We start from the raw sequence: 72,089 nt of genomic DNA, 5'->3' as shown, positions 1-72,089 counted from the left end.
ACCACATCACCAGTCCTGGTTGCAAGTATGCAGTCTGTCTGGGTCTCCCCCGGCTACCAGATCCATATGCTTGTCTCTTAGCCTGACTGCATGTAACTGTATAAGCACATGGTACTGCCTCATCCAAATTCTTCCCTCTCAGGACATCTGCAGGATGGTAGTTTAGTGCCACTGTTGTCTCAAGACAACCTACTATTGGCATTTTATCTTTCCCACTTACTGGCTCCCTCGCCTTTTGTTCCCCACCTTGCCTCCATGGACACCTGTATGCCACATGGCCCCACTGGTTGCATTCAAAACATTTAACCCTAGCTTCTGGATGTATACCTGGACAAGTAGCTTTCCCTGCTACTGGCAGATTCTGTTGGGGCAGTCTGTGCTGCCCACCAAGGGTTCCTTTAGACCCATGAGCAGTACTGGGGTCCCCTTCCTGTGCAGGGCTGCCCTGCTTGCCAGGTATAGGTCTCCCTTCTTCCCCAACTCATCTGAAGTAGCACATTGTCTATCAGCTAACCAGATCCTCATGTCCTCAGGCAATGTGCTAAGGGCTTGTTCCCTCACCAAAACGTCTGCCAGCCCTTCAAAAGTGGTGACCTGACATCCACTCACCCACCTATGAAAATAAGTGCTCAATTTAGCAACATATTCACACACACTTTCATCTGCCTTGCATCTATGCTCACGAAACTTTTTTCTACACATTTCAAGTGTTAGCTTAAACACTTCAAAAATACATTTCTTAACAGCAGTATAATCAAAACATGCAAAGTCAGACATTTTAGATAAAACAGTTACAGCTTTACCATGGAGTAAGGGGGTCAGGAACCGTACCTAGAGCCCTTGGTCAACTTCATATTGTTTACATACCCTCTCAAACATATGAATGAAACTATCAAAATTATCCCCCTCTTTAAACTGCAGAAGAAATTTACTGACCTTTTTGCTTCTGGGGTCCAGTTACTCCCTTCCCCATTACCTCCATGACTCTGGCGAAGAGTCAGCATCACTTTCTCATGCTGCCTCTGCCTCTCCTTTTCCTCAGCTTGTATATATAACAGTTTCTCATTCTCCTCAGCCTGAAAATGTTGCAGTCTCTCATTTGCTTCTAATTCCACACTCCTGGATTCCAACTCAAGTCTCTTTAGCTCCAGCTGGATTTTTAAGTCCACTGTAGAAAGGTTGAGCTGTCCATTCTCTGAGGGAATTATATCTCTACTGCCAGTCTGATTGTCCTCCTGGTTGCTGTTTTCTGATGCAGCTGTAACCAAGGCAATCAAGTCTGCCTTACTCAGGCATCCATGCACCAGTCCCCTAGCCTGGCACATCTCCACCAGCTGGCTCCTTGTCAGCTTTCCATACTCCTCTGCTGACATGCTGCCTGCTCACCCTGTCTAACTAAGCTAACAAAAGAAATAAAACAATTGTGATCTGAACTCTGAGTATTCACTGCATGGCTGTTTTATACCCACACCACCACTACAAGCCAATTAGTATTTGCCAACTAATTAATATGTGATGTAGATATCCCACCGCTGCCAAACAATTAATATGTGAGGATATCCCAACCACTGCCAGACAATTAATATGTGATGCCCGTGCCCATGTCCAGCAATCAAGGAGCCTCAATCCTCACCACTAACACCAGAGAGGGTGTCTCGTATATGAGGAAAGGATAACAAATACACACAGTAAAGTGCAATTTCCCTTAAGCACACACAGAGATCACAGTCAGTCTGGAGCTGGTCACTCCCTTGCTCTCCAGGTCCCCAATAAGACTCCCCACTGGCACAGCTATAGGGTCCAGATCTCAGCCTAGCAGGGCAAACTAAAATCTCCAGCACCCTCTCTGTCCAACCAGTGCTTCAAGTCCCTGCCCAAGTAGCTGACACACACACTTTGATAAGTTTATACAACCCCACAGACACTCCTGGGGAAGGCTGGCACAGGTTCACCATCTGTGCTCCTCTTACCCAGACTATATGGTAGAAATCACTGCCACCACCCAGCTAATAATTATCAGCTACTTAAAAGGGTGTCCAATAATTGCTGTGCAATATTATTATCCAATTGGTAGTATAGCCCAGGGCTAAAGCTATTAGAATGTACAGTTTTACCAAAGGCATGTAAGTAGTCTTAAGAGCTTAAATTATCCCTACACAAACCAGCCACAGTTAAAAGGTTTTAAAATATTTAATAATAAATAATAAAAAGCCAAGACAATACTTCTTAATACACAGTGCTAGTCAAAAGTTCAGAGATCACAGAGAAAGACTTAAAATAAATCAGTAGTGCAGTTCTGACATCACAGAAAAATACTTAGTATAATCTTTCTAGTTTCTAGCTATCCCTAAAAGAAAACACAATTCTAAGGTAACTTACATAAGACAACAGGCAGTGCTGTGAGTTGGATGATCAAGACAAAAATGTTTAATGCTTTCTGATTCTCTCTGTTTAAATTGAAACTGCAGTTTTGATAAACATTACATCATTTCTTTTACACTTTCCTGGTGTTCCCAGGCTACACATTAACTGCATTTATATTCTTAACATCTCCCTTTTGTTATCTTGCAGCTGGTCAGGAACAGAGCAATGAAAATACATGTGCATGTTTAAATCTAGCAATTTAACTTTTGGTTAAAACAATAGAAAGAATTTCTTCATCTAGACTTTCCGGCACCACTGTTACTTCAAAGGGTCACCACATGCTTTACTTTGGTCAGTAGAGTGCACTGTTGTCACATTTATTTCCAGTTCCACATGTAACATTTTATCTTTACAATTAAGACAACAAGCCTGTAGTTTACATTCATATTTACAAATGACAGAATTATTTGCAAAATTCTATCTGGCTAGGCTGGCAGCCTTCACCCTTCTTTAACAGTCTTCACAGTCCAAACAACAAAACTTCTGACATAAAGAAATCCACTAAAGACAAACTCAGGGTTATGCTGCTTAATATAGGAGCTTAAACAGTAAACTGCACTCCCTGGAAGCACTCCTTACCTTGGAAGATGCTGACGTTTGTGCAGTCACTGAGACTTGGTTCAAGGCTGCTGAGAGCACCCTGTCTGTACAAAGCTAAAATGCCTTTCACACATTTATACCTCGGAACTAGCATAAAAGAACCAAAGGTAGAGATGTATCCATCTTCATTAAATCGAAATACACCTTGAGACTAGTGAAACAGTACGACTCTTTTGAGCTACTCCAGATCCAATTAACTATAGGTAAAATACCCTTCCACATCTTTGACAGCTACAGGTCCACCACCATGAACCAGAAGACATACACTGCCTACCTGCACTTTCTAGTGTCACTCAGTATACAGCCAAACACTTTGGTCATGGGAGATTTCAACTATCCTTCGACATGAGCACAAACACGATTGCTGTGAGGTTCCTGGACTTTATTAATTCAAATACCCAGGAACAGTTGGTCTGCATCCTCACAAGGAGCTCAAATGTCCTGGACCTAGTGCTCAAGAACATGGGGGGGTCATTGCACTACCCTCTGTGCATTGCCCTCCTTGGTAAGGTCAGACCATAAATCTGTCTCATTTGAAGTAAAGATCAAACCTGACCCCCCCCCCCCCCACAAGTAAAAAAACTGAAAAGATTTCTCCAAAGCAAACTATTGCCTACTAAGCAATGGATAAAAAGCTTCAAAGCTCTTGTCAACATGGTTAACAATGACTCCTATGCAGAGGAATACACAAATGCTCTATACAGCCACTTAAACAAATGCATTGACTCAACTGTACCTAACAGAAACAAAAACAGGTCTTCCCATAAAAACAAGTCACCCTGGTGGACTGTAAGTATAAATAAGTTATACAACAAAAGAAAGAAACTGATATCTAAGAACAGGAGGGAACCTACTCAACAGCTTGAACAAGCAAATCGGGTATCTTGTTAAGTCCTCTAAAGCTAGCTATGAGGCTAAATTAGCATCCCTATCTAAAGACAGTCATAAGGCATTCTTTAGCTACATCTGAAACCTAAAAGTGAATGCTCAGCTGTGTGCCGAACTTATAGTTGACAGCACCACTCACGCTGAACCTGATGAAATTGCCAACTTGCTACCTGACAGATTTGGCAATACCTTCATCCCATGTCCCCACCAGACATACCCCAAAGCTTTCCTAACATGAGTCCTCTACCAAGTATCTCCAAAAGAACAGGTCATAGGAGCACTCCCCAAAGCCAAAAACATGGCCTCTGTGGGACCAGATAACATCCAAGACTGCTTACCAAACCATCTAAAACATGACCTAGTGGAACCACTTGGCACTGTCTTTAACCATAGCCTGAGAACTGGCTTTGACCCAGCACATTGGAGAACAGCAACAGTAATCCCCTTGCACAAAGGGAGTCCATCAACTGACCCTGGGAACTATCAGCCCATAACCCTAACCAGCCTTATCTGCAAGGCCATGAAAAGAATCATCATGGACCTTATCCACAAGGACATAGGCGTCCTTCAAACTCTTGATCCAACCCAGTTTGATTTTGTCAAGGATAGATCTTGCTTATTAAACCTAATGGGCTTCTTTGAGAATGTCACCAAAGCCCTGGATGAGGACAAAATAGTACATACCACCTATCTTGATTTAGCCAAGAAGTTTGACACAATCCTCCTTTCATGTATTACAGGGAAACTCTCCCAACTGGGGATTAACCCATACACAAGTTCATAGGTTCATAGGATGTTACTAGGCTATTGACCCGAGGGTCTTAACAAGCCTAGCTGATAAATGCCAGTATAATACTAGATGAGGGATACTGTCTGGCAACAAAGTTTTTCTTGCAAGCACTACCCATGTCCAGGAGAGAAGCCATGGCAATCCGAGCCAAAATATTTTGGTTTCCCATCCAGTCGTGCAGTTTGCACTTAAACAGGATTGTGAAGGTGTCCTACTTGATATGAATTGGAAGCCTATTCCAGAGGAGTGGTAACCTCTGAGAGATGTATCTGTCTCTCCAGCAGGTCTTGTTTATGTCACAGGCTAGACTGAGATCAGTGGAACAGGTGACTCTAGTCCCATTTGACTTACAAATGTGCAGCATTTCCATTAGGTTTGAGTCAGAGATACCTCTGTAAACCAGACATAAGTCACCTCTACGTAGTCTATATGCTACTGAGTACAGTGACAGTGACTTCAGTCTGTCCACATAAGGCATGTGCTGGAGACCCTGAATTTTCTTAGCTAGATGGGTAGCCAACTGTCTCACCAACAGAATGCTCAATGTCAAAGTTGGGGAGTCCACCTCTACCTTTAGACCAGTTACCAGTGGAGTACCACAAGGATCTGTGCCAGGCTCTCTACTGTTTGGAATATATTTCTCTGAAGTCCAGGCAAAGGTAGATGGCCTGTGGCTTAACTAGTTTGCAGATGACTGTAAATTGGGAGCAATCACAGAGTCCCCCAACAATGTTAACATATTAGAGAAAGGTCTGACACAGACAAATGACTGATGCCAAACTTGCAGATTAAAACTTAACCCAAAAAATGCTTCATTATCTCCTTTGGCAAAGAACTAGCCCCTGCTATTTATGATATAGATAGCAGCCCTCTAAGCTGAAACTCAGTGGTGTGAGGCTTCGGAACACAGTTTGATAGCAACCTAAACTTTGCTCACCATGTGTCCATAGTGGTAAGAAAAGCATTCTACATTGCGTATCTCATAAAGAAGTGCATTTCATCCAAGACCAGGGAGGTTATAGCTCCACTGTACTCGACCATTATCAGACCACTAATTGAGCACAAGGCTGCCTTCTGTATGTAACTCACTAGACACCTGCAGCAACTCGAGAAAACACAGAGGTTTCTAATCAAGAGAACACAGGGCCTCCAAAACATGATAAGCATGGAAATACTGGAAGCCCTACCACTGTACTCTGTATCATACAGGCTGCTGAGAAGCGACTTGTGCCTGGGTTACAGAGCAGTCTCAGATCCTGCCCTAATGGAAATGCTGCACATCTGCAAATCAAATGGGACAACAATAACTCACTCCAGGGATCTCTACCATGCCTGTGACATTAACAGAACATGCTGGAGAGACAGATATGTCTCTCAGTGATTGCCGCTTCTCTGGAATAAGTTCCCACACCATGTGAAGCAGAGCTCCTCAATGACCCTATTCAAGCTCAGCCTTGACAACTGGATGGATGACCGTAAATTCTCCCTGGGGGTGGCACCTATGTCCATCATGGACAAGGGAAGTCAGTGCTGATCACAGAATCACTCTGCTAACAATGACCATCAAACTATGGTCAATAAGGGTACTCCGTTTTTTACACGGTTAGGCTTGTAAAGGCCCTAGGGCTATTAGCCTAGTAACCACCTATGAACCTATAAATATGGCTAGGCTTGTAAGGCCTCTAGGGCCATTAGCCTATTAACCTTTTATGAATCTATGAACACATAACCTGCACTAATTCTACAAATGTTTCCAGGGGATAAAACTATTGCTGAACTGCCAAAACCAGCTTTCCTGGAACCTTGTCATTTACTTTCTCCAAATTTAGGAATGTCCACTTAGACTCTTTCCTCTTCTCTCACTTCTTCTGTACTATCTCTCTAACTGAAAACAGTGGGATAGTTATGCTGCATCCTGATCTGAATCAGAACTGCTAATCTCATATCTTTCTTTCTTTCTACTATTCTGTGTAATTGTTTATCAGTCACCATCTCCAGCACTTTCATGCAGTGTGAGAGGAGTTTGATACTTCTGTACCAACCACTGTTGTGAATGCCCCCTTTGTTCTTTTATACTAACACTAGAATACTTATTATCTAATAATTTGGGATACACCTTTTTTTTTTCCATTCTGATACTGGTACCCTTAGAAGCAATTTCTTTCCTAACTCGCTCATCTTCATCATATCTGTTATGACTTCATCTGAGCCTGCTGCCTTCCCTGACTTCTTTTTCTTTAGTGCCATTCTTACTTCTTCTAGCGTGGGATCTTCTTACTCCTTCATTGCAGGTTGTGCATGAAGGAGTAAGGCAATACCCAGATTTGCTCTGTGCTACTGCACTATGGTACCCTCCTATACTGTGCCAACAGATATTGCCGCTATACTGCCTGATAGATTCAGTGCGAACCTTACCCCTCTCTCCCCCCCAAAGAGCCAATCACAATGCCAGTAGATTGCCAGGCACTGAGTATTACTGCTGCACAGGTTAAAACAGCACTGTCCAAGGCCAAGAATACAGCCTCTATGGGACCTGACAATATCCCTGGCTGTGTTCTACATGAACTACAGAGTGAACTGGCACCTCACCCATGTGTCCTGTTCAATCACAGCCTCACCTCAGGCTTTGTCCCTACCAAATGGCACACTGCTACAGTCATCCCCCTCCATAAAGGAGGAGCGACTACAGATCCTGGTAACTATCGCCCCCATTAGCCTGATAATATGCAAACTGGGTTAAAATCTCAAAAACAAACTAAAAAACAAAACAAAAAACCAGAAGAGTCCTCGCAATGAGTTGAAGCAATTTAATGAAGCAATTTAATTAACCGCTTTTCATTTGCAGAATCTGCAATCTTCTTCAGATAAAATACAAGTATGAAAGAACATACAATTCACAAGTTTTAAACACAATCACATGATTATAAAAGCCAATAAACACACTCCTAGTGTAACCAAGGGACTCAAAATTAAAGGAATATTAAACTACTAGCTCCACATTTACTAACCATTAACCCAGAATCCAAAAAGACATAAAAATAAAATGAAAAATAAAAAAAAATGATAAACATAACTAAACTTAATTTACTATAACATTTCTAATACCTTAAATGAAAATATATGTAGTATATACTAAATATCACTATAGTAAATGTGGAACTAGTAGGTTAATATTCCTTTAATTTTCTGTCTTATTTTATCTGAAGAAGTTTGCAGATTCTGCAAACAAAAAGCACTTAATTAAATTGCTTCATTAAATTGCTTCAACTCACTGCAAGGACTCTTCTGTTTTTTTGTTGAGACTGATATGCAAAGCAATGGAACGCATCATCATCATGGACCTAATAAACAAGGATATAGGGAATCTCCAAACTCTGGATCCTGCACAGTTTGGTTTTGTGAAGGGTAGATCATGCCTGCTCAACTTGGTTGACTTCTTTGAGTCAGTCACCAGTGCTGTGGATGAAGGCAAGGTGGTTCATACAGCATACCCTGATCTGGTCAAGGCCTTTGATACCACTCCCCACTCAGGAATCATAGAAAAACTCACTAAGCTAGGCACCATCCCCTATATCACTAGGTGGGTTGTAAACTGGCTCATAGATAGAACCCACAGTGTGAAAGTAGCTGACTCCAAGTCGGACTGCTGACCAGTCACGAGTGGAGTCCCACAGGGTTCAGTCCTGGGTCCTCTCCTGTTTAGTATCTACTTCTCTGAAGTCCAGGCCAATACGAAGGGACTCTGGCTGACAATGATTGCAGACGATTGCAAGTTGGGAGCTATTATTAACTCCCCAAGTGATGTTGACATCCTAGAGAAAGGCCTCACTGAGACCAACAACTGGTGTCAGAACCATGGCCTTAAGTTCAATGCCACAAAATGTGTCGCTATCCCCTTTGGGAAAAACCCATTTCCCATGAATTACCACATTGATGGTAGTTCACTGAACCCAGAAGGTGTTATAAGAGATCTGGGAACACAGGTTGACAGCAACCTCTCTTTTGACCACCACATTGCCACTGTGGTCAGAAAGTCCTTCTATGTGACACATCTTATTACTAAGGGTTTTGCATCAGGAAGAAAGAGGTCATTGTCTCCCTCTACTCTTCCCTCATTAGGCCAATCATTGAGTACAATGCCCCATTTGGCATGTACCTCACTAGACACCTGTAACAACTGGAGAGGCCACAAAAGTACCTCAAAAAGAGGATCCTAGGCCTTAAACATTTGTCTTACATGGACAGACTCAAAAAACCTCCAAGTATTCTCTGTCTCATATCCCCTACTTATTAGAGGCGATCACTACTTGACTCACAAAGCCATGTCTGACCCAGCTCTATTAGAAATGCTACATCTAAAGAAATCCCAATCCCTACGCACCACACACTCCAGAGACCTCAACCTCATTACCACAATCAACAGAACGTGCTGGAGGCACAGGTTCATAACCCAGAAACTAATATGTTCAATGCTAAAAAATGTGCCGTTATCCCATTTGGGAAAAACCCAGTTCCCATGAATTACCACATTGATGGTAGTCCACTGAACACAGAAGGTGTTATAAGAGATCTGGGAACACAGGTTGACAGCAACCTCTCTTTTGACCACCACATTGTCACTGTGGTCAGAAAGTCCTTCTATGTGGCACATCTCATTACTAAGGGTTTTGCATCCAGGAAGAAAGAGGTCATTGTCTCCCTCTACTCTTCCCTCATTAGGCCAATCATTGAGTACAATGCCCCATTTGGCATGTACCTCACTAGACACCTGCAACAACTGGAGTGGCCGCAAAAGTACTTCACAAAGAGGATCCTAGGCCTTAAACATTTGTCTTACATGGACAGACTCAAAAAACTCCAAGCATTCTCTGTCTCATATCGCCTACTTAGAGGTGATCTCTGCTTGACTTACAAAGTCATGCCTGACCCAGCTATGTTAGAAATGTTACATCTAAAGAAATCCCAATCCCTGTGCACCGCACGCTCCAGAGACCTTAACGTCATTACCACAATCAACAGAATGTGCTGGAGGGACAAGTTCATAACCCAAAAACTGTCCATGCTATGGAATAGACTTCCCATACATGTCAAACAGAGCACTTCACTGGCCCTCTTCAACAGAAATCTTGATGAGTGGATGGGAAATAGCAAATTCACCCCAGGGATCACTCCAGTGGCTCTACTCGACAGAGGCACTGGGAACTAAGGTCGGGTTGCATTATGCCAGGGAAATCCTATGGGCTAGGCTTGTAAAGGCTCCTGAGCCATTAGCCTAGTACACACCTATGAACCTATATGGCTTCTGTGGGGGTTTCTCAATGCAGAAGCTGCTGGAAGTACTCTTTCCATCTGCTGCTAATGTCTTTTGGACTAGTGAGCGGAGTGTTGGTGGCATCCCTTACAAGTGGTAGTTGATAACTATTTTCTTTATCTTTCTGTCTTTGCCTACTACCTGATAGTGTTTCTTTGTGTCATCTCTGAGCCTTGTTCCAGAAGCTGGTTTTAGTGTCTGCTTGAACCAGACACACTTGGGAACACAGATTGAACTTGGCTAGGCTTGTAAGGGCCCTAGAGCTGTTAGCTTAGTAACCTCCTATGTTCCTACGATCATATGATCCTATGATGTCTTGTTATTGCCATTGTGATTGGTCTCTTAGCCTCTTTGTTACCCAAGCTAGTATTCTTTGTTAGTCTGTTCTATCTTTTCTATCTTCCACCTCTTCTAAATCACTTCTGTCTTTTGAAAACTTCCCTGACTTTGGCATTCTGCCATCAACTTTCCATATGTACCTTATTTCCATACCTGGCTTAACTGCATATCTGTCCTACGGTTTTCACTTGCACTGTTTAGAGATACTGTCATTCTTCTTCATTTCCATCTATTTCTTCTTCTTCCCGAGATGCTACTAGTGTGAGTATTTCCTTGAACTCCTGTGTTCCTTCAGTCAGCTTCAAGGTCTTCAGCTTAGTCTGTGTTGTTCCTAGAGACTTCTCTGACCACTGCTTGCAGCTAATAGTTGCCATCAGTGTTTTATGCTGGAGGGCAATAATTTCCTTGGGGATGACTTTGTAATCACTGACTCTACCCCAACACCCTTTCCTTCCTGAGCTGCATGTTGACCACTCCTGTATGTGATCTTATGACTGTTTCTCTTCGTGAACCATGTGCTGGACACCATCAAGCCATTTGCCACACAGAACTCTAGAATATACTTATTCAGTTCTGTTGCCCCACCCATGTAGATCCAGACAAGCTTCACATCCTGTTCTGTCTCTTCTTGTATGAGTATTAAAGTTCCCCATTAACAACACCAACTAATCTTTCCCACTTTATCTAGTAGATCCTGCAACTGTTGCCAAGATACACTCTTTTCCTCTTTATCACAAACTTGCTGTGGGGCAGAGAATGAAATTATGAATATTGTCTTATATTTACACTACAGTCTAATTCCAACAAGTCTGTCACCATTTCTGATGGCATCAATTACTGTTTTCAGAAGATTCTCTTTCAATACATTTCTCACACCATTTCTAGTCTGTCCTCCCACCTGAGAAGTACAGTCCAGATCCCAAACCAAGTAGCTTTGCTACATTGCCCTTCCACCTTGTCTCCTGCATGTACAGGATGTTCAGCTTCCTCCTTACCATCATGCCATCCACTTCCAAGCTATGTCCGGTCAGTGAACTTATATTCAGTGTGGAAATCCCTGGTTCATTTTGGGTAGGTTGATTGGTTTTACTTTCAGCTTTCACTAAACAGATCTATCTCAGGTAATTCACAGTGGCAACTGGACACAACCTAGTCAATAGCTAATTGAGTCAGGGCTGCTGCGCTTTATCACAGGCACACACTGTCCAATAGAGACAGATAGTGTAGGTTGGAGTAGACCAAGTTCTCAACCCAACTATCCATGTAAAATACCCATGCCTATTTTTGACAGCATTAGTCAATGTGATCAAAGTAGTTATACCCACTTTTTACACTGATGAGTGTCTAGCTCTGACATGTAATGCAGACTGCAGACTGTGATCTGGGTTCTTAAACCTAAAAATTATCATGCATGACAGTTGATACCTAATGTTGTTGTTCTCTACAACCTTTCCCCCAGTAGGTGGATACCCTATTATCTCTGCTGCTTTGTTAGTACAACTCTGCAGTTTCACCGGGGAGTTTAGACTAGAACTCAGTACCTTCCATCCTTGAAGTAGGAAAAATACCACACAAACATAAGTAAAACATGCAAACCCCACACAAACAGTGACCAGTACAGAGGCCATGATCAAACCCTTTGCCTTGTGCCTGTGAAGAAAAGACCTTACCATGTTAGGTAGCATGTTTTGGGGTAAGTGCCGTCTCCACTTTAATAAAATCGATGGATATGTTACAGAATGTCTTTCAAGACTATGGGGTAAGCATCTCTTAGAATTAGAAGTCAGTTATTAACTTCTTTCAAAATAAACTTGATATAAACCTGGTTCTGTGGAACAGAGGCATATACCCTAATTGTAACACAAATGACTCAAGTTTGATTACAGGCTCAGGTTCTGGAAGATCTAGGTTGTCAGGATGACACAGGATTTTGATGATGCAACACACTGAGGGGAGTGATTTGGTGCTCACAATATGTCGACTTTGTCACTCTGAGGATAGGTAGATCCCAGTCCCAGTTGCTAGGTAACTGTTGTTGAAGAGACCGTGAGCGTGGTTACACAACTTGAATTCCAATAGCTCTTGCAGAGTATATGGTTGAGCATGTGTGTTCTTCCTTAGGGAATATTGTTAGCTACCACTATGATGTGGGTGCCTATATGTTACACTCAGAGCAGCAGGTTTAGAGACTTAGAACAAAAATCTCTTCTGGCCGCCTAGTTGTTGGCCATGAAAGGAGTGCTGTCATCTGAATGAGGTAAGAAAGAATAGCCTCTGGGACTTTCATCCAAAAGGGAATTATATAAAATACATAAAATTATATGCTTTTCTGCCAGGAAAAAGGAAAAACTGCACTATTGTATGTATTTATTTGCTGGAAACTGGTCAGCAGTGTGCATTTCTAATGGCTGTGTGTCTATATAGGAGCCAGTAGTGCATCCTTAATTCTAGGGACCAAAATTTCAAGAATACCCTTAGTTTCTGCACTATTTGGCAAAGTTTACTGTTTTGGTTTACATACCACAGGGTTGTTATATACTGCATTGTTTTAGTCATACATTAACTGTATCTTTAGAAAAATTATATTGTTCCATTATCTGTGTTTGTGTCATATAGCCATATCTTTAGCAAAGCACAACCAAGTCTTTTTAGTACAATACGCAGATGACTCCACCATTACCTCCTCAGCAAAAACCTTAAACCAACTTCAAATGAATGTACAGTAAGGTCCCTGCAATACTGAAACATATTTAAATGCCTCCCAGTTACTTTTACATATAAAAATTATTGTATTTACCCTAACTACTGCTCAACACCAAAGTCCACATTTTAAAAGTTCTTCACTTGCAAATGTCACTATAGAACATGTACTCGAAACAAAACTACTAGGTCTCAAAATAGTCCAGCATCTGAAGTCTGACCTACACATTAATTGCATTATATTATTTTATTTATTTGATATTTATTTACTGGGAAAGTTTGACTGGGTGTGTCCCCATTTTCAGTGCAGGCCCAGGAAGAAAAGCTCTAGAAACAATTAGCATATTACATTAGATTTCATTAGCTTATTACAGAGCAACAATTAATGTTCTCACATACAAGAAAGAATATACAATAATGGGTAGCACATCATGTTTACACATATTAGATGAAACATACCTGCACATTAATTATAGACATTAGATATTGCTAAGGAGACTATATACACAAGACAAGTGGTCTTTACAATTACGATTCAGATTTGTATGATTCTGCTTGATAGTTAAATCATTTTTGTTTATTATAATGTACTTAGTTTACATATCTTATAGGACAGGGTTAAGAGAGGAGGAGAATTACAGGAGAGGAAAAGTAAACGATAGAAACCTATGTGTTTATTAGTAAAGTGTGGGATATGGATAGGGGAATACGCAAAAGGGAGAAATACGTTTGTGTAGTGTTAATAGTAGTATAAGGTATAGGTAAAAGAGGCAATAAATTATCAATTGTATAAAGTATAATAGCAAAATGGAGGATAATGATGTCACAGTTACAAATTAAGGAGCTATTTGATTAACCTGGTGTAGAACATGAGCAGAGCCATGTATTTTTTAGACAGTTGAGAGTGTGTGAAGGATTTGACGGGTGTGTCTGAATATCAAAAATAAATAAGAAAATAGGAACATTGTAAGTTCACACGTTGTTACTAGGCTAATGACCACTAGGGCCTTTACAAGCCTAGCTACACACCCCAAACCATTTGGGTCCTCAGTATCATTGGTGTCTATATGGGGGGGGGGTCATGTTAGGGGGGAGGTAACTAAGGATTTGTAGGGGATATTACTTAGGATAATACTTTTGTTATTGAAGGCATGTGTTCATAGTGGACATGGGGGCCAGACCGGAGGTAAATTTGCAATTTCCCATCCAACTGTCATGGTTTTATTTGACTAGGTCAGCGATGAACTCTGTTTTACATGGATGGGGAGCCTATTCCATAGTGCAGGGATCTTTTGGGACACATGTCTGTCTCTCTAGCACATTCTGCTTATTTATTTATTTATTTGATATTTTGTTACCAGGCAAGTCTGACTGGGTAGAGATTACCCATTTCCAGTGGATACCTGGGGAGAAAAGCTCCATATAAAGAGGACAGAGAAAAATAATTAACTGCTGGGCATTAAACAGTGAGGAATTACATATGGTAAAAAAAAATACATAGTTGGATACAGGATTTTACTAGCAGTAAAAGTACATAGCTGGAAATAGGATTTTACTAGCAGGAATTAGCAGGCCTTTACAAGTAAGAATTAAACCTACAACTTATATTTGATACAGAGTGTATAGAGTGATTGGTGGAGGGAGAAGAACAGAGGGAGAGAATAAAAAGTGTAAAGGTAGAGAGTTCTAGGTAGAAAGGTTATAGACGTTATATTGAACATAAAGAATAGGAAGATCAATAGGACTAGGAGGATATTAAGACAAGATGATAGCTAGGTAGGGGAAGAAGATGAACATACCCAAGATTTGGAAAGATGTTCTTTAAGGAGGGGCTTGAATGTTTGGTAGTGAGGGACTTGTCTAATAGTTAGAGGCAAGTTGCTCCAAGATTTGGCTAGACAATAAGAGTAGACACCAAGGCCGCTTGAGCTCAGAGGTTTATAGATAGATAGAAGATGTTTATCTGAAGAGGGTAGATCCCGATGAAGAAGGCAGCATTGTAAGATGGAGGAGATGGCAGGAGAAACTAGGGGTTGTTGAGTAATTTATGAGTAAGAAGTAGCTGGTTCATGTGTAGTTGCAGTGAAAGTTCAAGCCAGTTAAGCTGTTTAAGAGATAGGCAGTGATGCGATTGATGAGGTTGACCTGTGGCAAATTTTGCTATTTTGTTGTAACACTGGTTGAGTTTGGTTTTGGGAGGCATAAAGAAGGGAAGGTAAGAAGTAAGTGGCAGCAAGTTTAGCTTTAGTAGAGTTAGTTAGGAATTGTTTAACCCTATATAACATGCCAAGTTTTTGATGGGTTGATTTAATAATGTTATTTATATGCAAGTCAAATTTGTGATTGTCATCAATAGTAACATCTAGTAGTTTGCAATGAGGGACAACCTCAATTGCTGTGCTGTTTAGTGATGAGATTATGATGGTTAATTTGTCAAGACAATGTTGTTTAGGAAAGAGTAATAGGAGTTTAGTCTTTCTGGGATTAAGTAAGAGCTGATTGTTGGTAAACTAGGCTTTGATGGAGCTAACGGTGTCTTGTATTAAAGTTTGTAGTGGAGTAAGGTTGTTAGAACAGCAGATTAGAATAGAATCATCATCATACTGGATTAACATTGTGTGTTTAGAGACAGACAAAAGGTTGTTAATAAATATATTGAAGAGGAGAGGGCCTAGGATGGAGCCTTGAACAGTGCTGACTGGTAGATAAGGTGATTGAGTAGAGTCACATTTGATATACTGATGTCTGCCAGATAAACAACTGGAGAAACATTTTAAGGTATTGTCTGCAGAGCCAAGGAAAGACAGTTGAGATAGGAGTCGAGGATGAGAGACAGTATAAAAAGCTTTAGATAGATTGAGGAATAGGGATGAGTTAACTTTCCCATCTCTCGGGCTATATTGACTGACTCATGAAAGGAAAAGATAGATGCAGAGGTAGTATGTGCTGGTCTAAAGGAATTCTGGGAAGGAGAGAGAAGATTGTTTACAGGTAAATGGTGGAGGAGTTGTTTGTGGATGCATTTTTCGAGAATTTGGTATAGAGGTGACAGCACTGCTACAGGCCTATAATTATATATTTCAGTAGAATTCCCACCCTTATGCAGTGGGACAATGAAGAACTCATTCCAGAGGAATGGGACATAAGTTTCATTAATAGATCTGTTAATGAGTGTACACACAGTGTAGACTATGACATTTGTGGAGTTTTTTAGAAATTCATTGGGAAGATTGTCAGCAGAAGAAAAGCCATGTCTAAGTTTACTAAGCAGCAGTTTGATAAGTGATGTTGGGACAGGTTTGAGGGAGAAAGGAGACTTGGAGGGTAGCAGGTGGTGAGATACTGGTAGAGGTAGAGGTGAAGCTGTTGGTAATGGTAAATATACTTTCTATAAATTAGGTATTGAATGTTGGGATCCCACCTGTGTCCCTGCTGGACAGGGGAAACAGGTGCTGACTTTGATGGAACATGGACAAAATTCTTGGCTAGGCTTAAGGGCCTCCGGACAAATAGCCTAGTATCATGCTATGAACCTATGACCCTATGAGGCTGTGTCAGTGTTAGAGTGGTTCATAGTTCATAGTTCAGCACTAGGCTAACTGCCCTTGTGGGCCATTTTTAAGCCTAGCCAATTACCCCAAGTGAGAATCAAACCCTGCACCTTGTGTCTGTAAGGTAAACACCTTGACCATTATGCCAACCTCCCCCCCCCTTAGTTAGTGGATGGTTGAGGTATTGAGTTCCAGGGTGAAGAATGTTTTTGATAGGAAGCCAGAATTTCTTTGGGTTGGACATAGATGTTTTCTGAGGCTCTAAGTAATATGATTTTTTTGTCTTTGATGACAAGTATTTTTTAACTAGATTATGCAGTTCTTTGTAGTGAGACAGGTTTGTAGGATATTTTTGTTCCTGTATGTTTTCCAAGCTTTGTCTCTTTGTCACGCATGATGGATTTGGTATGTGATGATTGCCAAGAGAAAATTTAGATTTGATTCTTTTCCTTCTGGAGGGAGCTAGGCTAATGTATTCAGAAATATGGAACTGAATTTAGCAACTGCTTAATGTGGAAGTTGGTATTTAAGGAAGGAATAAAAAACAAAAAAGTCAAACTGTAGAAAAAATACCACGAAAAATGAAGTCTAACTACAAGGATGAAAGCACTCAATAAATCTTTTATCTAAGTTGGTGAGGTGTGGACTGTTTGTCCAACTCTCTTTCATGGTATATTTAAGGAAGGACTAATTTATAGAGCTTAAAATATTGTAAACATAAGTGGGTTAAAGTTAGTTAGGCCACGGATGGTTTTAAATACATGCTGTTTGTGTGGTTGGGGGACAAGTCTGGTGGTACAGGTGGGATGATGGTCACTAATGGCATCAGGAAGTGTTGTAGTTTGACAAAAGTTGTTAGGTTGGGAGACTAAAATCAGTCTATGATTGAGCTACTTTGGTTGGATTTGATGATAAAGGTGGGGTGATGTAAAAATTCAAAAATGATACTATATAAGTGGGGAAGTTTATGGACAGTTTCAGCCAGTCAATGTTAACATCTCCTAGGATAATGGTTTCATGAGAAGTGTTGGATGACACCCAGGATAACATGTCTTCTACAGTAGACAATATGGAGGTTTTTGTATTTATTTAACTTAAAATTGGAGACAGTTCAGTATTGTTGAAGGTGGGAAAGGGCTGGTTATAGGGGGTAAGAGAAAAATGTGATGGATAGACTATAGTGATGTCTCCAGCTTTTTTATTGAGACAGTCTGACCTTAGCATATTAAAACCTGGGAGAAGGATTTCAGAGTCCTTGATGTGGGGTTTAAGCCATGTTTCTGTGATAACAAGTATGTCAGGGAGTATTGAGTAATCCAAGCATGGAATTCAGTGACTTTGTTACAGATACTATGTATATTTATAGAGAGGAAATTGAGTTATTGAGACCTGAATAACTGTGACCAGAAGATGGTAAGGGAGTATCTTTTGGTTCTGGATTAAAATGAATATCTCCACATAGTAGTAACAGAGTTTTAAACAGGTGAAATAAACTAGTTGTAGTAGGGGAGTTATAAGAAATGAGTTTGATGTTAGGTGGGGGGATAGGGCAGTCAAATATTTTTTGACAGAGTATGGAAGAAATTTGACAGATGTTAGATGAAACTAGTAGAGAGTAATCATCAAGGTGATATAGAGTGGAAGAGCACAAGGGAGACATAGACTTAGGGGGTACTGGGATAAGGTAGGATGAGAGAGAAGAAAGAGTGAAAAGGAATATGGAGAGGAAACTTAAGTGAAGCATGGTAAGCTGGTTGGAAGAGTAATATTGAGATTATATAACGGCTGTGAGATATATATACATAGGAATGGAAGTCAGAAGTAATAACAGGATAGATTAATGAAGTGAGAGAGTGGAGTGAAAGGATTTGTTGGTGACCTGAGTTGGGGGGAAGAGAAGTGGAGCTAAGATGTTTTACTAGAGGAAGAATACTGAGTATGGTGGATGAGGAGGGTGAAATAGAGTAATACCAATGTTACGAAAAAGAGGTGAAGCAAAGTAATATAAATGCCAAGAAAAAGAGGCTTATAAGGGGAGTTGAATAAAGCTAGCAGAGGCTTATAAGGGAAGTTTGAATAAAATAATGTAAGTATGTTAGGGAGTTGAATAAAAGAATGAAATTGTGTTAGGTTAGTGAAGAAAAGTAGAGTAATGGAGAGTAGGTAGAAAGAGGGGCAGGAGGTAGATGGTGTCAAGGGGGTGGTATGTTGGAGTGATGGCTGTTATTGAGAGGAAGTGATGTCAGAAGGGGTGGGATTTGTTGGCTATAAATGTTGAGGTGAGGGTAGGTTAGAGGAGCAGAGTGAGCCCAAGCGCAGTAAGGGTGAACGGAGTGGGAAGAACTCAGTTGGAACTGTAGGTCGAACTAGGAAAGAAACAATCAGTAAGGAATTTCTGATGTCCTTTTGTAACAGTGCAAGTGTGTAAAATTAGACTAGGAATGGGTAGTATGCTAATGTTAAGTTACAAGTTTGCAGATCCTGGAGAAACACAAGCAGAAGAAAAGACTGATAGAGCTTGCAAATAAGTGGGAAAAAGGAAAAATTAGAATTATCAAAACTACAGAAGGTTAAAATGTGAGTAGCACTAGAGAAATAATGCAGACAGAAAAAAAAATAAGAACATTATATAGAAGAGGAAGAATAAGGTGACAGAGATTATCAACGTGTAAAGAAAGAGGCGATAGAGATTATCAATGTGTAAAGAAAGGTGATAGACATGATTAATGTGTAAAGAAAGATGTGACAGAGATTATCAACGTGTAAAGAAAGAGGTGATAGAGATTATCAATGTGTAAAGAAAGAGGTGATAGAGATTATCAGCGTGTAAAGAAAGAGGTGATAGAGATTATCAACATGTAAAGAAAGAGGTGATAGAGATGATCAACGTGTAAAGAAAGATGTGACAGAGATTATCAACGTGTAAAGAAAGAGGTGATAGAGATTATCAACGTGTAAAGAAAGAGGTGATAGAGATTATCAACGTGTAAAGAAAAATGGAGAGCAAAATAGGCAATTAATGCATTGTGGTGATGAACAGACAAAAATTAGAGAGTAGGCAAAATAATGTTGGTCATACAGAAAATCCAAAAAAACAAACATACATTAGGCTGCAAGCAGCAGGGTCCGAGTTTGGATGAAAATCTGTTCAGGTGATAAATGATGCTGTAGATGTGGAAGAGAGGTGGAGAAAAGTCTTGTACCCATGAATAAATGCAGTGGAACAGGGACTAAAAAGTGAGTTTGGTAGGTAAAAATAAATACAACAATTGTAAGGCAATGAGTATAAGAGCAGAGTGAAGGTAGCAGGAAGATGGATTGGAGAGAGCAGAGTGCAGAGAGCATTGGCAAAGTACGACCTATAAGCAGCTCTAATAGCAAGAGGCCAGTAAAGAGCTAAAAGGTAAGGAAAAGGTGAGTTACAATATTGTTTTAGTACAAAGAGATTAATTACAACCAGAATAAATATGTACTAACTATGCTTCAGTTACATATCATAAATAAAAATAAAAAAGTTTGACAGCAAGTCATAAAAAATCAGTAGCAGAATGTTAGAAATATGGTATAGCAGTCATAAAAAATGTGGCAGCAAGTAATTAGCTTGGTACAAACAGATTTAGATATGCTAAGATGATGCACTGAAAGCTAAGCGTGTAAGTGTAATGAAGACTATACAGCAATAAACCCACTACAGTGTAGTTAGACGTTACAAACAGCTTACAAAGGCTAACAAATGTGCATTAGGTAAAATGCAATACAAATTTCAAGCATTAAATACTGAGTTAGTACTGTAAATCAGCACTAACGCATCACTGCTGTGCTTTATGCAGCCCAATATATGTTAGAAGTCATTTCAAGGCTAGTAAATGAACATTAGGAGAAACTGCAGTATAAATGCTTGAAGCACAGCAGAAAACAGTGAGATAGAACTGTCAGAAAGAGCGCTCTCATATCAGCACAAAAGTTGAAATGCACAGAGCACATTTAAAAGCCGTTTCAATGTTAATACATCAACTTTTAGGTAAAATGTAGTACAAAGCAGTAAAAATGCCTGAAATACAGAAAATATCATTGAAATAGTACCTAAAATATTACCTTAAATCAGTACTTGCTCAACACAAAAGTTGAAATGCACAAAGAAAATTTAAAGCAGAGTCAAGGAAATACATCAACTTTAGATAAAATACAGTACAAAGCTGTAAAAGAATGCCTGAAATATAGCAGATATCATTGAAATAGTACCTTGTCACAAATTAAGTTCAGATCCCTGTGTTTCTGGTGCTGTTTGTTTTGCACATGTGCAACAAATCTATAGGTGCTAGGAGTGGGGAATCTCTGTAACCCAGGTAAAGATCCTAATAGCCTGTAGGAAACTGAATACAGAGATAGAGCCTTTAGGTGATAAGTGTAGGATAGGGTATTCATGCCATGAATTCTCCCAGCAAGAAACGTTTGTGGGCATCCAACTGTTACAAGTCTCTCGGTAGATACATGCCAAAGGAGGCATTGTATTCAATGATAAGGACAGATTAAAGAGGTACTATACCTTCTGTGGAAATAGATGCCATACCCTTACCTGTAAGTTGGGGAGCATAGATTTTCTTAATATCTTAGCTATATGCTGATTAAAGGTCACATTGCTGTCTACATATGCTCCCAGATCCCCTTCTGCTGGGTCCACTCTTAGGGGTGTCTTATTGATGAAGTAATTAACTTGGGTTGACTGTTTCCCAAAGGGCATTATAATGGATTTTTGGCATCCAGTTTTAGGCCATGGCTTTGGCACCAGTCATTTATCTGTGTTAAACCCTCTTGAAGATGTTGGTAATTTGGGTGGAATCTATAATAGCTCCCAGTTTACAGTCATCCGCCAACTTGACCTTGACTTCAGAGAAGCAGATGCCACACAAGAGCTGACCCTGCATGGATCCCTGGGGTACTTCACCAGTGACCGGCCTCTTGGTGGAGGTGGTCTTACTGATTCTGACTTCTTTGATCCTGTATCTTAGCCAGCCAACAATAAAGCAAGTTATGTAGGGATGTATGCATAGTTCAGAGAGCTTAATGCCTGAGTGGGATATTGTATTGAATGCTTGGGATAAGTCACCAGGGAGTAACTCTAACCTGTTGAACTTGTCTATTCATGTTTGCTTATGTATTCTTTGTCTGTACCATATTTCTAATATGTTTTCATTGTTTTTATTGTATCTGCTTACCTTGGAGCTTTTCTCCCCGGGCTTCCGCTGAAAATGGGCATGAATCCAGTCAGACTATCCCAGTCAACAAATGTAAAATAAAATAAATAAATAAATAAAAGTCAAGATATGCAGTATGCACTGTTTTACCCTCATCTGTTGCCTCGGTGACCCTCTCCAAGAAGTCTACCAAGTTAAGTAGGCATGACCTTCCCTTAACAAAGCCAAATCAGATGGATTCAATATTGGCAAGTTGCCAATGTCCTTAATTATCATTTCCATGATAATTCGTTTCATGGCTTTGCATATTAGCCTTGTTAGACTGATGTGTCTATAGTTCCGTGGGTCATTTGGTGGTGCACCCTTATGAAGAGGAATGACTTCTGCAGTCTTTCATTCACTTGGACTGTAACCTGTTTCAAGATTGTAGTTGAACAGTGTCTCAAGTGGTCCTGAAAGGTCATGTTTTAAACTATTCAGGAGGCAATTAGGGATATTGTCAAGACACATGGAAATGGTGTTCTTGGCTTTAGTATGTGTTGTCATCACCTGGCCCTTGCTAATAGTTGGGGGTAGTATGTTGAAGAGGAATTTGCCTGAGTGGAGCTGGGGAGGAGTGGGGGGGGGTGCAGTCTGATGTGAATTTATCAGCCAGTAGATTTGCTATGTCATCCTGATCAATGAAGGTGGTGCCATTCACCACCAGTTCAGCACATTGCTATGTATTACCTTTCAAGCATTTCTGTAGAAGGCCTTGTGATTGTCCTTACCCTGCAAGAATATCCTAACCTCATAGACAGTCTTGATGAAATTAATTAGACCTCTTCGTTTCTTGTTTAGTTGTATAAGAGAACACTTGTCTTTAAGGGTGCAGCCTCTCTGATTTTGGCCATGCATTTTCTTCTTTTATAATATACCCTGTTTAGTTGAGGATTCCACTGGTGAGGTTTGTTTTTAGTGTTTGTTTTGGGTTTACATCTGGTACATACAGCAACCTCTATACAGTCATTCACTAGTTTATATGGGGACTCTGTGAATAATTCTACATAGGTAGCTGTGGTCTCAGGGTGGGGGAGCCTTGAATTTTGACAGACTGTCAATAGGATGCTGTTTACCTTAGAATAGTTTGTGTTACTGATTTAGCTGGGTTTTCCATGTTTATTTTTACTTGAAAGGATACAGATTTGTGATTTGACCTCACTAGTCAGGACATGACACAGTGGAGGGGAGTACAATGCTATCCCATGTTGGTGAGTACCAGATCAGGCATGTTTGGTCCCCTGACTGGAATGTACACTATCTGTTCCAGGAAGTTTGTGTTAATAAAGTCCAGAAAGTGTTGCACCTGGGAGTTTGAGGCAGTGTAAGGTTCCCAATCTACAGAGGGATAGTTAAAGTCACAGGTGAATATGTTGTTTTGTTAGATGATGAGCTATAAATCATACTTAAACTGTATGCTTGACATGCAACAATTAGAACTCAGCAGTTTATCATCTAGGAGCCTTAGCCACTCTGCTAACTCATCAGTTTAAAATGAAGGGACGTTCAAACCCTGTAGCCTTAGCTTAACAACCACTCTTCCTTCCTACCCTTTTCTATGCTGCATCGCTGTTAATCATAGATTCATAGGTGTGTACTAGGCTAATGGCGCTGGAGCCTTTACAAGCCTAGCCAATAAGATTACCCTGGCAATGTACCACCCAACCTTAGCTTCCAGTGCCTCTGTCGAGTAGAGCCACTGGAGTGATCTCCGTGGTGAATTTTCTATTTCCCATCCACTCATAAAGATTTCTCTTGAAGAGGGCTAGTGATGTGCTCTGTTTGACATGTATGGGAAGTCTGTTCCATAGCATGGGCAGTCTCTGGGTTATGACCCTGTCCCTCCAGCATGTTCTGTTGATTGTGGTAATGAGGTTGAGGTCTCTGGAGTGTGTGGTGAGGAGGGAGTGGGATTTCTTTAGATGTAGCATTTCTAACAGAGCTGGGTCAGACATGGCTTTGTAAGTCAGGCAGAGGTCGCCTCTAAGTCGGCGATATGAGACAGAATAGTTGGAGTTTTTTTGAGTCTGTCCATATAGGACAGGTTTTTTCTGCCTAGGATCCTCTTTGTGAGGTACTTTTGCGGCCTCTCCAGTTGTTGCAGGTGTCTAATGAGGTACATTCTAAATGGAGCATTATTTTACATAAATTTCAACTCCAGAAGTTAGAATAAACTTACAAACAAGACTGCATACTTTGCAACACATCTGTCAAATAAAGCACATCATGTTAAGCTTCACATAAAATAAACTAGCTAGATGTGCAAAATCACCTAATAGTCACACGGCTCAAGACTGTTTACAATATAGTACACAAATCAAACAAATGCCCTTAAGTAAAGGGCCTTGTCCAAAATTATAGCCCTACTAGACAGTTAAGATCTCTTCAGCAGCAACTACAACATATGGCCAAGTCACATAACTGCTTGGATGACTCCCTGTACATCAAATATGGATTGGAACTTTATTTATTTATTTGCTTGCTTGTTTGTTTATTGATTTGATTGGGTTAGTCCCACTAAGCCACTAGGATAATGACCTCTTATCAGGGGAGATCTGAGGTGGTACTCATATTGACTTGTGGAAATTTGATCAGGGCACTGGGGAACTTTCCCAGCTTTTATTGGGATCTTTTACATCCTCCTGCACTACCATCAACTCAAGCAGTTGGGGCTTTGATTTAATGTCTCATCCAAACTCTATCAAATTAAATATTAGTTCTTAATCAAACACTAAATCATTCATACAAAAACTCAAGGCTCACTTAAATGAATACAGAAACTGTATCTGTATACAGTGACACAACACAGCAACAAAATCTTACCAATCAATAATATATCGCTATCAGGATATCCCCTCATAAGATAATTTTAGTGGCTGTATATATTGTAGTATTATCCTAATTTATTTCTTATAATCCTTATAATTTACTTCTTCATTTTTCACTAACATTATTATGCTTATTTTTTATACTGGTGCAAATAGTGGCCAAGATGGCGGCTTGGATGCAACAGATTTTAATTGCTCCCTACTATTAGAAAGTTATTCATAGTTTCATAGTATAGTACTAGGCTATCTGCCCTGGGGCATTTGTAAGCCTAGCCATAGTGATGTGGCTTTTGCCACCCCATGAAATGGTACAAAAATGTACAGAATAAATCTAGAATACTGTGCCTCTGTCTAGTAGTGACACAATGAAGGTCCCCTTATATAATAGAATTAGTTTACTGTGCCCCTATCTAGCAGTGACACAGATGTGACCCCTGGGGTAAACTTACGATCTCCCATCCACTCATCAAGATTTCTCTTGAAGAGAGTCAGTGAGGGGCTCTGCCTAATACGAACTGGGATCCTGTTCCAAAGCATGGGAAGCCTCTGGGTTATGAATCTATCCCTCCAGCATGTCCTATTCATACTTGTGCCGAGGTTTAAGTCTTTAGCTCTTGTGGTCCTGATGGATTTGGATTTTTTGAGGTGCAGCATGTCCATCAGATCCTGATTGGACATGGCCTTGTACGTCAGGCAGAGATCACCTCTGAGCAGGCGGTATGCTACTGAATAGAGCTGAAGTTTCTTTAGTCTGGCAGAATAAGACATATGTTGGAGACCCTTGATCCTTTTGGTGAGGTACTTTTGTGGTCTCTCCAGCTGTTGCAAATGCCGGGTGAGGTACATACCAAATGGGGCATTGTACTCAATCATGGGTCTGATGAGGGAGGAATATAGGGGTACAATGACATCCTTGGATCTGGATGTGAATCCCTTCATGATGAGGTGTGCAAGGTAGAATGTTTTTCTAACCACTTTGGCAACGTGGGTGTCAAATGAGAGGTCGCTGTCTACTTGGGTCCCTAAGTCTCTGATTACTTTTTCCATACTCAGTGGGTTGCTGTCTATGTGATAATTTGTGGGTACTCTGTTTTTTCCAAAAGGGATGACTATACATTTTTTGGCATTTAGTTTAAGGCCGTGACTACGGCACCAGTTGTCCGTTTCAGTGAGGTCTTTTTGTAGGATGTGTGTGTCTGCTGGTGTACCGACTATGGCGTCTAGTTTGCAGTCATCTGCGAACTTTGTCAGCCACAGCCCTCCCATGTTTGCTTTAACATCTGAGAAATAAATGCCGAACAAGAGGGGTCCCAGGACTGATCCCTGTGGGACACCACTTGTGACTGGCTTTGAGTCTGACATTGCTCCAGCGATTTTAACTTTATGGGTTCTGTCCTTTAGCCAGTTTGCAACCCATCTAGTGACATAAGGGTTTACTTTTAAGCTGTTTAGCTTATCTATTATGCCTGAGTGGGGTATTGTGTCAAAGGCCTTAGCCAAGTCCAGGTATGCTGTATGGACTGCTTTGCCCTCATCAATGGCTCTAGTGACTGTTTCGAAAAAGTCAACCAGGTTTAAAAGGCAGGATCTGCCCTTTACAAAGCCGAACTGGGTGGGGTCAAGTGTCTGTAGGTCCCCTATGTCTCTGTTTATGAGTTCCATAATGATTCTTTCCATAGCTTTGCAGACCAGGCTAGTTAAGCTTATGGGGCGGTAGTTTCCAGGGTCTGTAGAGGCACCCCCTTGTGGAGTGGGACCACTGTTGCTGTACGCCAGTGTTCAGGTACATATCCCGAAGTAAGGCTAAGGTTAAATAGCATTTTTATGTGTCGGTTTAGCTCCTCTTTGAGTTCACGTAACACGCACCCCGGGATACCGTTAGGTCCCATTGATGCTGTGTTTTTTGCTTTGTTTAGGGCGGTTCTCACTTGGACATCTGAGATGACAGGGAGATTACATTCAGCTGGGATAAGTATTTCTTCTTTTGGGGGTGAAGGAGGGGAGAAATTTGCACTGAACCTGTCAGCCAGAATGTTAGCAATATCTGTGGGTTCAGTGTATTTTTTGTTGTTGTGAACCAACTCTGAGCATATCTGAGGGTTTCCACACAGGTTTCTAACATAGCTGAAGAAGGCTTTGTGGTTATCTTTAGTGTCCTTAGTGATTTTTCTCTCAAAGTTTGCCTTGGATGTTTTTATGAGAGAACGTAGTTTTCTGCTAATGTTGATCAAAGATGTCTTCCCTTCATGGGATTTCGCTCTGACGTGCAGTAGCTTCCTTCTTTTGTTATACAATTTGTTTATGGCTGAGGTCCACCAGACAGGACGCTTACATTTGGTGGAGAAGGACTTGGATTTGTTTGGGATTGCATGATCCATGCATTCTTGGAGATGTCCATAGAAAGCATTTGTGAAGGATTCGGCATTGTGGGATGTGGTATCCACTGGCACAGTGGGCTTAAAGGATACCATCTCAGTCTTAAGAAGAGTGAAGTCTGCTTTTGAGAAGTTTTTCACTGTGGTCTTTTGTGCTGGGGGTGGAGGTGGGATATGTATATCCAGGGTGATTAGTTTATGATCAGATCTCACTAGTGAGGGGTATACTTCCGGTGTGGAGCATTTTGTCCCTATGTTTGTGATGATCAGGTCTAGTATATTATCTCCCCTAGTGGGAGAGGTGACTAGTTGTTCCAGTGCATTTGAATTTATGAATTCCAGGAACCTTTGGGCTAGGGTATTAGGGCTAGAATAATGTACCCAATCTATGTTTGGGTAGTTGAAGTCTCCCAGTATGATGGTATTTTGTGATACATTCATATCCTCCAATGTCTTCAGGAAGGCTGAGTGGGGTTCTTGAGATTGGGAGGGTGGTCTGTAACATGCTACCAGTTGTATAGCTGTTTTGCCTATGGTTAGTTGCACCTGTATGGTCTCTGATGCTTCATGTGTTGCTACTAACCTGGAGGTGTGGGTGTCCTTTATGAATATGGACACTCCCCTCCTTTGTGGTTCGGCCCGGTTTTGGGGCGAAAAGCATGATACTGAGGTATAGCTTGGTAGTGCTGGGGTGCTCTCAGGAGGCTTGAACCAGGTTTCAGTTACTGCACAGACGGCGATGTTCTCCATGCTGAGGAGTGCATCAAGTGCCTGCATCTTGAGATTTAGACTTCTGGCATTGAGCAGCATTACCCTTAGTTTTTTTCCATTTTTGTTTTCTAAAGAGGTGGGTTTGTCTTTTGAGCCTTGCCTAAAAAAGGCACTATGGGGGTGGCAAGAGCCTTAGCCAATATCCGGAAGCCCAGTGGTGACAGGTGTAAGCCATCCCTTGCGAAGCAGCGTGGCTTGTCCAACATATCATCCCAGGCAGACAGACATTGGATCCCCTTAGAATGACACCAGTACTTGAGCCAATTGTTAAAGCTGATCATCTTGTCTTTATATTGTGGTATCGTTCTTGGTGAGGGCAAGATGCTGCTCGGGGTCAGGGTCATACCAGCCTGGGCTACATAATCGGAGAGCTCCTCTATGTCTCTTTTCATGTAGTCCAGGGAGGTACGTCTCAGGTCATTCACACCAGCATGGACAATGACGGAGTCATATTTGTACTTGCTTTGGAGTGACATGAGTGCGTGTGTTATGTGGCGGATCCTAGCTCCCAATAGACAGCTCACAGTCACCTTCTCCTTGTTCAGCCTGGTCAGTGGGACATCAGTGTGTCTGACTATGGAGTCACCTATTACTAGTGTATCAGGCAAGGTGTTTGGCCTTAAGGGCTGCGATTGGTCGACACACTGATTTATTGAAGTATGTGTTGCATGTGTTTTGTTTTGAGGTGGTGGATTTTTGGATGTCTGCTTTGGGAGCCTCTGTTGTTTTGGTAAGTTTTTATTAGAGCCTCCGAGTATGTCTTTGTGTTTTTATGTGTTTGGTTTGCAGTTGTGGTAGGTCTATGTGGGACTGGGATTGTTGTGTGTGTGGTTGCCATCTCCTCCTGTCTGGTCATGCCAGCCCTGAGTTGAGAGAGTTCAGCCTCCAGTTTGGCTATATAGTTGTATCTCTCACATGTATTTGTGTTTGTTGGGAGGAGGAGAGGGTTGTCTGTGTACATGAGACAATTGTATCATTGTCTCAAGATACCCAGATTGACCAGCTGAACTGGAGACGACACCAGTAATCTACCACTCGACATGCTAGAACAGTATAAGGGAGTGGTATACCTTTAAGGGAAGTGGATATTCACAGGGGTGGTAGGTAGATGTAGTGCTTTACTTAGTACGAGAGTGCTTACTTAGTAGAGAAGTATTGAGAACAAGTGCTAGGCTTATAATACAGTGAGTAGTCTGGTTATACTAAGAGTAGAGCTTCCTTAAGGGAAAATTTGAAGAGCAGACTTGGCGGAGCCAGAAAAAGTTTAACCGGCGCTGCGGTTCACAGGCTTTTATTATCAAATTTGATCCAGTCAATATCAGAAGTGAAGGAAAGCAAGCATTTTATTTCAGGATCAAATTATATTAGTCAAAAATGAATAAACAAAAAAATCCTGTCTGGATATATATCAACAGACCACTTCAAAAATATCAGTCTACAAAACTACTGGGAAAGAGACCATATCTACAAAGAAGTATTTCCAGAAGATATTATCATCCATACAATAATTATCCATAAAAATATATAATATAATATAGATAAAAAGTAAACTATGTATAAAACAATGTCAACAAACAGCCTGACCTTCTAAAATATATGACCTAACAACAAAATGCTCAGAGAAACAGCACAGAAGCAAGTTTAAATGACACTGTGCGAAGACTGGGTGAGCAAGAAAGGCACAATGATTTTTTGCTAATGCAAAATAACTGGCTGTTGGGTGAGGCTAGTGACTCAGAAAGAAGAAATTGTGTAAGAATTGTTGGTGTGCCAGAGAAAATAGAAGGAGAAAACATGATTAATTTCCTCACCAGGTAAATTCCAAACATGTTAAACATTCAGGCAGGCTTGTCATGTGGTATAGACAGAGTCCAGAGATCTCTCACAAACCTCTAGTTAAAGAAGTAGTCCCTGCTAGGTTTATAATTGTCAAATTCATCGTGCGTCTGGACAAAGAGCTTGTTATTAGAATTCCTTAGATAAACCCCCCTCTGAAAATTGGTAATTCTGTCATCAGATTTAATACTGAATATTCTCAGAATGTAGTGGAAAAAAGGGAAGGTCATGCTTACTACTGATAAAGTCCATAGGAAAACGTAACATTAAATATCTCATTTTATTTACAGCACAATTAGGATTATTTCTGCTGCATCCAAGTCACTTTTACTTCTTTCCTAACAGTGTATGTCTAATTTTATGTCTGCCTATAAAGCTTGTTTTGTTATTAAAGTAATCAAAGTGGAGTTTTTCTTCCTGGGCTGTCACTTAAAAGGGTTATTTTTGCTATGACTCATGCTGCGTATCCTAGTTACCAAAGAAAATAAACAAATCAATAAAAATAACAGTGCACTGTTTAATTATCTGTGGTACCAGTACCACACTGTGTAGCCACATATCCAGCAAACATCACTCTTCCATTACACATGGTACTCATGCCTGCACTGCCTGCTGTATTCAGTTATATTATGTTGTCCTTTGCTTTATATGTCCACTGTCAAGGACTTCTATTTGTGTTTACACTACCTACAACATATAGCCATATCTTTAGCAATTACATTATTCAATTATTTGTCACCCCATGCCTAGATTGTACATCTGTGTCTAGGCAAATAGTATTCTTCCATTATTTGTGGTAACCATGCTTATATTTTCCAGTAGTGGTTAATATATTACTCTGGGCCATACATGTGCACACCCGAGTAGTTTTATTGTGCTTAGTTATCAAACTATACTATTTATTCAGGTCAACTAACTTGCTGATTTCATGAGTTTTCATAGTGTTTTATCTTGCTACAATTACAGTACTTATTGTGGTAACTGTGTTTCCTTTGTTCTGACATATTCAGTATATGATACCACCTGCTTTTTGGTAGACTGCACTGTGATGCATTGTATACTGTATTTTGTCCTATGGCCTGCCTTACTTCCTTATTGTGATCATTGCTGTCTGTTTTATGTTCACCAATGCCTCAGGAGACTGAGAAAAATAGAATCATCTGTCAGAACACGTAGGCCAGACTCTCCTTAGGTGGCATAAATATATCATATTGCTGGCATTAATGTAATATCATAATAAAATGGTGCACCATATCACAGAGCAGTTGCATTTCTGTTTTTTTGTTTTAAATATAGTCATTGATTATGTATTCCTTGACTCTAAAGTTGTTTTTCCTTTAGTGAATCTTATGCTGTAATATAATGTACCACATTTAACTGAAGTATGCAGCGTGTGCTAATTTGTTTTATTTTTAGGATTCTTCTGTCTTTTTGGGATGTTGCCTTGTTGGTTTGTTTGTTTTTTTTTTCATTTCAGGTACAATCTTAATAAACTGTATCACATATCACTCACAATTAATTTCTTCTCATTTTTCCATTTTTTTATTATTATTATTATTTATTATTGCATTGTACCTGCAGTGGTGGTGCTGCGGTAGCATTGTCGCCTCACAGTAAGACGCTGTTTGGTTCGATTCTCAGCTAGAACGTCCTCTGTGTGGAGACATGCGTGAATGGGCGTACCTTTGTTGAAGGTTGTGCGTCAGAGCTGGCAACTCAGTACGTAAAAATCTACTGCCAATCATTAGCGGACCAGAGTTCTGCTGTGGTGACCCCTAACTGGGAAAAGCTGAAAGACACAAACAAACCTGCCTTATAAAGAGCACGTAACATAAATCCCTCATTCCCTGCTAGTCAGGTTCCTTCCAGCTTCCATACCTGGAATGTGTCTCTCTCTAGCAAATACTATTATACTTTTCACAAACTCAATTACATATCCTTCTATTAATTCATAAAGCCAATTATATCTGACTGCATTAATTTGTTTCAATTGTATATAGTTTGAACTTTCTCCTTTTGTTGTATGTTACATTACTTTTGTATCATACTTGCGAATGCTTTTTCTTTCAATTAGGCCGTGTCTTCAAATGGTCAAGTGTGATCAGTGTACTACCCAAGTAAACAAACATAAATAAATAAATAATGTTGAAAGTAAATAACAGTCCGCACTTAAACAAGACAAACGCTACCGTGAAAATAAAAATATAACAGCACTTGGAAGTAATGTTCATTCACGGTAGCAGACCAAGGCAGCAAGCAATAAATCCAAAATCCATAAAAATAAGCTTCAAGACGAAAACGAGATCACAATGCAAAAAGACCAAAACTTTTATTCAACTTAACATCGGTAAGCGCTTTCACCACATGGGCTTCCTCAGACCGTAAACTGGATTTATTGCTTGCTGCCTTGGTCTGCTACCGTGAATGAACATTACTTCCAAATAAATAATGTTGCTTTGTTATTTTGTCTTTCTGCATTTTTTGTCTTTTTCTTGGGAAATCAGCAGTGACAGAGGCAGAGGTGTGGTAACATCCACTGTGTAGTACACCAGCCAACCAGTCCAACCGCTGGGACCCCAGGAGTCTCCAAGCCTGCCTCTCTGCAGGGTGATATAGTTATCACGTGTAACCTCGGTTGTTATAACATCTGGTCTAAAGTAATGCATACGTCTACCTTATCTACAAAGAATACTAATAGAAAATAACATACTTCTGCCTGCATTTGTGGCTCTACTGACTGGGTGGTTTTCTGGTTCATTGTGTACCTGTGAGTTGTTTTATGTTAGTCAGACATCTAGACTTTGCATATAAGAGGATCTCAGTGATATTAGGAGCAAAGAATCTGCTAGTGCATTATATAAGCATGTATAGCTCAAGGTGTGATGTATTTGTTTACATGTATATGTGAAATAAGTTTAAACTATCAGAGCTAGAAAAACATTTTTGGGGGATAAGCATCAGAAGAGATAGACTGTACACACTGGTGCATTATTTACCCCAGCTCTTAATGAGGCATATGAATCCTATTAGTAAATATATATATATATGTCCCAAAGTTGTAACTTACCACATCCTAGAACGTCTAACATTTTTCTTAAATCACTTCCTTTCTTTGTACGCTTGCCTCTTAAATCACAATTAAAGTCTCCTGATATTATAGTATTCATATTTATCACACAGTCTAAATCTGATGAAAAAAGCTTTCCCCTTCTTTACAATTAGCATAAGCATATAATGTTATAATTCTATATACGTTTTCTTTCCATTTTAAATCCATAATGGTTACTCTTCCCATTTCTGCTAAAGCTGCTTCTAATATCTTTACTGTATTATTACAGAATACAGCTATTCCAGAACATCTTTCATTTCCCAAATTCCAGATTTTCTTTCCTCCCCATAGTTTCTCTGTTTGTTATCTTTCTTCATTTGTTAAAAAATATTGTGTCTTCTAATATAATTACATCTACATCACATGTATTACACCACTCCAAAATTCCTCTTCTTCTTACTATATTTTTAATACTATTCACATTCACAGAAAGCTCTCTAAAATGTTCAATCTTTTTTCCTTAGATTTATGGTTTCATAAGTTTATGGCTAATTATGAGGCTAGCTTTCTTAATAGGTCATTCTAAGCCTAGCCAATTTCCTTCAAAAGGTGAGAATCAAACACTGTCCCTTGTGTCTGTGAGTCAAACACCTTAACTATTATACTGCATTTCCTCAGAATCCTGCACATATTCTCTGGTCTCTTGCTTTCTCCTCTATTTCTTTCATCACACCATCATCTGCTTCTTTCCCCATCTGCCTCCCTGATTTTCCAGGCTGCCTCTGCACCTGGAATGGAAACAGGATATGCTCCTCCAAAATGGTTCCCACTTGCAACAATGAAGTGTAGTAGAAGTTCCCTGATGCTCTGGCCAAATTTCCTCCTAGTAGTATAAATACCACATTGTATCCCCCCTGAAAAGAGGTTACTAGCCAAGAGTGACTAACCCAGTAAACAAAGGATAAACAAATAAATAAAACATAAACTATATGGGGGACTATAGATAGATAGATAGATAGATAGATAGATAGATAGATAGACAGATAGATGGATAGATGGATAGTCAGGAGCACATGCATGGGGTAGCCTAATATACTGACTGAATGTCATGTTTTGTCTATAAATATACATGTGATGGAAGACCACCCTATGTCTACAGCAATTCACAAGCCAAAAGAATGGTGTGCTACTGCAGGCCCTCTGCATGCATAGCATGCAGATACTGGCCAAAGGTGGTGCAGACCAGCAGGTCAGCAATCATTTCTGGCATGACATGGTGTGGGATGTGACTGATGTGAGCAACCATAATAGATCCCTTTAATAGGTGCAAAAGAGGGCTACAGATGTGATCTCCCATACAAAGCAGTAGGTTTGGAGCATTGTGGTAGACAGTACCAGCACAGGGGGAGGCCCAACAAGAAAGAAGCAGGTGAAGGAGATGGAGGAGCATTTGGGGTACAGGGCTGGATCTTTTTACCAAGCAATGGCCAGATATGGGTGCAGGACTGGCACCTAAAACACATGTACCAGTACAAAAAGTACCAGTGTAGTATTGAATATAAAACTATGGCATAACACATACCTATGCCTGAAGTGAAGAGAATATCACTGTTGACTACTTGAATCCTTGTCCTGTAGGTACCTGAAGTCTGCAAGTGCAATACTCAACAAGGGACAAGATCCATACTGTTGTATAACACAGTTTACCATGTGCCCTTCTTTGCCTGCCACAGTGTAATGCTCAAAGCATATGTCTGTGAGGCTACAATGGAGGTATATTTTAGCATATCCTCAGTATCCACTAGTAGAGGGTTCAGCACAGTGGAACAATAGCTGACTGATTTCAGGATGGCTATAGTGGTTCCTTATGGTGGTAACTTGCAGGCAGCATAGCCCAAAGACACAGTGCCATTGTCTATGATATGCTGGAGTAGAACCTCCATCTCCACAAATAGACAGGCCACTGTAGGCAGAGGTAGCTATTAAATGTATGGCTTCAACAGAGCCTGGCATGCCACCCATAGCTGAGAGTCCTTTACTGGTTCTTCCTGCATTCCATCAGGAGCAACATCTGATATGTGCACTGCCTCTGACATAGGAAGACCCACCACAGGGATAGACAGAGTGGACTCCAATGCCACAATAGCTCCCTTACTGTCCCTGACATTTGTGTGTGGGATGTGGAATCAACCAACTGATGTGCAGTTCATTAATCTAGACATAGACATCTGGTACTTAAATCACTCTGGTGCTGGCTGGTGGGTGTGCTGCATGGCATGCATAAGGACATGCAGCAACTACAATATGAACTGTTGTATTGTCACAATGAGGCAGTAGCACTACTGAGGTCACTCATGGCAAAATTTGCATCCATAGGTGTATCTATATGACACATTATGACTGGCATTCAATCTACCTCCTTGAAGGTGTGGTCTGTGGTCATAGTAGTTATAGATTTGCTAAAACAAATGAACACAGTAATTAAGACTGCCCATAGAGATCCATGCGATATAACAGAAGTAAACAAGATATATTACTGTGCAGCTAAATTAATAACAGATAAAGTCTTGCCACAACAACACATGTTAGTGAGGGAAAGGAAGAGAGAAATCAAATGCCATCATGGAAGTATCAAATAGAGAAAACTATAAAGCAATTAAGATAAGACGTGTCACTGTTAGAGGAGTATAGAAGAGGGAACAGATCAAGAAAAATACTCAAAGATAAACATGATAAAAGCAATGTGCAGTATTATAACAGATCAGGATTTATCATACACTATCACAAATAATAATCTAAAAATATCAGCACAGGCAGAAAAACTTAGAAGGTACACAGACAAATACAAAGGAAAAGTACAAAACAAGCAATTTATTGTTGACCCAAAAAGTTTTATAGAGAATTGGGAAAAAAGACAAAAGGAATTGAAACACCACCAAAAAAAGAAATATACATTTTGGAGAAATATCTATGAAGACCTTGTGGAACATAACAAAGATGCTAAATTGATAGAAGAATTGAAAGATTAAAAAGTTCAAATCGTACCTCTCAACCTCTTAAAGCAAAACATCTGGACAAAGCCATAAATAAAAGTGGGGCAAAGGCCCAAAAATAGGGACAATTTTTAAATATTGCTCTTCCAAACTTAGAAAGTTGATAGAACAACGGGTTTTGCATTAGCATGAATTTTCTGAAGGTTATGAAGTCTGAAACTCAAATATCTGTCATTATTTTCTACCTTCAGTCTTTGATGATTTGCCACTAATTTGCCAGAAAACCACAATTTTATGAAAATGAACTAAAAATATGAGGCAAAAATCTGGACATTGTGCGAAAATCTATACAGCTGACAGGTATGCAACTTGAAATGTATAGGATATGCAATGGGATGAAGTAACAGCCAGAGTTGATTCTAAACGACAAAAAATACACTGAACCCACAGACATCACCAGTATCCTGGCAGACAGGTTCAGTGCAAACTTCTCCACCCCCTCCCCCACAAAAGAGCAAGTATCTATCCCAGCAGAGGGCTGCCTCCCAAACATCTCTGATGCTCAGGTGAAGGCTGCCCTCTCGAAAGCAAAAAACACTGCTTCCATGGGACCAGATGGCGTCCCAGGTTGTGTCCTACATGAACTCCAAGAGGAACTAATCCCTCAAATAAAACAGCTATACAAACTCAGCCTCACTACAGGATATGTGCCCATAGAATGGCGTACAGCAACAGTGGTCCCACTCCACAAAGGTGGAACCTCTACGGACCCTGGAAACTATCGCCCCATAAGCCTGACTAGCTTAGTCTGCAAGGCTATGGAGAGGATCATCATGGAGCTCATAAACAAAGACATTGGGGACCTACAGAGACTAGATCCTACCCAGTTCGGCTTTGTCAAGGGAAGATCCTGCCTTTTGAACCAGGTTGACTTCTTCGAAATAGTCACCAAAGCCATAGATGAAGGGAAGGTAGTCCACACAGCCTATCTGGATCTTGCAAAGGCATTTGACACAATACCCCACTCGGGCATCATAGATAAGCTATCCAGCTTAAATATAAACCCCTATGTCACAAGATGGGTTGCAAACTGGCTCAAAGACAGAACCCACAGAGTGAGAGTTGCTGGAGCCATGTTAGACTCGAAACTGGTCACAAGTGGCATCCCACAGGGTTCTGTCCTGGGACCACTCTTGTTCGGTATATACTTTTCCGAGGTACAGGCAAACGTGGGAGGACTATGGCTCACCAGGTTCGCAGACGACTGCAAACTGGGCACCATAATCAACTCTCCAGCTGACACAAACATCCTTCAAAAAGGTCTCACAGAGACAGATAACTGGTGCCTGAGCCATGGTTTAAAGCTAAATGCCAAAAAATGTATAGTCATACCCTTTGGCAAAAACAATGTGCCCACAAATTACCACATAGGCGGAAACCCATTAAGTACAGAGAAAGTTATTAGGGACCTGGGGACCCAAGTTAATAGCAATCTCTCCTTTGAAAACCACATTGCCAAAGTGGTTAGAAAGACCTTCTATATAGCCCACCTCATCACGAAGGGTTTCACATCTAGATCAAGAGAGGTAACCGTACCCCTTTATTCATCCCTCATCAGGCCCATCATAGAATACAATGCCCCTTTTGGAATGTACCTTACCCGACACCTGCAGCAATTAGAAAGACCCCAAAAGTATCTCACCAAGAGGATCAAGGGTCTCAAACAGATGCCATATGCTGCTCAGTTAAAAAAACTCCAGCTCTACTCACTTGCATACCGCCTACTTCGAGGCGATCTATGCCTGACATACAAAGCTATGTCAAATCCAGAATTAATGGACATGCTCCACCTCAGTAAATCTAAATCCCTTAGAGCCACATGCTCGAGGGACTTGAACCTCAGCACAGAAATAAATAGAACTTGCTGGAGGGACAGGTTCATAACCCAGAGGCTCCCTTCGCTCTGGAATAGAATTCCAGTTCATGTGAGGCAGAGCACCTCTCTGAATCTCTTCAAGAAGAATCTCGATAGGTGGATGGGGGATCATAGGTTTGTCCCAGGGATTACTCCCGTGTCACTATTAGACAGAGGCACAGTAAACTAAACCTTAAAAAGGGCACAGTATACTCAAATCAAGGGGAGGCGTAAGCCATACAGAATCGGGCTAGGCTTATAATTGCCCCAGGGCAGATAGCCTAGTATGAACCTATGAACCTATGAACCAGAGACAAAGTTAAGGAAACCTAACTTCTGGTTAACAGTGTTAATTTCTTTACGTGAAGATTTAGTAAGAACTATTTATATGCACACCCAGAACAGTCACCCAGCCTGGCTAACAACAGGAAAAACAATATTCTTACTTAAGAGTGAACCTGCAAGCCATCCTAATAACTATAGACCAATAACTTGCCTTCTGACAATGTATAAACTATACACTGGAATTGATGCCAACAGAGGTTATATTCATTTAGAAGAAAACTCAATAATGGCAAGAGAACAAAAAAGAAATTTAAGAAAGTCATATGGAATAAAGGAACATTTGATGTTAAATAAAGTCATAATGGAGAACTGCAAAAAGGGGAAGAATCGAAGTATGGCATTGATAGGCTACAAAAATGCATTTGATAGTATCCCACATTCATGGATAAAAGAGTGTTTAAAATTGTATTAAGATACACTCTGTGCTGATTGATTACATTACAGTGACCATGAAACACTGGCAAACCACTTTACAGTTAAGCCATGATAAAGGACAATTTATTATTCCAGGGATAAAAATTCAAAGGGGGATATTCCAGGGTGACTATCATTACTGCCCTTTTATCTTGCCCTTAACTATTAAGCTGTCTATTTAACATATTAGGTCATGGCTGGAATTTGGCTCCCAGAAAACAGCAAAATGTAAAGACTTCTTATCTTCTTTTAGCAGATGATTTAAAACTGTATAGTTCATCAAATGAGGAACTGAAAGCACAACTGCAAGTACTCAAATCTTTTTCAGATAACATAAGAATGTCATTTGGTCTTGATAAATGTGCAAAAGCAACCTTTAAAGCAGGAAAGCTGCAGCACCAAGAAAACATCAGTTTGGGACAGGAATGTGAAATAAAATAACTTGGGCAAGAGGGGGGTGTATAAATATTTGGAAATTGATGAAGGATCAACAATAAAACATGAACAAATGCAAATAAAACTCAGTAAGGAATATTTTAGAAGACTTAAATTAATTAAGACTTAAATTGATATTAATAAAACAGCTTGTGTGGCTGAAAGGACTAGGGTAATCAGCTTGTGTAGTGGCATTCATGGTTCTAATCTAGACATAACCATTTATTTAGACTTAAGCCAATGCACATGCAATAAATATTGCATGTGCATTGGCTTAAGTCAATGCACATGCAATAAATATTGTGATCTATAGTGTGCAAGACTAGATAGGTAGGGGTACTAATCCCACTCCAGACCACTTGGGCCATATCCTCATCGGTTATCAGACTGCAATGGTTATGCATTCCCTGCTGGATAAGGAAACCAGGTGCTGATTTTGTGGGAACATGGGTGAAATTCTTGGCTAGGGCCTCTGGGTCAATAGCCTAGTATCATCCTATGAACCTATGAACTAAAAACAGCATTGACATCTAGAAACAAAGTCGAAGCTATAAAAAAATTTGCTCTTCCTGTCCTAACTTACAGTTTTTGAGTAACTGACTGACCTCAAAAGGTGCTGGATAGTTTGGACAGGAAAACAATAAGGATGCTTCAAATGATTTATAAAAATCAATGTATACCGAGACTGTATATTCCCTGTTCTGAAGGAGGTATTGGCCTCCTCAAAATTGACTACACTACATGTAGAGATCTGCAATAGTAGGACTTCATACATATCTGATGACCTCACAAGACCCAAATGTAGTGAAAGTTTTGAAACATAAGGAGAATAACTCTAAGGTGACTTCCCTGTTTAAGAAGCATATCAGCATCAAGCCGGAATGGAAATCGAACCAGAAGTAGATAAAAATCTGTCAGCAACTGAATGTACCAAAAAACAAATTTTATTTATTTATTTTACATTTGTTTACCAGGAAAGGCTGACTGGACACATGTCCTTTTTTAGCAGAGGCCCGGGGAGAAAAGCTCCACATACAACAAAATTAAGAGCAAGTTACGCACATTGACAAATATTTAAATCTGTTGCAAACATTGACAATTTCATTGACAAATTCCTTTACTGTAGACAAGTTGGTGAAGAACACTTAGGATTACAGTATATCTCAGTCATCAAGTTTTAAGAACATGAGTTATGTGATCTATCTGTTGAGTAAAATATATTGTATAAGCTGTAGTTTCAGTATGAAACAGTGCATGTGAAGTTGCAAACTAAGCCCTTCTCGTCAGGAATCAAAGTTTAAAAAGGAATTGGTTTGCTTGATTAATAGGTTTTAAGGAAGGAATGACAACAGAGGAAGTAAGGGGGGAGGAGGAGGGACAGATTTAAAAGGATTGTTAAGGAAGAGAGTGGTGAGAGAATTTGAAAACTAAGTGTTGGTGGAGAGGAATTGTGGACAGGAAAGCATGGGTTTTAATAAAAATAAAGAATATAACGTGAAGGACCAGATAAGAAGGTAAGAAATGTGGAAAATGCATAAATATAGTTGCAAGTATCGAAAACTCTTGGAACAACCTCATGTTGATCAGGATCAGACGCAGAAATGGTTAAGCAGAGGTGAATTTAAACCAAAATACAAAAGATTAATATTGGCGGTCCAAGATAGTGGACTATGTACACGTTGGTTTACAAAGTCTATTGAACATGTGGGAGAAACAGACAAACAGCTGCATGTCTTGTTGCTGATTGTGACATACCGAAGGCAGAACGACTGTATAATGAAAGGCATAATAATGCGGCAAGACTGTTGCACTGGGGATTATGCGAACATTATAATACTAAAGTAGCTGAAAAACACTGGAAACATGAGCCACAAAGCATCATGAAAATTATGACGTTTATATTACATGGGATCACCCATTACCAACAGTTAAAAAAATACATGAAAGAAAACCAGATATAGTGGTCCATGAAAAGAAGGCAAAAGTTGCATTGATGATTGAGATTGCTATACCTAGTGACTACAGTATCTTACGTACTAAGAGAAACAAAGTAAAACAAAACAAAATACCAGGATTTGTAGGCATAAATGAGGGCATTGTGGAAGAAAGATACCCAGACATTTCCAGTAGTAGTAGGACCAATGGGTCTTATAAAAAAGAATCTACAATCATACTTAGATAAGTTACCAATACATGTAACTCTGCACTCATTACAGAAGGAGTCATCACTGGGCACATTGCGGGTGCTGCGAAGAGCACCTCTGGCTGACATCAAAGATTGAAACAATACTAATTTCATGAACTTTAATCATACTTTGACTTAGGAATGGGGTTCATTCCTTTCATGGCATTAGAAACCCAAAATATTTGGAGAAATTAAAAAAAGAGGTGGACATGCCTGAGATATCGTATGTCAAAGGACACAGACCATTGCAAATGCACCAACAGTGTTACATGTTGACACATTATCTGGTATCCCTGATCATGGCAATGTTTGTCAAACTCTACCCACAAGATGCCTCCTCAATGTGCTCCAGCAAGATCTTGTAGTTCCACTCCATTCTTGCCTTGGATGGACCCAGCCTTAACATGGCTAATCAGGATGCTAGCAACAGTCATATAGTACCATTCCAATCAGCTTAACAGCAAACAGGATGAATGTCAGTAGCAGTTATATAATTAACACATCAACAGCCTCAATAGAGGATGTGACCCCTGGTACCCAGATACTTCCCAGAGTGTAAGGCTACTGGAGTTATGTCCAGTGACCCAACCACACATTGTAGCATTACAATTAAATGTCACTGTCTTCCCCTACTTGTGCAAATGGTAATGGTTGTGCCCTGCCCACACTCTAACCCCTGTGAGCATGATAATACCTGATGAGTATTGTGGCCATAGCATGTACTGCTTTGCATATGCTGAGCATTTCAGCATCTATCAGATTATTCTGTACAGTCTATGTCATTGCCCATAGTTGTGGACCAGATGTTGCAGCTTTGCCAGTGCTGTAATGTACTATGCTCATTGTTGCCTTGGCTGTGGTCTGCCATTGCATTGTCTTCTCCTGCATCATTTTCCTGCTCACATACTGCTAATACAGCATTGACAACATGTTCTGGATTTTGTTATCCTGCTGCACTGCTTGTTTTTGTTAGATAATATTGTGTACTATGGCACATACTACAAATATTTGTCAAGGCTGTACTGTAGTGCCCAACAGAAGGTGTCTAAACAGTGGAATCAATTTTTCAGAATCCAAATATATATATTTGACAATATTTCTGGGTTTAGCAATAACTGTGTTGCATCTCATTTTGGGGTAGCACAGAGGGGCAGCAGTTTGCATTGTCACCTCACAGCAATGAGTTCCCTAGTTCAATTCTTGGCTGGAGTGCCTTCTGTGTGGAGCCTGCATGCCCTCCCTGTGTTCGTGTGGGTTTCCTCTTGGTGGTCCGATTTCCTCGCATGTTCCAAAAACAGGCAGTAGGTGAATTGGGCACACCAAATTGGCCACAGGTGTGAGTGTGCATGTGCATGTAAGTATGTGGTGTGGAAGAACTACCATGGCAGGGCTAGCCACCCGGCAGTGTAAACCTTGTCTCTTGATGACCCCAACCCCATGTGCAAAAATGGGAAAAAGCATTTGTGGATGGATGGATGGATGTGCTGCATTTCATTTGTTCCATGGTCTGTGGTGTGGAGTGTGAATGGGGGTTATCATCCATGACTTGGGGGAATAGTTGGTACTGTCTGCAGCATGAAAGACATGGCATTATATATGGTGACCAGCTATCAGTATGCATAGTAGTGTGTATATAGCCAATTTTGTCTGTAATGTGTGTGCACTTACTAATTAGGTGATCCTGTGAGGAATCTGTCCATCACCCCCCAGACACACACACATGTACTCCACCCCCAGGTACTTTTGGTATAAGTCAGATGTGTAAAATGCATGAACTGTCTTGGTGGTGCATGAGCACATTATAGATAATGCTCTGGCATTGCAGGCCACCTGGCAGTGTAGAGAGAGGTATCCCTCCCTATTTACTTATCTCCATACATTTGGACCAAGTGGGGCCTTAACTATAATATGAATGCAATGTACTGCACATAAAACCTAAGGGAAGCATGCAGGACTGTAGAATTTATGCATGGTGTTGGCTCTCTACTCTGGTGTCCTTATGAACCAGATATGCTCCTCTGTATATTGCAGCACAATAATACAGAAGCCTAGAATATACCTAGCATATCACCCATGGGTCACTATATGGTCCTATAGGTATGATGGTCAACTGTATCTAGAGGAATGGACAAGCCACACATATCCCACAGTTAGACTATGTCTTGTAGAGTATTTCTGTCCACTTAAAATTGATCAGTTATGTACTGGTGTTTCAGATGCTGATGTGAGTCACTACATGTTATGCCTTTACTGGTGAGGGCAACTTGCCATGACATGCATCTTTGACAATCTTGACTCCTACAGTGGCAACCAGTACATGCTATGGAGCTACTGCTGCTGCTATACCTAACATGGCTGCTGCCTTGTACTCCATAAATCATAGCATTCAAAATGAGTTGGTCCATGCATGAAGTACTGACAAGTTTATGCATCTATGAATCATCTTCCATCTTGTCTTCTGTAATTGCATATTCTGCATTTCTCATTTGAATGTGCTTTCTCATTCCATGCCATATGGGCTTATCATACCTCTTAACTTTCCAGATTTTTGCCTCATATGTTTGGTCTACTTGTCCTATAATTTGTGTTTTTTAGTAAATCACTGATGATTAAAATGAGTGTCAGACTTCATATCCTTCAGAAAATGCATGCTAACACAAAACCTATCATTCTATCAACTTTCTAAGCTTGTAAGAACAATATCCAGTGTTGTTCTTGAAAAGGGACACTTGCCCAGTGAGCTTACCTGGCTAACAAATGTTACAAAAAGGAAAGGTGAATGCTATATAAGCTGAAATTTGGGAGTTCGTGCCCAGACAAGGTGTGGATACACTCTAGACAGGCATCTCTTGTATGCTGAGGGAAGCATCTGCACAGGATTTCAGTTTAGAAGACACCAGACCATGAATTCCAGCCAACGTGTGAAGAGTTATAGGACCACTTAAAACCTACTACCTTCCACAGTAAGAAAGATGCATTCCCTGGCTTTCACATTTCCCATCCTAATGTATGTTGGGGCCAGGATGGAAACAACAATAGCCTATTAGGTAGTTAAGCATAATGGCTATAAGTGATGGAGGTCAAATAATAATAATATTAAAAGTTATTTGTTATAGGCTGAAAACCTTTCAGCCCAGCCCTCTCCCTCTACCATGAGTACTCCTTGGGTGGCCTTGGGTGAAATGGTACCCTATGTGGTGGTGGAAGATGGTGTAGTGGTGCAGCGGTTAGCTTTGTCCCCTCACAGCAAGAGGTTTTCCAGTTTGATTCTCAACTGGGGTGCCTTCTGCATGTCCTCCCTGCATTCACATGGGTTTCATCCGGGTGCTCCAGTTTCCTCCCACATTGCAAAGACATGCATCTTGAGCATTTCTCCCCAGGCCTCCACTGAAAATGGGCTCTGTTCCAGTCAGCCTTTCCCACTAAACAAATGGTAAATAAATAAAATGTGAAAGGGCTCCATGTCACCAGCCCGAATTGCCCAGGCAGCAGAAGGTGTCATGACCCACATTTGTGGACCAGATGCTGCCACTTTGCCCCACCCTCACCATGGCTTCCTCACCTTATTTAGATTGTTTTTTTCTACATTTCTGCACATTTTCTTTTACTCTTCAGCTTTTTCTTTGCATCCCTCCAAAACACTCAAACTGTTAAAGTTTATTCCCCAAATATTTTTGGTCCAATAATGGTCTAAATAAAAGTCATGATGAAAGAAATTCACTCTTACTCCAGCTTTGTATTTTTTTTCATCCTTTTAGCACAGTCTGGCTGGCCAAGATTGCATCTATAGTGCCCAGAAATAATTGAGTTATAGATGCTCTGAAGCATGTTTTACAGCTATTTCCCAAACTTTTGATCCATTAATGGTCTGAACAAAAAAGCATGAGTCATGAAAGAAATTCAGTATTAATCTCCAAGTTTCCTTCAACATATGCTAATTTTCCAATCAAATTAAGTGAGAGGTCTTGGGGACACAAGGCTTCCCAGAATCCATGGGTATATAGATGTCATGAGGTGCATTTTGGAGATTTTTAACAACTTTTTTTCATTCAATGAAGACCTAAACAAAAATCATAACCAAGGAAAGCAATTCAGTCTTACTCTTCAACTTTTTTCTTGCAATCATTTCAACACAATGCAACACAACACAACAGGGAAAGACTGCTCTACAATAACCATATAGTGAATCCCTGATTTACATCAGGGGCCTAGTGGCTGTAAGGGCACCAAAAGTATGTTTTTCTGTTTGTTCTGAGGGAAGTTAATTTTAGAGCATTTTTTTTTTAGCCTTTTGATACAATGACCTGGCTGACAAAAATCACAAGTCAGAAAAGAAATTAGCTCTTATATTTATAGGTTTATAGCTTAGTACTAGGCTAACTTCTCTTGTGTGCCATTTTAAGCATAGCTAATTACCCCATGTTAGACTCAATCATTGTATCTTGTGCTTGTAAAAAAAAAAACCCTTTAACCATTATGCCAACCTCCCATCATTCTTTGATTAAATCTTAACTGGCTAAGACTGTACTGTAATAATTGCATAGGAAAATACCTGAATTAAGTCAGGGGTCTTTGAACCCCAAACCCCTAGAAACCACATGTTATAGATGCTCTGAGATTTTTACAATGATTTGTCTGACCAAAAGTCATAGCTACAGAAATAAATTCATTTTTTTTTTCTTTCAAGGAGTAAATCAGCTGTATCCAAGACTTAGTGTTAAAGGCTGACAAAGTAGTAGTCCACAATTAACTGAGAAGACAAATGTTTCAAATATACAAATCATATCTGACTTGCCTTTTCACCCCTACCCCCAAAAGGCAGCTACCTTCTATATAACTCCACTTTGTGTCATGCTGAGACTAAATTGATAGAACAAATGGAACACAGTAACATATGGCAACCTGTTGCTATCAAACGTCTATAAAGCAACATGCCTATTATGTCTACCCCACTAGACTGGTAGCCAATTTTCAAAGGAAATCAGAGGTGTTGCTTATACTCACTAGGAGAAATTTTGCATCCATTTGAGCTACCAAACAACTAAGACAAATGGGATCTTAGTTAACTTCTCATCCAAAGGACGACATACTCAGGAGTGCATACCCCCTTCCACTAATGCTGCATGACCATGTCAGTAATGAAAAAATAATCTACTTATCTAATGTGGGAATAGAACTCACAGCCTTCTGATCTTCCAGCACCAAAAAGCAAGCATGCAAACTGTTAAGCCACTGTCACTGATACTAACAAATCAGATCTATCACAAGATGCACTGATACAGTAAACTCTCAATTAAATGGCACCCATGGGGCTTGGTAGATGCCGGATAACTGTAGATTCTGATTGCTTAAGAGTTACTATTTAAAATAGGCCTGACTAATACTGTACCCTTTACTATTTGTTTGGTTTGACATGTTCTTAGGTTGGGGAGAGAGGGAATGTATTCCTATCTTCCTTTTAAAACTCTAAAAACATAAGGTATGTTTCTGCGGGGGGGGGGGGGGCAGAAAGTGCAACACATGAAAATTGTACTGTATTTCTTTGATTTTTTTTTTTTTTTGCTGGTTGCTTGAGAGTTCTGGTTGCTTCAGTTCCAGTTAACTGAGAGTTTACTGTATTTCACACACATATTGACACTGTCCCCTTAGAAGCCAGGTTTATCACATCACAAGATGCACAAACACACACAAACATACACATGCTGCACCCTTACCTTCAGTCAAACTGGAAGAATGGCAAGTCTTTGGGATGCTGGGGAAACCACAACACTTGGATTAAACCACACACACACACACACACACACACACACACACACACACACACACACACACACACACACACACACAGAGGACATACAAAATCCAGACAGAAGAAGCCAAAGCCTCAAACAGAGGCAAGATGTGAAATGTCCATACTGCTTAATGCACTACTGTATCAGTTAGAAGTTTCTTTCATATACCTCCTTCCTTTGGATATGTTTAACCGAGGTCCCATCTGCCTGAGTTGTTGGCAGCTCAGATGGATGTAAAAGATCCCACGCCACTTACTGAAAAGCATAGGGGAAGTTCCCAAGTGTCCTGGAAACATTTCCCCTAGTCAGTATAAATTCCACCTTAAGTCTCCCCTAAAAAGAAGCCATTGGCCTAGTGAGACAAACCTGACAAACCTGGTCAATAAAGTTTAAATAGATAACATACATCCCGCTCCTACTGGACCACCAAAGACAGGTACCTATTATGTGCAAGGCTGACATTTGTGATTAAAAGGAAATAAATGATCACCAACTTGTCACTCCAAAGTACATAGCAATCCCCCCACACACATACGAACATAAGCCATAGCCATAGCAATAATAGTTACTCATTGTACACTGATTTTAAAAATACAGTTCATTGTGTGACAGCACTTCCGCTACGCAAATATGTGGCTGTTATTTAGCAGTGATCATTAATGATCAAACAATATCGGGGTAAGTCACTTTCGTCACTAGATGGCCACTGTACACATCAAATACTACCACTTTACTGACTGTGTGCACCTCATATCATTGATAAAATAATGACAGTAATAGTCACAGTAATTCAAATTTAATTCACTCAAACACAGTTAAATCTCCTCACTTTAAACAAAGTCACACCAATTCTGCAAAGCTAAACCAGATTACTGAATGTTAAACTGAACAAACAGGGTCAGTTACTTTTAGCCACAGGCAGCCCATACCCACCATTTGCAAATACTTCTGCATACACTTCAGACTGATTGTGATACAAAAGTAATGTAATGTATTTCAGCTATGTTCCTCCTAAGCAGCGACTGCACATTAAAGTACTCAAAGTTGATTCACACAAATCATATTAGTCCTGTAAAGCTAGAAAAATGAAGACATATCCTTCACAGACAGACTCAAACAATTGCTCAAATAACTTTGCATCTTAATGAATTTTCTGGAGGATGCAAAGTCATGGCTTGCAACCACAATATGAGACAAAATGGCAAAAGATGTAGATGTCTGCGCAGTCACAGAAACCTAGTTTAAGGCCTCAGAGAGTACAGCATCTCTGTATAATGCCATCCACACCTTTAGACTGCAAAATGAACGTGTGAAAACCAAAGGAGGTGGTGTTTCAATCTATATTAAAGATAAATTCACCTCCCATCTAGTTAGACTGGACATGTACCGTTGATTTAACTGTGTTTGAGTGGGTTGGGTTGGTGGCCTAATGGTTAAGGTGTTTGCCTTAGAAATGCAAGTTGCAGGGTTTGAGTCTCACAAGGGGTAATTGTCTAGGCTTAAAATGGCTTGCAAGGGCAGTTAGCTTAGTACTAACCTATGAACTATGAACTCCATGGAGTTACTCCATGTCCAGAGAACAGTGGGTAAGACCACCATTCAAGTCCTAGCCAGTTATAGATTCCCCTCCATGGGTCACGACACCCATGAAACCAACTTAACCAAACTGAAGACAATCCAAATTTTACCAAACACACTGGTTATGGTGAATTTGAATTAGAGCTGCAAGTAAAATCAAGCTGCCATGATGGACTTCCAGCATCAAAAAATTGTACAATAAAGGAAAAAGTTTTCTGTCCAAGAAAATAAAAACAAGGACCTACCAATGGAAAAGCACCCTCCTCAGCCTTAACAGGCAAATAAGACAACTTCACAAAAACGGTACCAGGACCCCTCTTCACGGGAGAAACAAGTTTAATAGTAACCTTAAAGCGCGTTCAATTACAATACACTTTTCGTCAGTTGAAAGTAACCAACTTCATCAGAAACTGAAAAACACACACAGAACCATAGGTTTAAACACAAGCCACTTAAATGCTTAGCTGCTGTCACATGCTTTTAAATCTTGGTCTTTTTTATATATATTGTTGTTTTTACCTTAGGGTAATCCACCTAGTGGTGAGTGTCTTAATAGCATAACAACAGTGACATATAAACAAGCGCAATATAATCGCACAGGGTAGATATTCATATTACATGTACCGTTGATGTGCCAGCTTTAAATACTAGGCATTCAGGTTGAGTGGTTAACTCGCCCCTGTATAGACCAGGTGCAGTTGAATGTAGTGTCCTGTCTTTTAAAAAATTGTTTTAAAATTCTTTTAAAATTCTTTTTTTGAAATTCTTTTTTATATGTATATAGAAAACTGTTAAGAGATTGTTAAAAAATCTTAAGAAACCAATAGTAAGTCAAGTGTGTGTGTGCACAAAACAGTACCCCAAGGACGGGGGAATGATAAGCAGCAAAACGGTGGAATCATTACTTATTGAAATATTTGAAATGCAGTTGAACTTTTCAAAGGAACCACAAGGGTGTACACTCTAACCCATCGAAAATTACGAAGTGTTTAAATTATTTCACTAGTAGTCCACAGCTATTGATAACATATATTGACATGTGGGTCGCCCCACGTCGCATCCTTGCTGGACCATACAAGGCCACAAGGTTAACAATGCATCCAGAGTGCCCTGTAGCCAAATCTCTGTGTAGGAGGACTAACCTATACAACCGCACCCCTCAGGAGTGTCATTTGGTATGCTATATGTTAGATTATGCAGGGACCAACATGTTATAAGTTTGTATGGAAAAGTAACGTTAATTAAGCATTTTAAGTGAAGGCAATATCCCATGTTAAAGCCAGTCCCACTTACATAAGAGTTCTTAGAGTTTTGTTATTAAAGGTAGCGTTGAAAATCATGTGAAAACTTGCATTATCAATTATCTTTAAAAAATTGTATTTGGGAGTGGGCTATAGTGTTACCGCCATAGTCAAGGAGCCTCAGTACTTATAGATAGAGCCTCATCATATTCCAGTAAGAGTAGGTGCAAATAGCGCCAAAGTGATACAACCATTGTAGTGATCTAATAAACAATTCAGTTTACAGCTGACCTGGTCGTTAAAGGGAGGTGTATATTAAAATTTGTTGGTGTTGTTAGTACAAGTTTGTAATGAGACCATACCCCCAGGAACAAAGGATAGATGGACAAAACAATTAGTCGGTCAGTTACCCTATTTATTACTTCACCCCCATTTTAGCTCTGGACCCGGGGGTCTCATTACTTGTGTTAAAAACTGTACCCACCATACATTTCACATTTAGGGTTAGATTTTAATTTTTAAAATTTGAAGTTTTGAATTATCAAATCTTGAATGTTAAATTTTAAATAGTTGGAATCGGCTTGGTGTTATCCACTAAAGTCTGTTCCACTCCTTTCACCTTTCCAAGTTCTTGAGTTTAAGGATGCAGGTGATAGATGTCATTTCGTTAATGCCTGGTTTCTGGTTGGCATTAGTCCTTAATTGCCATAGGAGTTCTTTCCTCTCTAATTTGAGAGAGTCATACCCTCCTCTGATGTCCCTAATCTGTTGGTCAATAACCCTAAATTTAAAATGGTGGCCAGCATTGTCCAGTACATGTCTGGCCAAAGCATTGGTCATTCTCGCAGTTTTAATACTATATAAGTGTTCGTATATCCTCTCCCTTAGCTTTCTATCGGTTTTCCCGATATAGAAAGCTGGGCAGCACGAACATTTAGCGAGATATACGACTAACTTACTATTGCAATCAAACCTAGAGTAGGATTTAAATTTTTGGTCACCTATTACAAAATTAACTCCTTCCTCAATGCAGTGGCAATATTTACACATTTGACATTTAAACATCCCAAGTTTGGTCGTGTATGGTTGTTTAGTACCTTCTAAAAGTTCTTTCAGATTTGGTCCCCGTCTATATATTATTTTGGGCCTACTGGGTACTACATTGTGGAAGTCATTGTCGTTTGTCAAAAACTCCCAGTTTTTCAATATTATATTGTTAATCCTGTGGGAGTCGGTGTTGAACGTGCAACAAAAGCCACAAGAAAAGTCTGAATTACCAGAAGTAGTAGTATCAACCAATACAGGTCCAATATTCCTATTGTGGTCGTTATTCAACAAAGGGATGTATATGTTCATACTTCTTTTACGCTTGACCTCTTCAGTAATCTCACTTAAGAGCGTGGGTGGATATCCCCGTTTGAAAAAAAAACTGGGTCAAGGTCTGGCATTCCTCTAAAAAGTCTTTTTCTTTGCTGGACATACGGGCCGCTCTAACAAGTTGGCCCTTGACCACAGATCTCTTTTGGTGCCTAGGGTGACAGCTGGAGTAATGGAGCATAGAGTTGGAATATGTTTCTTTACGGTGAATTTTGGATACCCACATATGATTCTCGTAATCTTTACTCAAATCAATGTCCAGGTAGTCAATCCTATTTTTGTTATATTTGAGCGTAAAGGAGAGAAACTCAGTGGAGTTGTTAAGAACTGACATCAAGCTGTTGATTTCAAGTTCTGATCCTTGATATAGTATGAATATATCGTCCAGGAATCTAGTGTAGAACTTAGTTTTCAAGACGACTTCTTCCACTGTTAGAATATTGTTTCTCTCCCAATAGGCCATGACTAGGTTTGCTATGCTTCCTCCACTTGGTGAGCCCATGGCCACACCTATTTTTTGATGGTACAAAACCCCATCAAACATAAGGTAGTTGTAGGAGAGTACCGTATCCATCAGTTCACGTACCAGCTGTATTTCCTCACTAGGTGCTTTCAACAAGACTAACATCGCCCCTACCCAGTCCATGGCTATATCGTGGGGGATTGATGAATACAAGTCCTTAACATCGATTGTTACAAATAGGCTCTCAGGATAAAAGTCGACTAAGTTGATTGCCTCCAGGAAGGACCATGAATCTTTGGTAATTTGTTTTTCTTTTCTGACGTATCCTTGTAGTATACTGTCTAGGAGTTTACTGCACGTGTAAGTGATGCTTTTCCTCCCGTCCACCAATGGTCTCATAGGTGGGTTGTCAACATCCTTGTGTATTTTAGGGATCCCAAATAAAACCGGTGTCCTGGGTGTCTGTTGTTGCAGGTAAATGTAGGTATCCCTATCAATCCTAGCTTCCATGTACAGTTCTTCTATAAAGGCCTTGACTTTCTGGTGTGCCCCATTCATTTCGTTGACAGATACCTTCGAGTAACCTTCCCCATCCAAGATGAGGTTCATCCTATTGGTATAGTCATCATTTGCCATTATAGTGACGCCTCCCCCTTTGTCCGGTTTCATGATTCGCACTTGGGCTTTTCTAAGGAGGGAAAGTTCCTCCCTTTCATTTTTACCAGTGTTTGAGTCTCTCAACTTGAATTTGTTGTTTTGTTTTTTTAAATTTCTCATATCCATTTCAGTTACCCTTTCGAATAACAATAAAGCTGGGTGCAATGGGGGGTTGAAAACACTGGAGACATAAAGGTCAGGTCTCCGGTTTGACCCATTGCCTAATAACAAACCCAGGTTGAGTTTTCTGGTAAATAACTTTAAGTCTACCAAAGTGCTTGCCAGGTCAAAGCGGGAGGTCGGTACAAAAGTATTGCCCTTAGACAGTAATTCAATAGTGTCATTGCTAATATTGTAGTCAGTATAGTTGTAGACCTTAAAGTCTCTACTGCAATTCAATAGAACCCTACAACTTGAGGCAATGGTTTGATCCTGGGAAGCCAATTGACTTTGTATCACCACCTCTTCCTCCTGGCACCTTTCCTCTTGTTGTTCGTGGTCCGCTGGTTGGAGGCTCCTATTGGAAAATTTTGTGCCTGGGGAAATCCCATGTTGTTAACACCTCGATAACCCCTGTTGCCATTACCACTATTCTGCCCGTTACCTTTGTTGCCAGCCTCTCACTTCTTCTAACGTCATTGACGTTAGAAGGTCCTTCATAACAAGTGTCTTCATTGAGCCCAGCATCGTCATCGGCCCAATCAGTAGTCGGTTGGTGCCCATTGGGCTGTCCTCCCAAAGTAGGGTCTCCTAAACCCACTGGTATTGTGTTAAGATGTTTAGCTGGTTTGGGGTAAGCCACCCCATTGTTGTAGTCATTAATATCCCTGTTTATTTTTTTCTTTTTTGTTAAATTGAGTTTGGTAAGGTGTTCATCAATGCTGATGAAACACCTTTCATACTCAAATTGGTATCTCCGATAGTCTATGTCGTTTTTGATAAGGCCATCTAGTTCATCGATCTCCTCCAGTAAGATGTTGATCGAGGTTTGGTACTGTTCACAAAACAAACCTAGTAACTCTAACCCGTGTCTATCAAAAAGACTGATTAGGGCTGCATGGAAGGAAGATCCTTCTATCAGCCCTGCAGGGAACTGCCAATGCCTTAAACCTTTAGGCACCACCTTCAGCCTAATGCATTCACGAAAGTAAGCAACCTGGAGTTGCAACTTTCTTACTTTGAAAAGTTTTTCATCAAAAATGTTTAATTTGACTGATAGATCTTGGCTTACCTCGCCATTTCCTTTAGGGCTGCCATTGTGTTGTGTGTCGCCAAAAGAAAACCCTCGTTGTATCCAGGCATTCAGTGACGGTATCCTTGCCGTAACCCCATCAACTCTTGTCCCATCAGTATGGCCAAGACTAGAGTTTACCAAAGTTTCCCCATTGTTTACCACGACTCGATTATTTCCAGTACATCCTAGACTGGCGTTCACACTGCTGCTATTTCTTTCCCCAAGCCTGTGTTGTCCGTTCGTGTTGTCGCTATTCAGCGCAGGTGTCATCCTCGTTGGTCCTGTGTTAATTCCGCTACCTTCACTCCGTCCTCCAGGCTGCGAGCTGGTGACCGCCTCAACCTGTTGTGACAGGCGGTCAACCTTCTGTGTAAGGAGTTCAATGAGAGCCGTTAAGTTTCCTCCGCTCTCATTCGCGTTGCTACTCTGTGAGTCATTCCTCAGTGAATTAGGGCTACCCGGTTCCATCGAAAGAAGACAAACCAAGAAATATCGAAGAATCACCAACCAATAAATCCACAAAAACGGTACCAGGACCCCTCTTCACGGGAGAAACAAGTTTAATAGTAACCTTAAAGTGCGTTCAATTACAATACACTTTTCGTCAGTTGAAAGTAACCGACTTCATCAGAAACTGAAAAACACACACAGAACCATAGGTTTAAACACAAGCCACTTAAATGCTTAGCTGCTGTCACATGCTTTTAAATCTTGGTCTTTTTTATATATATTGTTGTTTTTACCTTAGGGTAATCCACCTAGTGGTGAGTGTCTTAATAGCATAACAACAGTGACATATAAACAAGCGCAATATAATCGCACAGGGTAGATATTCATATTACATGTACCGTTGATGTGCCAGCTTTAAATACTAGGCATTCAGGTTGAGTGGTTAACTCGCCCCTGTATAGACCAGGTGCAGTTGAATGTAGTGTCCTGTCTTTTAAAAAATTGTTTTAAAATTCTTTTAAAATTCTTTTTTTGAAATTCTTTTTTATATGTATATAGAAAACTGTTAAGAGATTGTTAAAAAATCTTAAGAAACCAATAGTAAGTCAAGTGTGTGTGTGCACAAAAACAGTACCCCCAAGGACGGGGGAATGATAAGCAGCAAAACGGTGGAATCATTACTTATTGAAATATTTGAAATGCAGTTGAACTTTTCAAAGGAACCACAAGGGTGTACACTCTAACACATCGAAAATTACGAAGTGTTTAAATTATTTCACTAGTAGTCCACAGCTATTGATAACATATATTGACATGTGGGTCGCCCCACGTCGCATCCTTGCTGGACCATACAAGGCCACAAGGTTAACAATGCATCCAGAGTGCCCCTGTAGCCAAATCTCTGTGTAGGAGGACTAACCTATACAACCGCACCCCTCAGGAGTGTCATTTGGTATGCTATATGTTAGATTATGCAGGGACCAACATGTTATAAGTTTGCATGGAAAAGTAACGTTAATTAAGCATTTTAAGTGAAGGCAATATCCCATGTTAAAGCCAGTCCCACTTACATAAGAGTTCTTAGAGTTTTGTTATTAAAGGTAGCGTTGAAAATCATGTGAAAACTTGCATTATCAATTATCTTTAAAAAATTGTATTTGGGAGTGGGCTATAGTGTTACCGCCATAGTCAAGGAGCCTCAGTACTTATAGATAGAGCCTCATCATATTCCAGTAAGAGTAGGTGCAAATAGCGCCAAAGTGATACAACCATTGTAGTGATCTAATAAACAATTCAGTTTACAGCTGACCTGGTCGTTAAAAGGAGGTGTATATTAAAATTTGTTGGTGTTGTTAGTACAACAAGTTTGTAATGAGACCATACCCCCAGGAACAAAGGATAGATGGACAAAACAATTAGTCGGTCAGTTACCCTATTTATTACTTCAACCCCATTTTAGCTCTGGACCCGGGGGTCTCATTACTTGTGTTAAAAACTGTACCCACCATATATTTCACATTTAGGGTTAGATTTTAATTTTTAAAATTTGAAGTTTTGAATTATCAAATCTTGAATGTTAAATTTTAAATAGTTGGAATCGGCTTGGTGTTATCCACTAAAGTCTGTTCCACTCCTTTCACCTTTCCAAGTTCTTGAGTTTAAGGATGCAGGTGATAGATGTCATTTCGTTAATGCCTGGTTTCTGGTTGGCATTAGTCCTTAATTGCCATAGGAGTTCTTTCCTCTCTAATTTGAGAGAGTCATACCCTCCTCTGATGTCCCTAATCTGTTGGTCAATAACCCTAAATTTAAAATGGTGGCCAGCATTGTCCAGTACATGTCTGGCCAAAGCATTGGTCATTCTCGCAGTTTTAATACTATATAAGTGTTCGTATATCCTCTCCCTTAGCTTTCTATCGGTTTTCCCGATATAGAAAGCTGGGCAGCACGAACATTTAGCGAGATATACGACTAACTTACTATTGCAATCAAACCTAGAGTAGGATTTAAATTTTTGGTCACCTATTACAAAATTAACTCCTTCCTCAATGCAGTGGCAATATTTACACATTTGACATTTAAACATCCCAAGTTTGGTCGTGTATGGTTGTTTAGTACCTTCTAAAAGTTCTTTCAGATTTGGTCCCCGTCTATATATTATTTTGGGCCTACTGGGTACTACATTGTGGAAGTCATTGTCGTTTGTCAAAAACTCCCAGTTTTCAATATTATATTGTTAATCCTGTGGGAGTCAGTGTTGAACGTGCAAAAAAAGCCACAAGAAAAGTCTGAATTACCAGAAGTAGTAGTATCAACCAATACAGGTCCAATATTCCTATTGTGGTCGTTATTCAACAAAGGGATGTATATGTTCATACTTCTTTTACGCTTGACCTCTTCAGTAATCTCACTTAAGGCGTGGGTGGATATCCCCGTTTGAAAAAAAACTGGGTCAAGGTCTGGCATTCCTCTAAAAAGTCTTTTTCTTTGCTGGACATACGGGCCGCTCTAACAAGTTGGCCCTTGACCACAGATCTCTTTTGGTGCCTAGGGTGACAGCTGGAGTAATGGAGCATAGAGTTGGAATATGTTTCTTTACGGTGAATTTTGGATACCCACATATGATTCTCGTAATCTTTACTCAAATCAATGTCCAGGTAGTCAATCCTATTTTTGTTATATTTGAGCGTAAAGGAGAGAAACTCAGTGGAGTTGTTAAGAACTGACATCAAGCTGTTGATTTCAAGCTCTGATCCTTGATATATTATGAATATATCGTCCAGGAATCTAGTGTAGAACTTAGTTTTCAAGATGACTTCTTCCACTGTTAGAATATTGTTTCTCTCCCAATAGGCCATGACTAGGTTTGCTATGCTTCCTCCACTTGGTGAGCCCATGGCCACACCTATTTTTTGATGGTACAAAACCCCATCAAACATAAGGTAGTTGTAGGAGAGTACCGTATCCATCAGTTCACGTACCAGCTGTATTTCCTCACTAGGTGCTTTCAACAAGACTAACATCGCCCCTACCCAGTCCATGGCTATATCGTGGGGGATTGATGAATACAAGTCCTTAACATCGATTGTTACAAATAGGCTCTTAGGATAAAAGTCGACTAAGTTGATTGCCTCCAGGAAGGACCATGAATCTTTGGTAATTTGTTTTTCTTTTCTGACGTATCCTTGTAGTATACTGTCTAGGAGTTTACTGCGTGTAAGTGATGCTTTTCCTCCCGTCCACCAATGGTCTCATAGGTGGGTTGTCAACATCCTTGTGTATTTTAGGGATCCCAAATAAAACCGGTGTCCTGGGTGTCTGTTGTTGCAGGTAAATGTAGGTATCCCTATCAATCCTAGCTTCCATGTACAGTTCTTCTATAAAGGCCTTGACTTTCTGGTGTGCCCCATTCATTTTGTTGACAGATACCTTGAGTAACCTTCCCCATCCAAGATGAGGTTCATCCTATTGGTATAGTCATCATTTGCCATTATAGTGACGCCTCCCCTTTGTCCGGTTTCATGATTCGCACTTGGGCTTTTCTAAGGAGGAAAGTTCCTCCCTTTCATTTTTACCAGTGTTTGAGTCTCTCAACTTGAATTTGTTGTTTTGTTTTTTTAAATTTCTCATATCCATTTCAGTTACCCTTTGAATAACAATAAAGCTGGGTGCAATGGGGGTTGAAAACACTGGAGACATAAAGGTCAGGTCTCGGTTTGACCCATTGCCTAATAACAAACCCAGGTTGAGTTTTCTGGTAAATAACTTTAAGTCTACCAAAGTGCTTGCCAGGTCAAAGCGGAGGTCGGTACAAAAGTATTGCCCTTAGACAGTAATTCAATAGTGTCATTGCTAATATTGTAGTCAGTATAGTTGTAGACCTTAAAGTCTCTACTGCAATTCAATAGAACCCTACAACTTGAGGCAATGGTTTGATCCTGGGAAGCCAATTGACTTTGTATCACCACCTCTTCCTCCTGGCACCTTTCCTCTTGTTGTTCGTGGTCCGCTGGTTGGAGGCTCCTATTGGAAAATTTTGTGCCTGGGGAAATCCCATGTTGTTAACACCTCGATAACCCCTGTTGCCATTACCACTATTCTGCCCGTTACCTTTGTTGGCCAGCCTCTCACTTCTTCTAACGTCATTGACGTTAGAAGGTCCTTCATAACAAGTGTCTTCATTGAGCCCAGCATCGTCATCGGCCCAATCAGTAGTCGGTTGGTGCCCATTGGGCTGTCCTCCCAAAGTAGGGTCTCCTAAACCCACTGGTATTGTGTTAAGATGTTTAGCTGGTTTGGGGTAAGCCACCCCATTGTTGTAGTCATTAATATCCCTGTTTATTTTTTTCTTTTTTGTTAAATTGAGTTTGGTAAGGTGTTCATCAATGCTGATGAAACACCTTTCATACTCAAATTGGTATCTCCGATAGTCTATGTCGTTTTTGATAAGGCCATCTAGTTCATCGATCTCCTCCAGTAAGATGTTGATCGAGGTTTGGTACTGTTCACAAAACAAACCTAGTAACTCTAACCCGTGTCTATCAAAAAGACTGATTAGGGCTGCATGGAAGGAAGATCCTTCTATCAGCCCTGCAGAAACTGCCAATGCCTTAAACCTTTAGGCACCACCTTCAGCCTAATGCATTCACGAAAGTAAGCAACCTGGAGTTGCAACTTTCTTACTTTAAAAAGTTTTTCATCAAAAATGTTTAATTTGACTGATAGATCTTGGCTTACCTCGCCATTTCCTTTAGGGCTGCCATTGTGTTGTGTGTCGCCAAAAGAAAACCCTCGTTGTATCCAGGCATTCAGTGACGGTATCCTTGCCGTAACCCCATCAACTCTTGTCCCATCAGTATGGCCAAGACTAGAGTTTACCAAAGTTTCCCCATTGTTTACCGCGACTCAGTCATTTCCAGTACATCCTAGACTGGCGTTCACACCGCTGCTATTTCTTTCCCCAAGCCTGTGTTGTCCGTTCGTGTTGTCGCTATTCAGCGCAGGTGTCATCCTCGTTGGTCCTGTGTTAATTCCGCTACCTTCACTCCGTCCTCCAGGCTGCGAGCTGGTGACCGCCTCAACCTGTTGTGACAGGCGGTCAACCTTCTGTGTAAGGAGTTCAATGAGAGCCGTTAAGTTTCCTCCGCTCTCATTCGCGTTGCTACTCTGTGAGTCATTCCTCAGTGAATTAGGGCTACCCGGTTCCATCGAAAGAAGACAAACCAAGAAATATCGAAGAATCACCAACCAATAAATCCACAAAAACGGTACCAGGACCCCTCTTCACGGGAGAAACAAGTTTAATAGTAACCTTAAAGTGCGTTCAATTACAATACACTTTTTGTCAGTTGAAAGTAACCGACTTCATCAGAAACTGAAAAACACACACAGAACCATAGGTTTAAACACAAGCCACTTAAATGCTTAGCTGCTGTCACATGCTTTTAAATCTTGGTCTTTTTTATATATATTGTTGTTTTTACCTTAGGGTAATCCACCTAGTGGTGAGTGTCTTAATAGCATAACAACAGTGACATATAAACAAAGCAATATAATCGCACAGGGTAGATATTCATATTACATGTACCGTTGATGTGCCAGCTTTAAATACTAGGCATTCAGGTTGAGTGGTTAACTCGCCCCTGTATAGACCAGGTGCAGTTGAATGTAGTGTCCTGTCTTTTAAAAAATTTTTAAAATTCTTTTAAAATTCTTTTTGAAATTCTTTTTTATATGTATATAGAAAACTGTTAAGAGATTGTTAAAAAATCTTAAGAAACCAATAGTAAGTCAAGTGTGTGTGTGCACAAAAACAGTACCCCAAGGACGGGGAATGATAAGCAGCAAAACGGTGGAATCATTACTTATTGAAATATTTGAAATGCAGTTGAACTTTTCAAAGGAACCACAAGGGTGTACACTCTAACCCATCGAAAATTACGAAGTGTTTAAATTATTTCACTAGTAGTCCACAGCTATTGATAACATATATTGACATGTGGGTGCCCCACGTCGCATCCTTGCTGGACCATACAAGGCCACAAGGTTAACAATGCATCCAGAGTGCCCCTGTAGCCAAATCTCTGTGTAGGAGGACTAACCTATACAACCGCACCCCTCAGGAGTGTCATTTGGTATGCTATATGTTAGATTATGCAGGGACCAACATGTTATAAGTTTGCATGGAAAAGTAACGTTAATTAAGCATTTTAAGTGAAGGCAATATCCCATGTTAAAGCCAGTCCCACTTACATAAGAGTTCTTAGAGTTTTGTTATTAAAGGTAGCGTTGAAAATCATGTGAAAACTTGCATTATCAATTATCTTTAAAAAATTGTATTTGGGAGTGGGCTATAGTGTTACCGCCATAGTCAAGGAGCCTCAGTACTTATAGATAGAGCCTCATCATATTCCAGTAAGAGTAGGTGCAAATAGCGCCAAAGTGATACAACCATTATAGTGGTCTAATAAACAATTCAGTTTACAGCTGACCTGGTCGTTAAAGGGAGGTGTATATTAAAATTTGTTGGTGTTGTTAGTACAACAAGTTTGTAATGAGACCATACCCCCAGGAACAAAGGATAGATGGACAAAACAATTAGTCGATCAGTTACCCTATTTATTACTTCACCCCCATTTTAGCTCTGGACCCGGGGTCTCATTACTTGTGTTAAAAACTGTACCCACCATATATTTCACATTTAGGGTTAGATTTTAATTTTTAAAATTTGAAGTTTTGAATTATCAAATCTTGAATGTTAAATTTTAAATAGTTGGAATCGGCTTGGTGTTATCCACTAAAGTCTGTTCCACTCCTTTCACCTTTCCAAGTTCTTGAGTTTAAGGATGCAGGTGATAGATGTCATTTCGTTAATGCCTGGTTTCTGGTTGGCATTAGTCCTTAGTGCCATAGGAGTTCTTTCCTCTCTAATTTGAGAGAGTCATACCCTCCTCTGATGTCCCTAATCTGTTGGTCAATAACCCTAAATTTAAAATGGTGGCCAGCATTGTCCAGTACATGTCTGGCCAAAGCATTGGTCATTCTCGCAGTTTTAATACTATATAAGTGTTCGTATATCCTCTCCCTTAGCTTTCTATCGGTTTTCCCGATATAGAAAGCTAGGCAACTGAACATTTAGCGAGATATACGACTAACTTACTATTGCAATCAAACCTAGAGTAGGATTTAAATTTTTGGTCACCTATTACAAAATTAACTCCTTCCTCAATGCAGTGGCAATATTTACACATTTGACATTTAAACATCCCAAGGTTGGTCGTGTATGGTTGTTTAGTACCTTCTAAAAGATCTTTCAGATTTGGTCCCCGTCTATATATTATTTTGGGCCTACTGGGTACTACATTGTGGAAGTCATTGTTGTTTGTCAAAAACTCCCAGTTTTCAATATTATATTGTTAATCCTGTGGGAGTCAGTGTTGAACGTGCAAAAAAAGCCACAAGAAAAGTCTGAATTACCAGAAGTAGTAGTATCAACCAATACAGGTCCAATATTCCTATTGTGGTCGTTATTCAACAAAGGGATGTATATGTTCATACTTCTTTTACGCTTGACCTCTTCAGTAATCTCACTTAAGAGCGTGGGTGGATATCCCCGTTTGAGAAAAAACTGGGTCAAGGTCTGGCATTCCTCTAAAAAGTCTTTTTCTTTGCTGGACATACGGGCCGCTCTAACAAGTTGGCCCTTGACCACAGATCTCTTTTGGTGCCTAGGGTGACAGCTGGAGTAATGGAGCATAGAGTTGGAATATGTTTCTTTACGGTGAATTTTGGATACCCACATATGATTCTCGTAATCTTTACTCAAATCAATGTCCAGGTAGTCAATCCTATTTTTGTTATATTTGAACGTAAAGGAGAGAAACTCAGTGGAGTTGTTAAGAAATGACATCAAGCTGTTGATTTCAAGTTCTGATGCTTGATATATTATGAATATATCGTCCAGGAATCTAGTGTAGAACTTAGTTTTCAAGACGACTTCTTCCACTGTTAGAATATTGTTTCTCTCCCAATAGGCCATGACTAGGTTTGCTATTCTTCCTCCACTTGGTGAGCCCATGGCCACACCTATTTTTTGATGGTACAAAACCCCATCAAACATAAGGTAGTTGTAGGAGAGTACCGTATCCATCAGTTCACGTACCAGCTGTATTCCCTCACTAGGTGCTTTCAACAAGACTAACATCGCCCCTACCCAGTCCATGGCTATATCGTGGGGGATTGATGAATACAAGTCCTTAACATCGATTGTTATAAATAGGCTCTCAGGATAAAAGTCGACTAAGTTGATTGCCTCCAGGAAGGACCATGAATCTTTGGTAATTTTTTTTTCTTTTCTGACGTATCCTTGTAGTATACTGTCTAGGAGTTTACTGCACGTGTAAGTGATGCTTTTCCTCCCATCCACCAATGGTCTCATAGGTGGGCTGTCAACATCCTTGTGTATTTTAGGGATCCCAAATAAAACCGGTGTCCTGGGTGTTTGTTGTTGCAGGTAAATGTAGGTATCCCTATCAATCCTAGCTTCCACATACAGTTCTTCTATAAAGGCCTTGACTTTCTGGTGTGCCCCATTCATTTCGTTGACAGATACCTTCGAGTAACCTTCCCCATCCAAGATGAGGTTCATCCTATTGGTATAGTCATCATTTGCCATTATAGTGACGCCTCCCCCTTTGTCCGGTTTCATGATTCGCACTTGGGCTTTTCTAAGGAGGGAAAGTTCCTCCCTTTCATTTTTACCAGTGTTTGAGTCTCTCAACTTGAATTTGTTGTTTTGTTTTTTTAAATTTCTCATATCCATTTCAGTTACCCTTTCGAATAACAATAAAGCTGGGTGCAATCGGGGGTTGAAAACACTGGAGACATAAAGGTCAGGTCTCCGGTTTGACCCATTGCCTAATAACAAACCCAGGTTGAGTTTTCTGGTAAATAACTTTAAGTCTACCAAAGTGCTTGCCAGGTCAAAGCGGGAGGTCGGTACAAAAGTATTGCCCTTAGACAGTAATTCAATAGTGTTATTGCTAATATTGTAGTCAGTATAGTTGTAGACCTTAAAGTCTCTACTGCAATTCAATAGCCGGACAAAGGGGGAGGCGTCACTATAATGGCAAATGATGACTATACCAATAGGATGAACCTCATCTTGGATGGGGAAGGTTACTCAAAGGTATCTGTCAACGAAATGAATGGGGCACACCAGAAAGTCAAGGCCTTTATAGAAGAACTGTACGTGGAAGCTAGGATTGATAGGGATACCTACATTTACCTGCAACAACAGACACCCAGGACACCGGTTTTATTTGGGATCCCTAAAATACACAAGGATGTTGACAACCCACCTATGAGACCATTGGTGGACGGGAGGAAAAGCATCACTTACACGTGCAGTAAACTCCTAGACAGTATACTACAAGGATACGTCAGAAAAGAAAAACAAATTACCAAAGATTCATGGTCCTTCCTGGAGGCAATCAACTTAGTCGACTTTTATCCTGAGAGCCTATTTGTAACAATCGATGTTAAGGACTTGTATTCATCAATCCCCCACGATATAGCCATGGACTGGGTAGGGGCGATGTTAGTCTTGTTGAAAGCACCTAGTGAGGAAATACAGCTGGTACGTGAACTGATGGATGCGGTACTCTCCTACAACTACCTTATGTTTGATGGGGTTTTGTACCATCAAAAAATAGGTGTGGCCATGGGCTCACCAAGTGGAGGAAGCATAGCAAACCTAGTCATGGCCTATTGGGAGAGAAACAATATTCTAACAGTGGAAGAAGTCGTCTTGAAAACTAAGTTCTACACTAGATTCCTGGACGATATATTCATAATATATCAAGGATCAGAACTTGAAATCAACAGCTTGATGTCAGTTCTTAACAACTCCACTGAGTTTCTCTCCTTTACGTTCAAATATAACAAAAATAGGATTGACTACCTGGACATTGATTTGAGTAAAGATTACGAGAATCATATGTGGGTATCCAAAATTCACCGTAAAGAAACATATTCCAACTCTATGCTCCATTACTCCAGCTGTCACCCTAGGCACCAAAAGAGATCTGTGGTCAAGATCCAACTTGTTAGAGCGGCCCGTATGTCCAGCAAAGAAAAAGACTTTTTAGAGGAATGCCAGACCTTGACCCAGTTTTTTCTCAAACGGGGATATCCACCCACGCTCTTAAGTGAGATTACTGAAGAGGTCAAGCGTAAAAGAAGTATGAACATATACATCCCTTTGTTGAATAACGACCACAATAGGAATATTGGACCTGTATTGGTTGATACTACTACTTCTGGTAATTCAGACTTTTCTTGTGGCTTTTGTTGCACGTTCAACACTGACTCACACAGGATTAACAATATAATATTGAAAAACTGGGAGTTTTTGACAAACGACAATGACTTCCACAATGTAGTACCCAGTAGGCCCAAAATAATATATAGACGGGGACCAAATCTGAAAGAACTTTTAGAAGGTACTAAACAACCATACACGACCAAACTTGGGATGTTTAAATGTCAAATGTGTAAATATTGCCACTGCATTGAGGAAGGAGTTAATTTTGTAATAGGTGACCAAAAATTTAAATCCTACTCTAGGTTTGATTGCAATAGTAAGTTAGTCGTATATCTCGCTAAATGTTCGTGCTGCCCAGCTTTCTATATCGGGAAAACCGATAGAAAGCTAAGGGAGAGGATATACGAACACTTATATAGTATTAAAACTGCGAGAATGACCAATGCTTTGGCCAGACATGTACTGGACAATGCTGGCCACCATTTTAAATTTAGGGTTATTGACCAACAGATTAGGGACATCAGAGGAGGGTATGACTCTCTCAAATTAGAGAGGAAAGAACTCCTATGGCAATTAAGGACTAATGCCAACCAGAAACCAGGCATTAACGAAATGACATCTATCACCTGCATCCTTAAACTCAAGAACTTGGAAAGGTGAAAGGAGTGGAACAGACTTTAGTGGATAACACCAAGCCGATTCCAACTATTTAAAATTTAACATTCAAGATTTGATAATTCAAAACTTCAAATTTTAAAAATTAAAATCTAACCCTAAATGTGAAATATATGGTGGGTACAGTTTTTAACACAAGTAATGAGACCCCCGGGTCCAGAGCTAAAATGGGGGTGAAGTAATAAATAGGGTAACTGACCGACTAATTGTTTTGTCCATCTATCTTTTGTTCCTGGGGGTATGGTCTCATTACAAACTTGTTGTACTAACAACACCAACAAATTTTAATATACACCTCCCTTTAACGACCAGGTCAGCTGTAAACTGAATTGTTTATTAGATCACTACAATGGTTGTATCACTTTGGCGCTATTTGCACCTACTCTTACTGGAATATGATGAGGCTCTATCTGTAAGTACTGAGGCTCCTTGACTATGGCGGTAACACTATAGCCCACTCCCAAATACAATTTTTTAAAGATAATTGATAATGCAAGTTTTCACATGATTTTCAATGCTACCTTTAATAACAAAACTCTAAGAACTCTTATGTAAGTGGGACTGGCTTTAACATAGGATATTGCCTTCACTTAAAACGCTTAATTAACGTTACTTTTCCATACAAACTTATAACATGTTGGTCCCTGCATAATCTAACATATAGCATACCAAATGACACTCCTGAGGGGTGCGGTTGTATAGGTTAGTCCTCCTACACAGAGATTTGGCTACAGGGGCACTCTGGATGCATTGTTAACCTTGTGGCCTTGTATGGTCCAGCAAGGATGCGACGTGGGGCGACCCACATGTCAATATATGTTATCAATAGCTGTGGACTACTAGTGAAATAATTTAAACACTTCGTAATTTTCGATGGGTTAGAGTGTACACCCTTGTGGTTCCTTTGAAAAGTTCAACTGCATTTCAAATATTTCAATAAGTAATGATTCCACCGTTTTGCTGCTTATCATTCCCCCGTCCTTGGGGGTACTGTTTTTGTGCACACACACACTTGACTTACTATTGGTTTCTTAAGATTTTTTAACAATCTCTTAACAGTTTTCTATATACATATAAAAAAGAATTTCAAAAAAAGAATTTTAAAAGAATTTTAAAACAATTTTTTAAAAGACAGGACACTACATTCAACTGCACCTGGTCTATACAGGGGCGAGTTAACCACTCAACCTGAATGCCTAGTATTTAAAGCTGGCACATCAACGGTACATGTAATATGAATATCTACCCTGTGCGATTATATTGCGCTTGTTTATATGTCACTGTTGTTATGCTATTAAGACACTCCCCACTAGGTGGATTACCCTAAGGTAAAAATAACAATATATATATAAAAAAGACCAAGATTTAAAAGCATGTGACAGCAGCTAAGCATTTAAGTGGCTTGTGTTTAAACCTATGGTTCTGTGTGTGTTTTTCAGTTTCTGATGAAGTCGGTTACTTTCAACTGACGAAAAGTGTATTGTAATTGATCGCGCTTTAAGGTTACTATTAAACTTGTTTCTCCCGTGAAGAGGGGTCCTGGTACCGTTTTTGTGGATTTATTCGTTGGTGATTCTTCGATATTTCTTGGTTTGTCTTCTGTCGATGGAACCAGGTAGCCCTAATTCACTGAGGAATGACTCACAGAGTAGCAACGCGAATGAGAGCGGAGGAAACTTAACGGCTCTCATTGAACTCCTTACACAGAAGGTTGACCGCCTGTCACAACAGGTTGAGGCGGTCACCAGCTCGCAGCCTGGAGGACAGAGTGAAGGTAGCGGAATTAACACAGGACCAACGAGGATGACACCTGCGCTGAATAGCGACAACACGAACGGACAACACAGGCTTGGGGAAAGAAATAGCAGCAGTGCGAACGCCAGTCTAGGATGTACTGGAAATGACCGAGTCGCGGTAAACAATGGGGAAACTTTGGTAAACTCTAGTCTTGGCCATACTGATGGGACAAGAGTTGATGGGGTTACGGCAAGGATACCGTCACTGAATACCTGGATACAACGAGGGTTTTCTTTTGGCGACACACAACACAATGGCAGCCCTAAAGGAAATGGCGAGGTAAGCCAAGATCTATCAGTCAAATTAAACATTTTTGATGAAAAACTTTTCAAAGTAAGAAAGTTGCAACTCCAGGTTGCTTACTTTCGTGAATGCATTAGGCTGAAGGTGGTGCCTAAAGGTTTAAGGCATTGGCAGTTCCCTGCAGGGCTGATAGAAGGATCTTCCTTCCATGCAGCCCTAATCAGTCTTTTTGATAGACACGGGTTAGAGTTACTAGGTTTGTTTTGTGAACAGTACCAAACCTCGATCAACATCTTACTGGAGGAGATCGATGAACTAGATGGCCTTATCAAAAACGACATAGACTATCGGAGATACCAATTTGAGTATGAAAGGTGTTTCATCAGCATTGATGAACACCTTACCAAACTCAATTTAACAAAAAAGAAAAAAATAAACAGGGATATTAATGACTACAACAATGGGGTGGCTTACCCCAAACCAGCTAAACATCTTAACACAATACCAGTGGGTTTAGGAGACCCTACTTTGGGAGGACAGCCCAATGGGCACCAACCGACTACTGATTGGGCCGATGACGATGCTGGGCTCGATGAAGACACTTGTTATGAAGGACCTTCTAACGTCAATGACGTTAGAAGAAGTGAGAGGCTGGCCAACAAAGGTAACAGGCAGAATAATGGTAATGGCAACAGGGGTTATCGAGGTGTTAACAACATGGGATTTCCCCAGGCACAAAATTTTCCAATAGGAGCCTCCAACCAGCGGACCACGAACAACAAGAGGAAAGGTGCCAGGAGGAAGAGATGGTGATACAAAGTCAATTGCCTTCCCAGGATCAAACCATTGCCTCAAGTTGTAGGGTTCTATTGAATTGCAGTAGAGACTTTAAGGTCTACAACTATACTGACTACAATATTAGCAATGACACTATTGAATTACTGTCTAAGGGCAATACTTTTGTACCGACCTCCCGCTTTGACCTGGCAAGCACTTTGGTAGACTTAAAGTTATTTACCAGAAAACTCAACCTGGGTTTGTTATTAGGCAATGGGTCAAACCGGAGACCTGACCTTTATGTCTCCAGTGTTTTCAACCCCCCATTGCACCCAGCTTTATTGTTATTCGAAAGGGTAACTGAAATGGATATGAGAAATTTAAAAAAACAAAACAACAAATTCAAGTTGAGAGACTCAAACACTGGTAAAAATGAAAGGGAGGAACTTTCCCTCCTTAGAAAAGCCCAAGTGCGAATCATGAAACCGGACAAAGGGGGAGGCGTCACTATAATGGCAAATGATGACTATACCAATAGGATGAACCTCATCTTGGATGGGGAAGGTTACTCGAAGGTATCTGTCAACAAAATGAATGGGGCACACCAGAAAGTCAAGGCCTTTATAGAAGAACTGTACGTGGAAGCTAGGATTGATACATTTACCTGCAACAACAGACACCCAGGACACCGGTTTTATTTGGGATCCCTAAAATACACAAGGATGTTGACAACCCACCTATGAGACCATTGGTGGACGGGAGGAAAAGCATCACTTACACGTGCAGTAAACTCCTAGACAGTATACTACAAGGATACGTCAGAAAAGAAAAACAAATTACCAAAGATTCATGGTCCTTCCTGGAGACAATCAACTTAGTCGACTTTTATCCTGAGAGCCTATTTGTAACAATCGATGTTAAGGACTTGTATTCATCAATCCCCCACGATATAGCCATGGACTGGGTAGGGGCGATGTTAGTCTTGTTGAAAGCACCTAGTGAGGAAATACAGCTGGTACGTGAACTGATGGATACGGTACTCTCCTACAACTACCTTATGTTTGATGGGGTTTTGTACCATCAAAAAATAGGTGTGGCCATGGGCTCACCAAGTGGAGGAAGCATAGCAAACCTAGTCATGGCCTATTGGGAGAGAAACAATATTCAAACAGTGGAAGAAGTCGTCTTGAAAACTAAGTTCTACACTAGATTCCTGGACGATATATTCATAATATATCAAGGATCAGAACTTGAAATCAACAGCTTGATGTCAGTTCTTAACAACTCCACTGAGTTTCTCTCCTTTACGTTCAAATATAACAAAAATAGGATTGACTACCTGGACATTGATTTGAGTAAAGATTACGAGAATCATATGTGGGTATCCAAAATTCACCGTAAAGAAACATATTCCAACTCTATGCTCCATTACTCCAGCTGTCACCCTAGGCACCAAAAGAGATCTGTGGTCAAGGGCCAACTTGTTAGAGTGGCCCGTATGTCCAGCAAAGAAAAAGACTTTTTAGAGGAATGCCAGACCTTGACCCAGTTTTTTCTCAAACGGGGATATCCACCCACGCTCTTAAGTGAGATTACTGAAGAGGTCAAGCGTAAAAGAAGTATGAACATATACATCCCTTTGTTGAATAATGACCACAATAGGAATATTGGACCTGTATTGGTTGATACTACTACTTCTGGTAATTCAGACTTTTCTTGTAGCTTTTGTTGCACGTTCAACACCGACTCCCACAGGATTAACAATATAATATTGAAAAACTGGGAGTTTTGGACAAACGACAATGACTTCCACAATGTAGTACCCAGTAGGCCCAAAATAATATATAGACGGGGACCAAATCTGAAAGAACTTTTAGAAGGTACTAAACAACCATACACGACCAACCTTGGGATGTTTAAATGTCAAATGTGTAAATATTGCCACTGCATTGAGGAAGGAGTTAATTTTGTAATAGGTGACCAAAAATTTAAATCCTACTCTAGGTTTGATTGCAATAGTAAGTTAGTCGTATATCTCGCTAAATGTTCAGTGCCCAGCTTTCTATATCGGGAAAACCGATAGAAAGCTAAGGGAGAGGATATACGAACACTTATATAGTATTAAAACTGCGAGAATGACCAATGCTTTGGCCAGACATGTACTGGACAATGCTGGCCACCATTTTAAATTTAGGGTTATTGACCAACAGATTAGGGACATCAGAGGAGGGTATGACTCTCTCAAATTAGAGAGGAAAGAACTCCTATGGCAATTAAGGACTAATGCCAACCAGAAACCAGGCATTAACGATCTATCACCTGCATCCTTAAACTCAAGAACTTGGAAAGGTGAAAGGAGTGGAACAGACTTTAGTGGATAACACCAAGCCGATTCCAACTATTTAAAATTTAACATTCAAGATTTGATAATTCAAAACTTCAAATTTTAAAAATTAAAATCTAACCCTAAATGTGAAATATATGGTGGGTACAGTTTTTAACACAAGTAATGAGACCCCCGGGTCCAGAGCTAAAATGGGGGTGAAGTAATAAATAGGGTAACTGACCGACTAATTGTTTTGTCCATCTATCTTTTGTTCCTGGGGGTATGGTCTCATTACAAACTTGTTGTACTAACAACACCAACAAATTTTAATATACACCTCCCTTTAACGACCAGGTCAGCTGTAAACTGAATTGTTTATTAGATCACTATAATGGTTGTATCACTTTGGCGCTATTTGCACCTACTCTTACTGGAATATGATGAGGCTCTATCTATAAGTACTGAGGCTCCTTGACTATGGCGGTAACACTATAGCCCACTCCCAAATACAATTTTTTAAAGATAATTGATAATGCAAGTTTTCACATGATTTTCAATGCTACCTTTAATAACAAAACTCTAAGAACTCTTATGTAAGTGGGACTGGCTTTAACATGGGATATTGCCTTCACTTAAAACGCTTAATTAACGTTACTTTTCCATACAAACTTATAACATGTTGGTCCCTGCATAATCTAACATATAGCATACCAAATGACACTCCTGAGGGGTGCGGTTGTATAGGTTAGTCCTCCTACACAGAGATTTGGCTACAGGGGCACTCTGGATGCATTGTTAACCTTGTGGCCTTGTATGGTCCAGCAAGGATGCGACGTGGGGCGACCCACATGTCAATATATGTTATCAATAGCTGTGGACTACTAGTGAAATAATTTAAACACTTCGTAATTTTCGATGGGTTAGAGTGTACACCCTTGTGGTTCCTTTGAAAAGTTCAACTGCATTTCAAATATTTCAATAAGTAATGATTCCACCGTTTTGCTGCTTATCTTTCCCCCGTCCTTGGGGGTACTGTTTTTGTGCACACACACACTTGACTTACTATTGGTTTCTTAAGATTTTTTAACAATCTCTTAACAGTTTTCTATATACATATAAAAAAGAATTTCAAAAAAAGAATTTTAAAAGAATTTTAAAACAATTTTTTAAAGACAGGACACTACATTCAACTGCACCTGGTCTATACAGGGGCGAGTTAACCACTCAACCTGAATGCCTAGTATTTAAAGCTGGCACATCAACGGTACATGTAATATGAATATCTACCCTGTGCGATTATATTGCGCTTGTTTATATGTCACTGTTGTTATGCTATTAAGACACTCACCACTAGGTGGATTACCCTAAGGTAAAAACAACAATATATATAAAAAAGACCAAGATTTAAAAGCATGTGACAGCAGCTAAGCATTTAAGTGGCTTGTGTTTAAACCTATGGTTCTGTGTGTGTTTTTCAGTTTCTGATGAAGTCGGTTACTTTCAACTGACGAAAAGTGTATTGTAATTGAACGCGCTTTAAGGTTACTATTAAACTTGTTTCTCCCGTGAAGAGGGGTCCTGGTACCATTTTTGTGGATTTATTGGTTGGTGATTCTTCGATAAATAAGACAACTTGTCAAGTCCTCCAAGCTTCTTTGAGAGAAACCTAGCAAGTACTGCCAAGGACAACCATAAGGCCTTTTACAGCTACATACATAACTTAAAGGGTAGGACCCGAGCATGTGCAGAACTGGTGGTCAACAGTATCACACACACTGACTCTAAAGAGATAGCAAAACTGCTAGTGAATAAGTTTGGTAAAAATTTCATTCCATTATCCCCTACTGACTTACAATAAACCCTCTCCTAAACTTCCCCCCTACCTTACATATCAGAAAAGGCCCTCAAAGCCCTGTCCAAGGCAAAGAACACGGCCTCTATGTGACCAGATGACATTCCAGGCTGTCTTCTAAACAAGCTGAAACATGAACTAGCATCATCACTAAGTACGCTTTTCACTCATAACCTAACCACAGGTTTTGTTCCTGCGGAATTTAGAACAGCTACAGTTATTCTCCTCCACAGAGGTCATCTAGCAACAGAGCTGGGGAATTACAGATGCCTAAGCCTGACCAGCCTCATCTGTAAGGCCATGGAATGTATCATTATGGA

The sequence above is a fragment of the Protopterus annectens genome, chromosome 8.part0 (assembly GCF_019279795.1).
Source record: "Protopterus annectens isolate FY-2018-M chromosome 8.part0, PAN1.0, whole genome shotgun sequence".
Lineage (NCBI taxonomy): Eukaryota > Metazoa > Chordata > Ceratodontiformes > Protopteridae > Protopterus > Protopterus annectens.
This window is presented reverse-complemented; position numbering follows the sequence as displayed.